General features: G+C 40.2%; 6 long non-coding RNA genes across 6 annotated transcripts in view; 3 read left to right on the top strand and 3 right to left on the bottom strand.

Moving 5' to 3' along the window:
- Positions 1-15404: 15404 nt before the first annotated feature.
- LOC131017721 (uncharacterized) lies at positions 15405-16231 on the bottom strand. The gene is made up of 3 exons (XR_009099821.1): positions 15819-16231; positions 15578-15652; positions 15405-15486 (listed from the first exon to the last, which is right to left on the bottom strand). It is a non-coding gene; the product is annotated as an uncharacterized LOC131017721 (long non-coding RNA).
- A 4301-nt stretch (positions 16232-20532) lies between these two features.
- LOC131017661 (uncharacterized) lies at positions 20533-24012 on the bottom strand. Its single transcript, XR_009099757.1, has 4 exons — positions 23886-24012; positions 23743-23798; positions 21378-21442; positions 20533-20791 (listed from the first exon to the last, which is right to left on the bottom strand). It is a non-coding gene; the product is annotated as an uncharacterized LOC131017661 (long non-coding RNA).
- Positions 23973-24296, top strand: LOC131017662 (uncharacterized). Its single transcript, XR_009099758.1, has 2 exons — positions 23973-24110; positions 24145-24296. It is a non-coding gene; the product is annotated as an uncharacterized LOC131017662 (long non-coding RNA).
- Positions 24297-55187: 30891 nt separating this feature from the next.
- LOC131017720 (uncharacterized) lies at positions 55188-56997 on the bottom strand. Its single transcript, XR_009099820.1, has 2 exons — positions 56030-56997; positions 55188-55441 (listed from the first exon to the last, which is right to left on the bottom strand). It is a non-coding gene; the product is annotated as an uncharacterized LOC131017720 (long non-coding RNA).
- A 4412-nt stretch (positions 56998-61409) lies between these two features.
- LOC131017701 (uncharacterized) lies at positions 61410-64960 on the top strand. The gene is made up of 4 exons (XR_009099799.1): positions 61410-61576; positions 61664-61719; positions 63893-63957; positions 64544-64960. It is a non-coding gene; the product is annotated as an uncharacterized LOC131017701 (long non-coding RNA).
- A 6337-nt stretch (positions 64961-71297) lies between these two features.
- LOC131017697 (uncharacterized) overlaps positions 71298-72089 on the top strand; it is a 3349-nt gene continuing 2557 nt past the window's right edge. The window contains exons 1-2 of the long non-coding RNA XR_009099793.1: positions 71298-71463; positions 71551-71606. This is a non-coding gene — a long non-coding RNA (uncharacterized LOC131017697). The remainder of the gene's footprint in view (positions 71464-71550; positions 71607-72089) is intronic.

The raw sequence follows: 72089 nt of genomic DNA, 5'->3' as shown, positions 1-72089 counted from the left end.
ATTTTACAGAAAACTCAATTGTAGTAAAGACTTGATTTTTTTTGAATGAAAGCTTGGTTTTCTGATTTATGGTGAAAGTTTGATGCGTATAAGAATTCTCTAAACTACAAAATTAATATTGGTGAAGCCTCGCACCAACACCTAATCTAAACAGCATGAAACCGTATCGGAAAATCACCTGTATAGTTGGAGAAATCAAAGAAAACTTGCGAACAATTCAAAACTCTTCCAAAACTCTTTTTAATATACTAGCAGTAAGAACGTGCGATGCACGTTAAACACGTGTGTTTTTGTACTATGTAAATATAATTGATAGATATTATTATATAATTTTGAATATTTGTATTTTTTTATTAATTTGATTTTTACTATGTAAATAAAATTCATAGATATTTTTATATAGTTTTGAATATTTGTATGAATTCATTTGACTATAATTGTAATTTAAAAAAGGAATCAATGCAACTATTAATGAATAAATTTAAATGCAATAAAGTACTTAGTATTCATAATATACCTCTAAATAAAAATGGAAAAAATTCTACGATAAACATGCTAACTTATCTAAATACGGAGCAAGACGAATTTTAGATATTCTCTTGTTTGATTTTGATGATTGGGGATGTCTTCTTCCTATTTTTGGTTTGCAATCGAATGTTGTTCAACGGTAGATCGTCGTCACTTGTAATCTCAATGTAGTCATCAAACTTTTTCTTGGTTACTCTTCTTTTTTTCTTTGGCGGTTCTGTGGGCCCATCATAGTTTTTTTCTTTCTAGACGGGTTTATCTTTTTTGATTTCTCGGGTGAATGTTTCTTTTCTTCCTCTTGAGTAGGCTCTTCTTCAATATCTCTAACATTGATGCTTTACATCGGTTGCGTCTTTTGGATTGCATTTGCTACAATATTGAGATTTCCCAGTTGATCGAATTTTATAGACTTGAGCATCATCATGAAGCGTATTTCTGTGTACACTTGTGTGCTTAATCCTCTATAGTATGTGGAGGTTGTTTCACCCTGTGAAAAATGTTTAATTGTTATAATTATGTAATATCGAATTTTGTAATATGAATTATTTAAATTATAATAAGTGTTTAAGTAAGAAATCTTAATTTACCTCTTTGATTGAAGAAAGATCGATATTCATCCACAGAGCATCCTACATATACATCTGCCGCTTGATCGAACAGTGTAACACGAACATTGCAGTCGCCTTGTATAACATTTATTGTGATTCTGTATCTAGAAACATATGAAATGATAAAAATTATTATACGTTTGTTATTGTGTCATTAACTAATTTTAATTGGTAGTAGGTTTAAATTTGATAATTACGTGGGCGACGTCTCAAGAACTTCTTCATTGCATTTTTTGCATATTGCACTCTCATCAATTTTGGAGAAAGATGTGTTGCAATTTTCACAAGAATCATACCATATTGTTGCTTTATTTTCAACTTTGTCAATAATTCCCGTAAAGCAATACGAAACACCCTAATATATGACAAAAAATAATATATTATAGAAATAGTCGATTATGTACTTTTGAAATGCATCATTAATTTTTTTTATATATCGTACCTCCAATAAAAAATATTGATTGTCTCTGAGATCTTTAAGAGTGACTTCCTTTGTTTGTTTAATTTTTTGTCATTGCTAATTTAGCAATTGCTAATGCATCATCATCAACATCGGAACACCTGTATATAATATTAAATGATATGTTAGATTTTTTTTAAATATATAATTTATTTATTTTTTGATACGTACGATTGCATCGGCTGAATCTCTTTGCATGTTGGTGTAATTTGCAAGACGGATCTCATTGTATTTTGCAAGAGTATACCACCTAAATATATATATACACACATAAAATATATTATTAAGTATGTAGTATTTTTTTTTTTTGAAGGGAAGTATGTAGTATTTTAAGAAAATATATATAATATGTTTGTTACCAAATTTTCTTTTTGCTACGACATAGGGAATCGCAACAGTTGGCTTCTGTGCAATTATTTGTTCAAGGTCATCTCCTTCATTTTTTGCCATATCTTTCCATAAAGATATTTTTACAATTTCATATCTGCGAGAAATATTGAGTAAATTCAATTATAGTTATTTTACTAAGGTTATGAACGAATTATAGTATATGAAACATTAAATAAAAATAACATATGGCTATATATATATATATATATATATATATATATATATATATGTAGGGGTGGGCTACCGTGAGAGCACATCTTAAAATAAGAAATAAGAGCAATTTTTAATGTATGAATTTTATGTAGAACACGTATGAATTCGCTGTATAAAGGTATGAATTGTGAAAAATAAATTTTTGCTACATTTAAGATTCGAACTTAGGACCATAAATCCATCCATTATGAATCAACCGTAGATCTTGATGATTTAAGGGCTGGAAATGATTCTTATCTTATATCTTAAGAAATGCTCTTATTTTAGCTCCTCTCTCTCTCTCTCTCTATATATATATATATATATATATATATATATATATATATATATATATATATGGTAGAGTTCCATTGAGAATTATATTTTTTGAGAGAATGAAAAATAACGAATAAGCCTATAAATTTTACGAATAGATCAACATAAATAATGAACAGATGTATTCAGTAAATATGGTAAAAATAATGAAAATCTCGCCCCTATCAGGATTCGAACCATGGCCAAAAATCTTATTCATACGATATATTGATTTATTCATCGAAATTACAGACTTTTTCGAACGCATTCTCTATTCTCAAAATATTTAGCATTCTCCATGGATCTTCTCCCTATATATATATATATATATATATATATATATATATATATATATATATATATATGTATGTATATGCATTGGAAATTGAAAGATGGATGCGAATAATAAATAAAGAACTTACTTTTTGTTCATGAGAGTTATGTTTCTCATAGCCTTTATCACTCATTTGATAGGAATCTGTTGACTTTTTTGTACTTGTACTAAAATTCCAGAAATATCTGTGACAATTTTTTTGTTTTATTCGTATAATTATATATTTAGAGTTTAATGTATGTTTTATTTGAAGGAATATTTTAAACTAATTAATTTCACTTACCAAACTCTTCTTCCTTGTCAAGCTTTTTGTTCCACATCGTTGAACTCCACAAAATTATATGGTATTTTATACTCGATCTCGTCGAATGCTTCCTTTATATTAGAGTATGTGTTGAGTATGAGCTCTTTTTCTCTATGGATGCTTGCATACATAGTATTAACGTTTCTAACCTCTCCATTAGAGATTAAAATACATTTTGTAGGATTCAACTTTTTTCCAAATTTGCTTATTTCATTATTGAACATTGTCAGTCCAATTTGGACACCCTGCAAATTGTGTGATAAATATATAAATTGTAAAAATTAATATATATGTATTTAATAATATGTTATATGTGTAAATAATATGTATCATAGTAAAATAGAACCAAGTTTATAAGTTGAACTATATTTGTGACTTACCTCTTTGTCAACCATTATCAATTTCCAGACTTTTGTGCCTCTAAACACTTTAAATACAAATCAACACTTTATCGATTCAGCTTATTCATAGGTAGGATTTATAGATTATGATTGAGTAGGGATTTCATTAAGACATATACATAATGAGAAAAGTAAATAGCCTTAAGCTAAGGTGGAGCATAAATATTTGCAATTTGTAATTGTAAAATTCTGAAAATTAATTTATATTATTGTTTATATGATTAGTGTGCTACAGTTAACGGGTGGGAATGAAAAGAATGTTCTCTACTCATAGTGAATTATAATCTCATGATTGGAATAATATAACTTTAGAAGAATAAAATTAATAGATTAGTCCAAAAGCTTAGTACTACAATTCAAATTAGTAAAATCAATTATAAACATTATAAAAATTTTAAATATGATAATTAACTAATTTAATCATCAATCAATTTATAAAAAGTTAATAGAGATACCTTATTCTTCATTGGAGATAATATCGCCCGCAGTTATGGTTCTTGCTAATGAAGTAGAAGTAGAAATCGAATTTGTGTTACGAACCAAAGATGTTGGATCAATCTTTCTAATGTTTTGATGCCAACCTGTTTCGCCCATTGGAAAAAGAAGTGGATATTGCAATGGATCATAACATCCATAATAATGTTTTATTCTATGCCTGTCGCCGGAATGAGCATGAAATTGAAGGATAATCTTTCAATCTTCGAAAGAATTTTGCATACGGGTTGATCTCTAAAATTTTCATGAGCATCTGTACAACTGCTTCTGACCAAACTTGATTTTGCATTACGTTAATTCTGTTCTCAACCTCACTTTGTGTGTCATGAAAGTGTCACACCCCAATTCTTGAAGGAATAAACTATAATCGAGGTATGACTAAAATCATAGAAATAATCAAGGGAAGAACCTTGTGAAATTCAAATAATAGAATAAAAAGTTGGGCAATGCCCTTTGAATGAAGAAAGATAGAAATCAAGTGATACTAATCAATCAACAACATTCCAAGCCTTAGGATCACAAGTTCGGTTTCATGCTTCCGATAACCAACGTTAAATAACATAGAGCTAAAAGTTGAGAGTTTAAGCTCGATAAAAACATAATTCAGAATTTAACATAAAAGTCTTAAGTTGGATAAACAAAAGACAAATAAAAGCTAGTGCAATAGCGGAAGACAAAATACGGAGTTGAACCCTAGCCTCAACTCTGCCCCGTCATCACCAGCCATTAACCTGAAAACATTTGAAAGTAATTTTGGGCTAAGTACTAATGTACTTAGTGGGCTGCAACTTTTAAAGCATTTCATAATCTGAAGAACAGTTTATCCAATCTTACTGACATGACATAGAAGGTTTTAAAGAGAAATAACTTCTATGCATGTTAAAACATTTTCATATATATATACTTAATTATTTTGCGCGCGTTTGCACACTCCATTCTATTACTCGCTGTGATCCCGGACCTCTAGCCACCGACGGATCTCTGTCTCCCGCTGACTTGAACTGAGGGCGTAACCCAGCCAAGTATAATAAACCTCGAAAATTAATCCAGACAGGCTTATCATTTCTATGCTCCGGAACACATCCCGTCGAGCACCCTTATAACGCCTCTGGTTAGTGCCCGATGGAGATCAACCCACCGAGTCAGCTAACAAGTGTACACAATTCTCAAATAACGTGTTAGGTCATAAGAGAACCTCAATTGATTAACTGTACGAGCCTTAAACATGGTAGAGTGCACCAAAAATATTTTATTGGATAAACAGTTTATATTACACGAATATTTAAGCTCAATAGCTAAATCATACATTTGAAAAATAAGCCCACCTGTATAGGCAAAGCCTGTCGTTTAATCTTATCTCTGAATTGGAATAGCAGTGCTAATCCTCCTGATGTTCAAAGCCTACAAGAAATCTATTCTCAATAGGTCTCCTTGAATTCTAATCTTAAGTCAAGGTGTAGTGCTTAATATTCTATGATTCACTTAGCCGGGTTTTCAAAATTTAAATAAATAAATAATTGAAAACATTTCTCTTGAGTTAAGAACACCAACAATATTCTTACTCATCTTTAATTAATAATTGGAATTATAAATAAAACCAATTAAATCATAAATATTTTTATTGCAAAATATAATGCAAATCATGTCATGCTTAGCATATAATAAGTAATTTACTTAAAATATGCACATAATAATAATTTAATATTATAAAAATTTAAAATAATTAATCAAACTTAATAAGTCTAATTAATTAAATAATGTAATCCATTTTAAATAAAGAAACTGCACAGCCCAATTAAATAAATTAATAAAGGCCCAATAGATTTAATAATTAAAGGCCCAACTGAAATAAAAATAAATAAAAATCTCGGCCCAAATACTCATAAAAATTCGGCCCATGACTCGGCCCAAAACTAATTGAAATTCGGCCCATGACTAATTGAAATTCGGCCCATGACTCGAGCCCACTCCAAACCCAAACCTAAAGCCCAACACTCAAGCCCACCCCAAACAAGCCCTAGCCCAATACCTAGCCTCTTCTCCCTTTTCTTTCCCCCCTCTCAGCCGCTCACACACATACACAAACAACTACAATATCACTCTCTCTCTCGGTCACATTCACTCACGCATACACAGACACGGCGCGGCTTCTCCGGCGAAGTAGCGAACCTGCCGCCGCCCTTGCTCTCTCTTTCTTCCTCACCTCCCTCAACTGCTCTCTCTCCCTCGACTGCTCTCTCGCCGCGGACGCTCGCCGGAGGCGCAGCAGCGACGAGCTTCAGCTCCCCTCTCTCTTTTTCGGCGACTGCAACGACAAAAACCGCCGCCGACCGATGACTCCGACTCTCCTCTCTCTCCGACCGTGGCCGAGCAACAACAGCCATGGCCTCCCTCTGCTAAACCCAGCTCCGACCAGCCCCAGTTCCCGATGGTCGACGACCCCCAGGCCGCCGCCGCCCTCTCCTTCCCCACTCTTCACCGTGGCTAGGCAGCAACGGCAAAGCCGCAGCGCCTAGCCTCCCTCTCGACTCCCGCCGACAAGCAGCCCAAAACCGACAGACAGGGAAACAAAATCATAGATTCAAATAAATCTTTGTCTTTCTTTTCTTTTCAATAAATCATGCTTTCATGTATGTATATGTAATAATGAATGTCATACTATTGAAATGCTTGAATGTGTTGCTGTGTATATTGGTTTACTGGAATGGCACAAATGAAATGCTTGATTTAAACTGTAAAAGCTAATGAGACGAAGGGGTTCAAGAGGGAACCTTTACGAACTTAGGATGTGAAATGGGTGTTGCTTGATTCTGGATTTGCTTGGTTGCTCTGATATTCCTTAAATGGAGCTATAGGAAAAGATAGAATTTGCAGATATTGTTTCCATCAATTTGTAAGATGAACCAAGCAAAAATGGAAGAAACTCACGTTTAAAACTCACCTATGAAATTATCTTTTGCTCCTGAATTCTGCTACTTGCGATATAGAGATTGTGAAAGATTTTGTGAAATAAGGTAGGAATAAATTGATTTGAGCATAGGATATGGCAGACAAGCTTTAGTGTGGGTGGAAAGAGAGAGATCGTGAAAGATTTTGGAGATTGGGAGAATGAATTTGCTGTCGGGGGGTATGGTAGGAGGAAAGAAAGTGGAAAATTTGATAAGATATGATTTAAGATATGATTTGATTGTGACATGTATGAAAAGAAAAATAATCATGATATAGGGTGGCTATTAGGAACATAAAATACCGGGACTGTAATAATACTTCAGGGTTCGCTAAATAAATAGCTCGTGAAAATACTTAAATACTAAATTAAATAAATATGCAAATGCATATAAATTCAATAACTAAATTTACAAATATTTTTGTAAATCATTTTTGTTGGAATTAAAAATAAATTCATTTTCTTTATATCCGGCGTGAATCAACTTAATATCTAAGTTCAAAAATAAATTCTAAATTTAACTCGGAGAAACGGGGTATTACATCCCTCCCTCCTTAAAAAAAAATTTCGTCCCCGAAATTACATACCTTGATAATCTAACTGGGGATACTTGACTTTCATTGAATCTTCAAGTTCCCATGTGGCCTCTTCCATCCCGTGATGGTTCCACTTCACTTTAACAAGAACGATGTTCTTGTTACGTAAAACTTGAACCTTGCGATCAAGTATCTGGACTGGTTTTTCTTCATAACTTAAGTCCTGGGCTAGGACCACTTCATCATGTTTAATCACATGTTTTGGATTAAACACATATTTTCTTAACTGAGAGACATGAAACACATTGTGCACGTCTCCAATACTGGGCGGCAATGCCAACCTATAGGCTACAGGGCCTATATTATCTAGGATCTCAAAAGGTCCTATAAAACGGGGTCGTAACTTGCCCCTCTTTCCGAAACGTATAACTCCCTTTGTGGGAGAAACTTTGAGGAAAACTCGATCCCCAACATTGAATTCTAACCCCGATCGGCGTTTATCGGCGTAAGACTTTTGTCTATCTTGAGCTTCTTTGATTCTTTGCTTGATGTGGTCGACCTTCTCAACCATCTGTTGGACCAGTTCAGGACCTAACAACTTTCTCTCGCCCACTTCATCCCAGTAAAGTGGTGATCGACATTTTCGGCCATACAAAGCCTCATATGGAGCCATTCCAATTGTTGCTTGATAACTGTTGTTATAAGCAAATTCTACAAGAGGTAGCAAATCCTCCCAACTTCCACCTTTGTCTGCAACAATCGTTCGCAGCATATCTTCTAGGATCTGAATCGTTCTTTCTGACTGCCCGTCAGTCTGAGGGTGGTACGCTGTGCTGAAATTTAGCTGAGTGCCCATTGCTTCTTGTAAACTTTTCCAGAAACGTGAGGTGAATCTGGTGTCACGATCTGACGTGATAGATACAGGTACACCGTGAAGGCGTACTATCTCTTTGACATATAACTTTGCAAGTTTCTCCAATCCAAATGTCATTTGAATTGGTAGAAAGTGCGCTGACTTTGATAATCGGTCTACTATGACGCTATATCTCTTTTCATTCTTGTTCACCAGAAAATTTTCTTTAAATTCTGGTGCATCTTTGTACTGCCTGGATGTGCAGTGTATGGAGTATCATGAGCCTCGCTCATAATCTTGTTCTTTAACTCTTCTTTGTGTGGCACACACAATCTTTCACCAACCATAAGTGCATTATCCTTTGCTTCAGTGAATCCCTTCGTTTCATTCGTTCTTGCAGCGAGACGCATCTTCTCCAAGAACCAATCTTCTCTTTGTGCTTGCACAATTCTTTCTCTCAAATCAGGTTTAGCTATCAATGCAACAACACAACCCGATACTGTGTCTGGAGGATAAACAATTTCCAAACTGAGTGAGGCGAAGTCACGAATCAGTTCCTTCTGCTGGGTGATGAAATACCCTAGCTTAGCCTTCGTCTTTCGACTCAGGGCGTCAGCTACTACATTCGCTTTTCCTGGATGATAACTGATGGTGCAATCATAATCCTTTACTAATTCGAGCCATTTTCGTTGTCTCATGTTCAAATCCTTTTGCTCGAAGAAGTATTTCAAACTCTTATGATCTGTAAAGATCTCACACTTAACTCCATAGAGGTAGTGTCTCCAAATCTTCAGCGCGTGCACGACGGCTGCTAGTTCTAAATCATGAGTCGGGTACTTCAGCTCATGGGGCTTCAATTGACGAGACGCGTATGCTATCACTTTCTGATTTTGCATCAACACGCAACCCAATCCTAGTTTCGAGGCATCAGTATACACCATGAATCCTTCATTCTCTTCCGGTATTGCTAACACTGGTGCAGTAGTCAGCCTAATCTTGAGCTCCTTAAAACTTTGTTCTCACGCTTCAGACCAAACGTATTTAGTCCTTTTTCTTAAAAGCTGAGTCATTGGCCTAGCCAATTTCGAAAATTCTTCGATGAATCTTCTGTAGTAACCTGCTAGACCGAGGAAACTCCTGATCTCATTGACATTTGATGGTGCCTTCCATTCCTTGACTGCTTCGACCTTGGCGGGGTCTACTTTGATTCCTTCAGTCGACACGATGTGACCGAGAAACATCACTTCTCTTAACCAAAACTCGCATTTGCTTAATTTAGCAAACAATTTCTCATTACGCAGGGTTTCGAGTACGATGCGCAAGTGCTCCTCGTGTTGTTCTTCAGTCTTAGAGTAGATGAGGATGTCGTCAATAAACACTAAGACAAAACTATCGAGATATTGATGGAACACTCGGTTCATCAAATCCATGAAAACGGCTGGGGCATTCGTTAATTCAAAGGGCATCACTGTGAACTCGTAATGTCCGTAACGCGTTCGAAATGCTGTCTTTGGAATGTCTTCTCTTTTCATCTTGAGTTGATGGTAACCAGATCTTAGATCAATCTTGGAAAACACACCGGCTCCTTTCAACTGATCAAACAAGTCGTCTATCCTTGGAAGAGGATATCTATTCTTTATCGTGAGCTTGTTTAATTCTCTATAATCGATACACATCCTTAGTGAACCATCTTTCTTCTTGACGAATAAGACTGGTGCTCCCCACGGTGATACGCTAGGCTGTGTGAAACCTAGATCCAACAGTTCTTGTAGTTGCACTTTCAATTCTTGTAACTCTGGCGGGGCCATTCTGTATGGTGCCTTTGACACTGGTGCTGCCCCGGGTTCTAGATCTATCGTGAATTCTAGTTGTCTGTTTGGTGGCATACCGGACAATTCTTCGGGAAAAACATCTTTGAAATCTCGCACCACTGGAATCTCTCCGATCATTTTCTCTACTTTACGTTCTCCTGTCAAACTGACTAGGAAAGCCTGACATTCCCCCTTCCTCATTATCTTGGTGGCCTTCATCGCTGAAATTACCGGTACTCTTCCTCCCATTCTTATGCCATGAAAACTTGCCTTCTTATTTCCAGTGGATTGGAAAGAGATCTTTCTCTCGCTACATAGTATCGTGGCACCGACTTGAGTAAGCCAGTCCATTCCTAGGATTATATCAAATTCTATCATAGCGATGACATACAAATCTGCCTTAATTGTTTCAGCATCTATGTTCAGCTCTAAGTTCGAGATAATGTCCTTAGCAGCCAATCTTCCACCACTAGGGGTGCTAACCTCTAAAGTTGTCTCAGCCAATTGTGGAGCCAGTTCTAATCTCTTACAAGCGACATGTGAAATTTTCCCATTGTCCTTCAGTCATTGTGCGCCTCACCGATTCCCACCAGAAGTCGGCTTCATCTACCAGTTGGTAAGTCGCGCAAGTCACTTTGTCTTCGTCATCGCAACGGATGTAGCTAAAAATTCGCTCTACTGCTCTAACCCATTTCTCGGCGTTCGTGGAATCGCCCAGGCCATCAAACATTGCAAGCTTTTCTTTACGAAACTTTTCCTCAGCAGTACGCTCTGGTGCTACTTGAGGGATAGGCTGTTCAGGGATGAATCCCCTGCCGCGTCCGCGACCACGTCCTCGTCCCCTACCGCGTCCTCTTGGCGCATCTTCCATTCTGATTAACGGACGAAATCAACACAAATGTGAGACTCATTCCGCATGCATGCATACATGTATACATACATAGATATACCCAAGGTATATTTCTTCTATAGTGTAACCCTGTGAAAGGCTAACTCTAGGTGGAACTGATCTATCTTGGTGGAATACTCAAGTGAATCCTTAATCTTATCTCATGGCTTCTACGTTATAACATATCTATGTTAAACGTTTCTATTTTACCAGTCCTTACTTAAATCGATCAAGCGGAGCTATCACGACTAACATTCCCAAGGCATTCTTGGGTGGTACTCAAACAGTTGTAAGAGTTCTTATCATTCTGATCGTATAGGCATTGAACCTAAAATGATAACATAAACTCTCTCATTCATTCATTCATTCTCTTTGAAACCTGAAACATGTGGACATTAAATGCCACAAGAAACTTTTCTATTGCCGGAAAGATTCGAAGAATCTAACTCGACCATACATCTGGTATTCGTGAAAGGCTCGATAGTCCTAAACACGACTTTACCTCATCTTATCGTTAAGGGCTCGGGTTGTCCCAAACACGATACTGACTTATCTTATCGTTAAGGGCTCGGGTTGTCCCAAACACGATACTTAACTGGTTATATGAGTCGAAGACTCAAAATAACAATATGAAAGCGATTAGCAATTCATAACTTATAGCATATGGAAAGCGTTAAGCAATTCACATAGCATCATTTACTGAAGCGCGCACTTCTTGAAAAACTCTAAAACATTTAATAACTTCGAAACTTTTAAATCGTACCTTTTTCTTGCGGCAGTGTGACGGCGAGCTGAGGTTCAACAACTTTCATAGAAATCTAGAGGTACTATTCTAGACTCGACATTTAAAAACTTATGGTTATCAGAAACATGAAAGAAAACTCATGCTCTGATACCATTCTGTCACACCCCAATTCTTGAAGGAATAAACTATAATCGAGGTATGACTAAAATCATAGAAATAATCAAGGGAAGAACCTTGTGAAATTCAAATAATAGAATAAAAAGTTGGGCAATGCCCTTTGAATGAAGAAAGATAGAAATCAAGTGATACTAATCAATCAACAACATTCCAAGCCTTAGGATCACAAGTTCGGTTTCATGCTTCCGATAACCAACGTTAAATAACATAGAGCTAAAAGTTGAGAGTTTAAGCTCGATAAAAACATAATTCAGAATTTAACATAAAAGTCTTAAGTTGGATAAACAAAAGACAAATAAAAGCTAGTGCAATAGCGGAAGACAAAATACGGAGTTGAACCCTAGCCTCAACTCTGCCCCGTCATCACCAGCCATTAACCTGAAAACATTTGAAAGTAATTTTGGGCTAAGTACTAATGTACTTAGTGGGCTGCAACTTTTAAAGCATTTCATAATCTGAAGAACAGTTTATCCAATCTTACTGACATGACATAGAAGGTTTTAAAGAGAAATAACTTCTATGCATGTTAAAACATTTTCATATATATATACTTAATTATTTTGCGCGCGTTTGCACACTCCATTCTGTTACTCGCTGTGATCCCGAACCTCTAGCCACCGACGGATCTCTGTCTCCCGCTGACTTGAACTGAGGGCGTAACCCAGCCAAGTATAATAAACCTCGAAAATTAATCCAGACAGGCTTATCATTTCTATGCTCCGGAACACATCCCGTCGAGCACCCTTATAACGCCTCTGGTTAGTGCCCGATGGAGATCAACCCACCGAGTCAGCTAACAAGTGTACACAATTCTCAAATAACGTGTTAGGTCATAAGAGAACCTCAATTGATTAACTGTACGAGCCTTAAACATGGTAGAGTGCACCAAAAATATTTTATTGGATAAACAGTTTATATTACACGAATATTTAAGCTCAATAGCTAAATCATACATTTGAAAAATAAGCCCACCTGTATAGGCAAAGCCTGTCGTTTAATCTTATCTCTGAATTGGAATAGCAGTGCTAATCCTCCTGATGTTCAAAGCCTACAAGAAATCTATTCTCAATAGGTCTCCTTGAATTCTAATCTTAAGTCAAGGTGTAGTGCTTAATATTCTATGATTCACTTAGCCGGGTTTTCAAAATTTAAATAAATAAATAATTGAAAACATTTCTCTTGAGTTAAGAACACCAACAATATTCTTACTCATCTTTAATTAATAATTGGAATTATAAATAAAACCAATTAAATCATAAATATTTTTATTGCAAAATATAATGCAAATCATGTCATGCTTAGCATATAATAAGTAATTTACTTAAAATATGCACATAATAATAATTTAATATTATAAAAATTTAAAATAATTAATCAAACTTAATAAGTCTAATTAATTAAATAATGTAATCCATTTTAAATAAAGAAACTGCACAGCCCAATTAAATAAATTAATAAAGGCCCAATAGATTTAATAATTAAAGGCCCAACTGAAATAAAAATAAATAAAAATCTCGGCCCAAATACTCATAAAAATTCGGCCCATGACTCGGCCCAAAACTAATTGAAATTCGGCCCATGACTAATTGAAATTCGGCCCATGACTCGAGCCCACTCCAAACCCAAACCTAAAGCCCAACACTCAAGCCCACCCCAAACAAGCCCTAGCCCAATACCTAGCCTCTTCTCCCTTTTCTTTCCCCCCTCTCAGCCGCTCACACACATACACAAACAACTACAATATCACTCTCTCTCTCGGTCACATTCACTCACGCATACACAGACACGGCGCGGCTTCTCCGGCGAAGTAGCGAACCTGCCGCCGCCCTTGCTCTCTCTTTCTTCCTCACCTCCCTCAACTGCTCTCTCTCCCTCGACTGCTCTCTCGCCGCGGACGCTCGCCGGAGGCGCAGCAGCGACGAGCTTCAGCTCCCCTCTCTCTTTTTCGGCGACTGCAACGACAAAAACCGCCGCCGACCGATGACTCCGACTCTCCTCTCTCTCCGACCGTGGCCGAGCAACAACAGCCATGGCCTCCCTCTGCTAAACCCAGCTCCGACCAGCCCCAGTTCCCGATGGTCGACGACCCCCAGGCCGCCGCCGCCCTCTCCTTCCCCACTCTTCACCGTGGCTAGGCAGCAACGGCAAAGCCGCAGCGCCTAGCCTCCCTCTCGACTCCCGCCGACAAGCAGCCCAAAACCGACAGACAGGGAAACAAAATCATAGATTCAAATAAATCTTTGTCTTTCTTTTCTTTTCAATAAATCATGCTTTCATGTATGTATATGTAATAATGAATGTCATACTATTGAAATGCTTGAATGTGTTGCTGTGTATATTGGTTTACTGGAATGGCACAAATGAAATGCTTGATTTAAACTGTAAAAGCTAATGAGACGAAGGGGTTCAAGAGGGAACCTTTACGAACTTAGGATGTGAAATGGGTGTTGCTTGATTCTGGATTTGCTTGGTTGCTCTGATATTCCTTAAATGGAGCTATAGGAAAAGATAGAATTTGCAGATATTGTTTCCATCAATTTGTAAGATGAACCAAGCAAAAATGGAAGAAACTCACGTTTAAAACTCACCTATGAAATTATCTTTTGCTCCTGAATTCTGCTACTTGCGATATAGAGATTGTGAAAGATTTTGTGAAATAAGGTAGGAATAAATTGATTTGAGCATAGGATATGGCAGACAAGCTTTAGTGTGGGTGGAAAGAGAGAGATCGTGAAAGATTTTGGAGATTGGGAGAATGAATTTGCTGTCGGGGGGTATGGTAGGAGGAAAGAAAGTGGAAAATTTGATAAGATATGATTTAAGATATGATTTGATTGTGACATGTATGAAAAGAAAAATAATCATGATATAGGGTGGCTATTAGGAACATAAAATACCGGGACTGTAATAATACTTCAGGGTTCGCTAAATAAATAGCTCGTGAAAATACTTAAATACTAAATTAAATAAATATGCAAATGCATATAAATTCAATAACTAAATTTACAAATATTTTTGTAAATCATTTTTGTTGGAATTAAAAATAAATTCATTTTCTTTATATCCGGCGTGAATCAACTTAATATCTAAGTTCAAAAATAAATTCTAAATTTAACTCGGAGAAACGGGGTATTACAGAAAGTATAGCTGAAAAAATGTTGGAGACGTATATTGTGGGATCAATCCAGGAAGATCATGATAAACCATGCCTTGTGCTCGAAAAGAATAAACTTCTCATCTTGCAGATGCCAATTCTTTGTCCAATTTTACACCGAACGAAGTAAATGAGAATATACTATTATAAGCACGAATATTCCTTGTGAAATTAATAGCTTCTTCTGATTGAGCGGTAAATAACTCATCCAACTCCGGAGGAACTTCAGAAAATGCAAATTTTACTTTTCCATTATCACAAAAAAAAAGTAGGAGGTTCATATTCAAATCTTCTTGCACCACAATGAATGCAATCAAGCACATTTTTCAATTCATGTAGCAATGAACCTAAATAGATAAATAATATAATTAAAAAAACATTTATAGTTTATCATAATGTATTAAACGTATTTTAATCTTAAAAGAATGTAATACTTACAATTCAAATCACTTGCATTTCGTTTACGTTTCTTTTGCCTTTGTAGATTTTTTCTTTGTCTATATACCTCATTAGCTGCAATATATAAATATAAATATATTAATTAAAAAAATATTTTGATTTGTGTTCATGTTGTGTGATATGTGGTGATTATAACATAGACAATTAATATAATATATAGATGTATATATCCCTTGCTATAAATACTTAGAAGCTTGTGCGCTCATGCTATAGAAAATACCTGAAAATGAGATTGTTTTGCGCAATGTAACTTTCATGCTCATAATTAGTGTATATAAATTTTAAAATCCTGTAAATAAATATTTATTTTGTAACACGACAATAATAAATAAATAACAATAAAAAGGAATGTTAATAATAATTATAAGTATAACTCTAATCAAATAAATATAAACATATTGATATGGTAGCAAAACAATTACTATATCATTATATTTTATCAAGTAATATGTTTGATGTATTAATTTATTCTAGAATATGTTAATAATGGAGATTCACAGATGTTATGTTAATAATGTAGATTCACAGATGGCACTTATGCTCGAAAAGTAAATCTACCTTCTTTTTTTCTTTAACATTTATTTTAATGAAAACAGTATTGACTTTTAGTTGAATATCAATTTAGGCAGACAACTGCTCTTTGAATCTCCAGTAAATTTTGTGAATTAAACCACATGAGCATGCTTAGACAAAGGACATCTCAGATCTCTCGCATCTTTTTATCACTGCAAACACAGAAACATGCTTTCTCATGATTTGTTAGATTCCGAGGAATTTATGTTGGATTATAAGCTTGCGGGCGTATTACAATGAAACAGAAATGTAGGAGTTTAGATTACAAGGAAAAACTGAATTGAAATTACAGTAAAACTGAAACCAGTGAAAAAGCCGAGTCGAGGAGAGTCCTCTGTCCGCAAGACGAGATACGCCCCGGTAGTGCTCTCGGTTTGGCGTGTCGTCCCCAAAGATGAAACGGCTTCGTCTCGTAGGTAGCAGCACCACAGACCAACGAGCTCCGGCGAACTGGAACGAGGCGAGAACAGAACTTTACGATGCAGAGTGCAGCAGAGTAAGAGTATAATGCTTGTTTTTTGGGTGGTGAATGATGCATGGAGGCTGTCCTATATATAGGCACAGTCCACATCAATGGGGGAGCCTGCGGAGTTAATACCAATGATGGTATTCAAATGGTGTCGGGAGTTACAGGCAGTAACAGCCCTGCTGTTTGAATCTGCCATGACTCCTCCGACAGCAGTTACAGATGTAACAGCTCTGCCATGACTCCTCCGACAGCAGTAGTTACGTGGGAAGCTTCCTGGGAGACCAAGGGTCCTCCCGGGCCAAGCCCTAGTGGGCTTCGTGTGCATGCGCTGGCCCAACCGAGTTGGGCCTCGTCCTATTCGAACCAAGTTTTCATTGGTCCAAAAAGATAATAGTCGATGTGGGCCTAGGGTAGGCCCAAAGGCCAGCCCAAAGACCACCCAAAGACCAATTGCCAAGATCCAAGTCCACGGCCGCGTGTCGGGTGTCGGGTGACGGGGACGGGACGGGACGGGCCGGGACCGGGACCGGGGCCGGGGCCGGGCGCCGGGGGCCGGGGCCGGGCGCCGGGCGTCGGGCGACGGGGCCGGGGCCGGGGCCGGGGCCGGGCGCCGGGCGCCGGGCGACGGGGCCGGGGCCGGGGCCGGGCGCCGGGCGCCGGGCGTCGGGCGACGGGGCCGGGGCCGGGCCGGGCGGGCGGCGGCGGCGGCGCGCGCGTGTGGGCTTTGCAACCCGTCACTTGTGCACACAGTTTTATTACATCCTGTGATGTAATAACTTTTATACTGTAATAAATGTTATCCACATTCCGATGTGGGATAAGCATTAAATCTTATTTAATGCTTATCTTTTCCCACAGCTCAATGTTTCAAGTACCCAACTTTAAACGATTATTTCTCACTCACCGGAAATCGGTTTTGAGTAAATAAATATACTACGATCATCTACTCGGAACGTAGATCGATCCTGTCCCATTTAATTATGCTAAATTAAATGTTTTCGGTACTCGAAAAATTATCAAACATTGGTTACTCACAACCAATTTCCAACAATCCCCCACATGAGTGGAAATAGCCAAATGCAAATGCAGACACAAGCTCTGTTCTCAAGAGACCTTAGTGCATTAGAATAGGTGGTTTGCGGCCTTGAACCATCCTTAGTTAATACTATCGGATATACTGGTGAATTGGTAGAACTTGATGTCTTTGAACCATTTCTCCTTCGTGTATACCGAGACAACAGTATTAACACACTAACGCCTCAACCTCATTTCGTTCTCACGTTTTTGTCCTTTGCGGGCCTTGGACAGCTCTTTGGATTCATAAGTGTTAGGTCGATGCGGCCCCCACATCTCACTTATATAGGTGATTCTTTCCCGAGTATCCTGCTATACTCAACCTCCCCGAGGTGTTTAGGAATCATTAAAAGTCAATGACTTAACCTTACCACTAAGCAGGCTTCAACACTCAGTTGCTCTCTAGGGAATGCAAGTAGATGAGTGTTCTACTTGGAATCTTATAGCTTAGTTTTCCCATTGAACCACGTTCTTGGGATCTCCAGTCATCATGGTTGGGTTACCACTATAATCATCCTTATTTTGTGGATTTTACACCCATTCCCTCTAGCAATTTATACATTTGATCTCGATTCAAAGCTTTAGTAAGCGGATCGGCCAGATTATCTATTGACTTTATATAGTCAATTGAGATAACTCCACTTTCGATCAAATGTCTTACGGTATTATGTCGTCGACGTATGTGTCGAGACTTACCATTGTACAACCCACTTTTCGCCCTCCCAATAGCTGCTTGGTTGTCGCAGTTTATCATGACAGGCGGCACGGGTTTTGACCAACATGGAATATCTTCCAAAAAGTTTCGTAGCCATTCGGCTTCTTCACCTGCTTTGTCTAAAGCGATGAACTCTGATTCCATGGTGGATCTAGCAATACATGTCTGTTTTGTAGACCTCCACGAGATTGCTCCTCCCCCTATAGTGAACACGTAACCACTCGTTGATAACGAGTCTTTCGCGTCGGATATCCAGTTAGCATCACAGTACCCTTCAAGTACCGGGGGGTATCTCGTGTAGTGTATTCCAAAGTTTAGAGTATACTTTAAGTATCTCAAAACTCTCTCAAGCGCTTTCCAATGTTCTTTACTTGGATTGCTTGTATAGCGACTTAGTTTGTTCACTGGGCATGCAAGATCAGGTCGAGTGCAATTTGTAATATACATAAGGCACCCAATGATTCTTGCATATTCTTCCTGTGCGACAGGTTCACCCATGTTTTTCTTCATGTGAACGTTGAGTTCTAATGGGGTTTTTACAGGCGATTTGTCAAACGCATTAAACCTTTTGAGCACTTTCTCAATGTAATGAGATTGTGTCAAAGTTATTCCATCGGTGGTCCTGAGAATTTTCATTCCAAGGATCACGTCAGCTAACCCCATGTCTTTCATGTCAAAATTTCTTTTTAACATGTTCTTTGTATCAACAATGATACGATTGTTGCTTCCCATAATCAACATGTCGTCTACATAGAGACACACCATAACGTACCCATTACTAGTGCTCTTGATGTAGACACATTTGTCACATTCGTTGATTTTGAAGCCATTTGACAACATGACATTGTCAAATTTCAAGTGCCATTGCAGCGGCGCTTGTTTCAGTCCATAGAGAGACTTTACTAGTTTGCATACCTTTTTCTCTTGTCCAGGTACTACAAACCCTTCAGGTTGTTCCATATAGACTTCTTCTTCTAGATCACCGTTTAAGAACGCTGTTTTAACATCCATTTGATGAATCTCAAGATTGTGCAGAGCAGCAATCGCGAGAAGCACTCGAATGGATGTAATCCTCGTCACTGGTGAATAGGTATCGAAAAAATCGTACCCCTCACGCTGCTTAAATCCTTTAACGACTAAGCGCGCTTTATACTTGTCTATTGATCCATCAGCTTTATATTTCCTTTTTAGGATCCATTTACATCCTAAGGGTTTACAACCTTCGGGTAAATCAACCAACACCCAAGTGTGGTTTTGCATGATTGAATCAATTTCACTCTGGACTGCTTCCCTCCAGAGTAGTCCGTCTGGTCTAGAGAACGCCACTTTGATAGATGAAGGTTCTTCATCTAGCATGAAGGCGATATATTCTGGACCAAAGTCCTTGGCAATCCTGCCTCGTTTACTACGTCTTGGTTCTGACACTTCAAGGTCAGGGCCTGGTCGCTTTCGCGATTCGGGCACTGTCTCAACAGGTTCAGAACTAGTAGCTTCTTCTCTAGTATCGTTGCTTGTACTAGCTGCTTCTTTTCCCTTGTCTTTACAAGGAAAGATATTCTCAAAGTAGACAGCGTTATTTGATTCCATCGTCATTCCTACAGTCATTGTTGGAATATCTGATTTGTGAACCAAAAAGCGATGTGCATTGCTGTTTAGTGCATACCCAATAAAGATACAATCAATTGTTTAGGACCGATTGTGACTTGTTTGGGTGGAGGCACTTGTACCTTGGCTAAACACCCCCACACTTTAAGGTATTTGTATGAGGGCTTTCTGCCTTTCCACAACTCAAAGGGAGTGACGTCCCTTCCCTTGAGTGGTATTTTGTTGAGGATATAGTTGGCTGATAGAACAGCCTCCCCCCACATGTTCTGGGGTAACCCAGAACTAATCAACATGGCATTCATCATCTCCTTAAGAGTTCGATTCTTGCGTTCAGCAACACCATTAGATTGAGGTGAATATGGAGCAGTTGTTTGATGTATTATACCACTAGCGTTGTGTCACAGCCCACTATCCCAATGACGGTTAACCGGGGTTATGACTTGGGTGAACAATAAGAAATGGAAATTTAAAAGGGATTTACCAAATAACCGACATTAATAACAACAAACTAGTGGTATATATATATATATAACCACTTAGGTAATTAACAAATGAGCCAGCCATAACGACTAAACCCCAAATGAAAGTTAAACAAAATGAAGGAGTAATAAGTTCCACAATACGATAACAAATTCAGAGTGTTTGCAGCGGAAAAACGTGTGAGTTATGCATATGGAGATGCATACTCAAGGTTTCATTACATAAACATCAAAAGGAAAATCCGCTCAACACCAATCCATTCCATCGCCTGCTCAACCTGCACATTTAGAAATACATGCAGGGCTGAGTATAAAAATACTCAGTGACATAAGCCGAAAATACAACATGCATACATATATAAATTGAACTGCCATAACAGTAACACACAGGGTTTTTCATAAATGACCTGCGCTTACTAAAACATTTCGTTCATTTTCATAAAGGTGGATGCATCCCATTTTCAGTCTATATGATCCATATCTGTCCTTTCTGTCACGCGCCGGGAAGGAGGCCTCCTTACCACGGACGCCAAGACCGGTCGCAAGCGACTCGCGGTCTCCATGAGTGTACACGTTAACCCTAGCTAGCGACCTTTGTCTAGCATAGGATCCCAATTGGATTTCCTTTAAAGTTGGCGAACCAACACAGATAGGATACATATAAAAACATAAACATTTTGGCAGTCAATCATTTCATAAACATTTCATTTTCATAACATTTTCATTTTCATAAAGGGCATTAAACATATAAACATTTCATAAGAACTGAATAAATAGTCAAAACATATCATGCATATATATTCGCATATGAGGCCTACGTCACGCAGGGGATCTCTATATACGTAATAATAAAATAATGCCCACCTCAATTGTTCTTAAAGTTGGCGTGGAATCGTTTCTTCTTCTGCTTCACTTTCTGTCGCCCGGACCTTCATTGATGAAGAGTCGATAAGTTCGTGAAGAAATTGTCATAAGACAAAGTCTAATTCTACGTGCCTAGGGTATCTTTTAAAGTTTTAGGGTTCTAGCATCCATATTAATCTCGTTTCATTCAATCAATAAAATGTAACCAATTATCATGTAACTATCATATAGGTTCGAACCCATTTGTTCGAACATCAACATGTACATAATCCATAACCTCCCTCTATACCCGTCATTTAGTCAAGTACTCCATCAATTAAGAACAAGCCATATATTATCACCCTGAAAATTATAAATCATGCTTTCCAATACTTCGCACATTTTCATCACTTAAATAAATAAATCATTTAAAAACACATGCTTAGTAATTTAATATCTCAATTAAATCCCAAGCTCATTTGATAAAGTAAATCATATACTTAATCATTCTATAACACAATTCCACATAAATAGTTTCAATATATTTTTTTTTAAAACATGAAGCCATTCTAATAGGACATTTTAATTCCATTATAATGGAATTACTCATAAAATAATTTAATCCTTTTTCTTTTAAAAGAAACCATATTTATAATATTCTATACATTTCATTTTTTTTTATGTAAATAAATAAGAAATTCCATTATTCATTTATAAATAATAAAACATTTTAAAATCCATTGAGATGAAATAAAACATTTTAACCATTTAAAAAAAAGAAATCCATACTCGTAAGCTTTGAAAATAATTTTATCATATAATAAATGGGGCTTAATCCCAAAATATTTGCTTTAAAGTCCATTAATAATTTAAATAATAGAATGGACTTCATTTAGAATAAATAATCCAAATTTTAAATATTAAAATTTAAATCAAGAGATTTAAATTCATTAAATAATTTAGTGTAAATTCAAACATTTTTTTTTTTTAAAAAAAAAAAAATAAGGCCAAGATTCGTAGGCCTATATTTAGAACAATAGCCCAACCATTTAAATAAAATTAGCCCACACAATTAAAATAAAAACCCATCAATTAAGAACAAAAAGAGCCCAGCAGAATTAAAATAAAATCGGCCCACATAGCAATAAAATCGGCCCACTCTCTTTTTTTTTTTATAAAATTTTCGGCCCACACAAATAAAATAATAAATCCTAAAATTTAAACCCTAATTCTATAACACACATATAAATATACAAAACACACACATCAGCACACAAGCATCATCAGCCGCTCTCTCACTCTTACGCCTCTCTCTCCCTCTCGGCTTCCTGCCTGCCGCCGCCACCGGACGGTCGCGCCGTCGCCGGAGGCCGGCGGCTCTACCTCCCTCTCTCCCTCTCACTTCTCGCCCTCTTCCCTCAACTCTATCTCACTCGATCGTCTCTCTCTCACTGTTTTCCTCGCGAGCTCCGCCGTGAGCTGCTCCGGCGACCACAGGACAGCCATGGCCGCCGCCCTTCTCTCCATCTCACTCTCCATCGTTGGCCGGACAGCAGCAGCAAAGCCGCCGTTGCCGGCGCCTCCCTCTGCTCACTCATCTTCTCCCTTCCTCCCTCGGCGGAATCGATGCATGCGCCTCGCCGTGAAGGAGCTCGGCCGCCGTCCGTCGCCTCCTCCGTCGTTCGTCTGGCTGGAATCGCGGTGGAGGCCGAGCCTTGCGTCGCCGGGAAGGTAGGCTCCAGATCTGAGCTCCCCCTCTTTTCCTCTTTTCCGGCCGACCAGGAACAGCTCGGTGCTTCCGCCGCCGCGTCGCCGCTGCCGATGCCGCCGCGTCGTCGCCACCGGAGAAGATAAGTTCTCCCTCCTATCTCTCTCTCTCCCTCCCCTGTTCTCCCTTCTCTTCTTCTCTTTTTGTTATAATCTAATCTCTCCCCCTTTCCCTTCTCTCTCGTTTTGGCAGAACAGGGACTGGACGACAGTTGCCGCCGCGCCGCCGTTGCCGGCGCCGAACAGCCGTCTGCTGCTCCCTCCTTCCCCTCTCACGATTCGAACAACACACACGCAAGCAAAACACAAGGAACTCTCCAAATTTTTCAGTCCAGATTCAAAATATAGAACAAGTTAGGGTTTTAAAAATCTGTTCTTTCAATCATTCATTTCTATTTACAAAACTGATCTGTACTTGTAATAGATTAGAGAATATAGTAAAATGTGTGCGTGTGTATTATTCTGTTGGTGGTTCTCTGATGGTGATAAGCTGATGCAATTGAAGCAATAATAGTCTAAAGAAATGGTAATGGATGTGTGTGTTCGATCTGTTTTCATTTGAATCATAGTTTTGTAATTTAACAAATGAATATATGGAGAAAGTAAAGTAGGAGGTAACCTTGATATGAGTAGGAAATGAGGAAAATCTTCTTTCTGAATTCACCAAAATTGGATCTGCGAATTTATTCAGCCAAGCTTAACAATGAAATTTTGGATCTGAAAACTATGAAAGAATTGGAAGAATTAATGGACGTTTATTACCTCTTTCTTGTTTTGGGAAATCTTGGAAACTGATTTGGAAAGCTGGAATCAGTGAATTATAATTCAAGCATAAGAACTATAGCTTGGATCAGAATGTTAGGAGGAATGGGAGGAATGTTGGTTGCTGATTTTGATTAAATAAAAGCTAATTGCATGTTGAGATGTTAAAGTGTAGAAGATGGCTGGCAAAAGAAGGTGTAAAGAGTGTTTAGTGGAATGATGAGTGTGTGGAATAATGAGTGTTTAGTGAAATGATGAGTGTTAGTGGGATAGTTGGCATATGATGAGTGTTTAGTGGGATAGTTGGCATATGATGAGTGTTTCCAACACCATCAATTTATTTAAGAGTAAGATGGATGTGGAAATGTGTAGGTGCTAGATGAATGTGATGAATAAAATCCTTATTCTGTATTTGTAATACTAATTTCGGGTTCTCATATAATGAAGCTTCGTTATAACTCTCTATAAATTACATATTTTATAACTCGTTTTATAAGTCGAAAATTAATTACGACTTCAAGTAAATAATAGAAATACTATTTCTATCGTATATAAATTAAATAACATGACTCTGCTAAGTCAGTTATAATCCGAAATAATAATTATTGACTACTCAATAATCCTTTAAATCTCAAACGGATTCAAATAATAATAATAAGAATTTAGCACATCAAAACACATATATAACAATTAAATCATATCAGATAAATCAAATCAGTTTTATTATTAATGGATGCCGAACCCTAATTATTAAGTCTTTAATCAGTGATTAAAAACTGGGATATGACAAATACTCTGTTCATGAGGTCCATGAACACAGCTGGTGCATTTGTTAGTTCGAACGGTACAACTACGAACTCGTAGTGACCATATCTTGTTCGAAAAGCCGTTTTGGGTATATCTTCATGTCTAACCTTTAGCTGATGATACCCAGACTTCAAATCGATTTTGGAGAAAACACTTGCGCCCTTGAGTTGGTCGAATAAATAATCGATTCTTGGTAATGGATACTTGTTCTTGAGCGTTAGCTTGTTCAGCTCTCGGTAATCGATGCACAATCTCAAGGTGCCATCTTTCTTCTTGACAAATAGCACCGGCGCTCCCCATGGGGACACACTAGGCCTGATGAAGCCTAGGTCCAGCAACTCTTGTAATTGGATCTTCAACTCTTCCAATTCCTTCGGAGCCATTCTATACGGTGCTTTTGATACTGGTGCCGATCCTAGCTCTAGATCGATGGTGAATTCTACTTGTCCACTTGTCTATCAGGTGGTAATCCTGGCAAATTTTCTGGGAAAACATCTTGAAAATCCCGCACGATCTCTACATCTTCCATTGTCTTTTCGGTCTCAACTCCCCCGTTCAGGTATACGAGGAAGGCTTGGCAGTCTTTCTTGTTCATCATCTTTCTTGCCTGTAAAGCTGAAATTATTGGCACTCTGTTCTTCATGCGTATCCCATGGAAACTCAAAGCATCCCTTCCTGGAAAGTTGAAAGTGATTCTCCGCTCTTGGCACAATATCGTGGCATAGTTTTCCGCTAGCCAGTCCATCCCCAGGATTATATCGACGTCTTCCATCGATATGACGTGCAAGTTGTTCGCTATGACCTTAAACGATCCTATGGTTAGCTCTAGGTTCGAGCAAGCATGTGTTACTACTGTCGCCCCTTCTAGGGTGAAGAAATTCTCAAGTCCTGATTTGTCTTTTCAGGTTGGAGCTTTAAGGTGTTTACACATGCATTTGCAATGAAGGAATGTGAGGCACTCGTGTCGAACAGAAGTATAACAGGCGTGTTGAGTAGCGTATCCATACTAATCAGGTTTACTTGGTTGCTTCCTTGTTTAATCTTGTGCATGGCATAGGTTCTAACTTAAGGAAGTTGCGGTGGATATAGTAGTTGTTGGCCTAGAATGACCCTAAAAGGTTGAGTTTGACCCGAGTTGATTCGATCTTCACATTCCTCCTTGTGGCCTTACTTGGCAATCTTTAGCAAAATGATCCTTCTGACTATATTTAAACAGGTATTATTATCATCCAAACATACACCATAATATGACTTGGAAAACTTCGGCTATAGAGGTGTCCCAAGCTGGCCCTGATTATCCTTAGCAGGTACTACGTTTATTTGACGTCCTTGCCCCTGCCTTTGGGCACTATGTTTCCTACCAAGTCTTCTTGTCATTTTGACTATCATAGTAGTATCTGTTGTTGTTGTTATTGTTTCCTTTTCATTACCTTTTTCCTCGATCTTTTGCTCCCTGAGTTGAGTTTGTGTCGGGCGATTCTCGGCATAACTGTCTTGCCTTCAAATCTTTGCTGAGTACTTCAAAGTATGTAAACTCACTGTGGTCAGTGCATGCCATTCTTATCTCGTGCCTTAGGCTGGGGTGAAAATTTTCTGACATATTTTCATTGTATCCACCTATTGTAGGGCATAACGAACATGTCGCGGATGCTACGGTCGTACTAAGTCTAGATATCTTGTTTTGCTTCAAGTTAGTCATTTTCGTTTCCGTCCTATAGCAGCTATCAGAAATATATATATCGTATATCTCTGCCTTAAGGTCATTTCTAAGGCGATTATGCCAACCCTTGTTGAGTCATCCCTTTTCGTTTTGCCTTCCACCAAAATCTGCAGATTCAGTCAACAGGAATGCGACACAGGAAGTCATTCTTGGCGGTATGATGGAGGAAAGAAAACATCAAGGGTCTTATCCATCGCCTTAATCCCAAGATTACTATCAATTGGATTTCCCCAATCCAATCTATATACACGAGATTCACTTGAGAATAAATTCCCTCGTCCTTTTGCGGCGGTTCATTTGCTCCTACCCTCATTCCTAGGGCTCATCAACGGGGCATTCTATTTCCAAAGACCAAAATGGTCATCGACCCATTTCTTACTACCTATCACATACATAACACTTTCCTGTGAATCTATCTTAAAACTATCATAGACCAAATACTATAAGTCCTTGTACACAAACACTATATTACGGTCTCAGTTTGAACTCTGAATTTCTATCACAATGAGGGGTCGATAGTACTCATAGGACAAAGACTAATCTCAACTAATTTAAACACAATAAAACACAGCTATACGAAGCTATAGTTTGGGTGATATGCTAGGTCAGTATACCAATACTTCTTAGTCTTATCGGTCAAGGGGATCAATTATGACAACTCAAAAGTTGCAAGGCTCAAAATCAACACAACATCAAAGCAAGGTGGTGTAGAAACTGTTTAAGAGATTCAAAAGGACGACCAGATGGTAGGAAATGATTAACTACAAGGTCGAACAAAATGACCTAGAGTAAGAACCCATCTGGCTTTTCAATCGGAAGTTAAAACACATGGGTTTTCAACCCAAAAGACGTCTACTGAGATTTGGATCATGTGGACTGGCCAGGTCCAACATCATCACCTCCCAGTCACATGGGAAACATCGTCCCGAACTTAGAGAGCCATGGACATACTGTACATGTCGAAACATAAGTTTCATTATGACAACTAAACTTATCTTAAGGTTCCCTATCCTATTGACCTCAAACCCCAAACCCCACCTAAGACATATATATACAGACATACGTATACATGCAAAACACACTATTTTTAAAATCTATCGTGTAGCAAAATTCGATTCGATGTTCCGTCGCACGTGAGCATTCGAACGTAGAGACTATGGTTCAACCTTTGATGCAACGTTTACCTTGAATTCGTCTCGTATCATCATTTTGTGCTTTTCCTTTACCTCGTACATATCTTTTCATTCCTCTTTGTAGTTCAAAAGAACCATGGTTTTCTTGAGGGAGCTGAAATGCTCTAAGTTCTCTTTCATTCTTCTACATCATCACTTTAAGAATCTAGATTGTAGAGATATCCTACTAATCTAGTAGTCTATGTTCTTTTGAAATTGTGATCATGCAACTTATAACAATCTATGTTCTCTGGGAAAACATATGTCAAGTTTCTATCATTCATCTTATCATAACATCATAGACTGCAAAAATATGCCACGAAAGGCAAAACATTCAACATTTCATCATAGCATGCTCTTCACATAAACATCTACATGAAGCAGTTTAGAACAATAACATCTTTAAAACGTTGAAACTGCAGTTACCTTTTTCCCTGATTGAGCACGATGCAATGGAGTGTTGAGCGGTGTCGTATGAACCCATGTAAGTCTAGTGAATTAAGCTAGACTCGACTCTTTAGAATAAGGTTTCTAGGGCCAGAGCAAACGAACTGCTCTGATACCATTCTGTCACAACCCACTATACCTAAGTACGGATTAATCGGGATTATGACTCGGGGTGGGAATTAAGAAACGGGAAAGAAAGAAAGTTTATTTGTGACTTAAACACTTTACGAAAAAGATATTCATTTAAAGCAATTACAATATATATATATATATAACTGCTTGGGTAATTACAAACGTTCATATTAAAATACTAGACCCATGTGACATCATCCGAAATAAAATAGTATTAATACGTGTGAGTTATGCATATGAAGATACATACTCAAGGTTTCATTACTTAATCATTAAAAGAGAATCCGCTCAACACCAATCCATTCCATCGCCTGCTCAACCTGCACATTTAGAAATACATGCAGGGCTGAGTATAAAAATACTCAGTGGGCACAAGCCGAAAATACAACATGCATACATATATAAATTGAACTGCCATAACAGTAACACACATGAATTTTCGTGAAAGGCATGTGCTTACTAAAACATTTCTTTCATTTTCATAAAGGTGGATGCATCCCATTTTCAGTCTATATGATCCATATCTGTTCCTTTCTGTCACGCGCCGGGAAGGAGGCCTCCTTACCACGGACGCCAAGACCGGTCGCAAGCGACTCGCGGTCTCCATGAGTGTACACGTTAACCCTAGCTAGCGACCTTTGTCTAGCATAGGATCCCAATTGGATTTCCTTTAAAGTTGGCGAACCAACACAGATAGGATACATATAAAAACATAAACATTTTGGCAGTCAATCATTTCATAAACATTTCATTTCATTTCATGAACATTTCATTTTCATAAACATTTTCATAAAGGGCATAATAATAAACTGAAATTAACAGTTAAAATCATCTCATGCATATATTCGTATAAGAGGCCTACGACACGCAGGGGATCTCTATATACGTATAGTAAAAGTAATGCCTACCTTAAACGTTCTTAAAGCTGGCGTGGAGTCGTTTCTTCTTCGGCTTCACTTTTGTCGCCCGGACCTTCATTGATGAAGAGTCGATAAGTTCGTGAAGAAATTGTCATAAGACAAAGTCTAATTTTACGAGCCTAGGGTATCTTTTAGTTTTAGGGTTCTAGCATCCATAATTCGTTCCATTAAAGACAGTCAAAAACCAACATACCTCGTCTAATCACATAACAAACAAGATAAAAGAAATCAATATCCTTAACTTAATATCATTTTAAAAAAAATCACATGCTCACATAAGCAATAAAATCATGCACCATTATTCGTTTATATATACTTTAAATAAGTCATTTTAAATCCCATTGAGGTGAAATAAAAACATTTTAACCATTTAAAACCCATACTCATAAAGCCTTGAAATATTATAATAAATGAGGGCTTAATCCCAAAATACTTCTTTTAAGGTCCATCAATAAATTTAAATAAAAGAACCGGCTTCATTTAAAATAAATAGTCCCAATCTTCAATATTAACATTTTAATCAAGAGATTTAAACCCACTAAATAATTTAATGAAAATTGAAACACTTTTTTTTTTTTTAAGAATTAAGGCCAAAATTCGTAGGCCTATAATTAAATAACAGCTCAAAACTTAATTAAAATTGGGCCCAAACCTATTAAATAAACCCATCAAATTTTTTTAAAAGCAAAAAGGCCCAGCAGCATAAAAAAAATAACATCGGCCCACTTTTATCTAAAATTTTCGGCCCACACCAAGATAGAAGGGCTTGAGCCCAAAACCTAGCCCAACCCTAATCCTAAATACATGTACACACAACACACACAACATCAGCCATTTTGCTCTCTCTACCTCTCTCGGCTCTCTCGCCCCTCTCGTTTCTCTGCTCGGTCGAGTGCGGCGCCGCCTCCGGCGTGCCGCCTCGCCGGGCGTCTCCCCTCCCCCTCTCATCCTCTCGGCATATCTCCTCCCTCTTCTCTCTGTTCTTTCTTCACCTCTCTCACTCTGCCTCGCCGGAAGTCAGCCGCACGCCGCCGCCTTCGTGTGCCACTGCCGCCTCCGCTGTGGCCAAGCACGGCGCCGTCTGGTTGTCCCCAGCCTTGGAACAGGGTGGCAGAGGCCTCTCCGCCGCTGCATGTGCCTTCTCCGACCGTTGTGAGAAGCCCAGCGTCGCCGCGCCGCTTCCCCTGTCCTCCGCCGTCGCCGGAAAAGATAAGTCTCCAGCCACTCTTTTCTCTCTCTTCCCTGCCCCCTTTTTTTTTGTTTCAAAACTGAAATCCTAAACTCTCTCTCTCCTCTCCTCTCTCGTCTTGGCAGAACAGGGACAGGGCGGCGGTTGCCGCCGCGCCGTCGCCGGCCGTGAGCAGCCGCCGGCTGCTCTCACCTCCATCTCTCCATTCCCGGACACACACACAAGACAAAGTACAAGAACCCCCAAATTTTCAGTCCAGAAAACACAGATAGAGCAAAGTTAGGGTTTTTCCCAAAACTGTTCTTTCATCAATTCATTCTTGTTTATTCTCTAAAAAAAATCAAATCTTGTACTTGTAATAGTTAGAAGTGAAGTGATGATGAGTGTGTGTGTTCGTTGCTGCCTTCTTTCTTTCCTTTTTTTTTTTTTTTTTTTTTTGATGTTTGATGCAGAATCAAAATGATGTGGGGAGGTATTGGAGTAACCTTGATTTGGTGATGTTGTTGGTACAACCTTATTTCTGCAGAAATTAGGGATGGATGTAAGAATAAAATTCTGAAATTTAATGGAGAGATAACAAAATTAATTACCTCCTTCTTGATTTGGATACTTGAAACAAACTTGAAATTTTCTTTGAAGGAACCGTGGGGAGTAGAAGGAAAGAAGATGATAATTTAGGAGATTAGAGAGAGAATGTCTTAATGAGGAAGTGGAAATGGATGAGAGAGAGAATGAAAATAGCTTAATAGTTAAGCTAAGTTAAAGAGGAGGTATTTGGCTAAATTAATAAAATAAACAAGTGGGATGTGGTAAGATAAGGACCACTAATTAAAAACATGTGGATGTCAAATAAACAAATTAAGAAAAATTAGTGGACAAGATATAACATTATATTTAAATAAAACTATTTTAATAAATAAAATGATCTTTAATAAAATCATTAAAATAAAATCCTTGATAAAATAATATCCCATTTTAAGGGAATTTTATGACTTCATGCCCGCTTTAAAAAAAAATCTATGTGGCTCATATAAATATGCACAATCCACTAATTAAACTTGTGCACCATATTTATATATATATATATATATATAATCCTTAAAAACTCAATTGAACTCAAATCATATATAAAAATAAAAAAATCAAGCGCATCAAACACACATATAAATTAACTAAATCACATCAGATAAATCAAATCAGTTTTATTATTAATGGATGCTGAACCCTAATTATTAATAATTAAGCCTTTAATCAATGATTAAAAGCCGGGATATGACAATTTCTCTCTTGAGAATTTCGAATTCCTCTTGATTATTCCAAGACGAATTCAATTATCGACGTAACGGCGAGTCAACCAACCCGATGCATGCCATGGAGGCCCAAGTTACGTTGCATATGTGGGCTGATTTAATAGAGTCTTTTATTTTGTTTTATCTTATAATTTTCGTGGGTTATGTTAGGGTGGCTGAAATTAGGCCTTAGTTGAGTCAATTTTGAGTTTTATACCTTGTTTTGACTAAGGATATGTTTCCTTATTAGATTAGGAGTTATTTTCCATGTTTATTCTCTTAGTTTGGTTAGGTTTTCGCATACCTTATTTGTAGTCCTTATGATGGACGAAAATTAGGGCTTCTTTGCTTGGTAGTTAAGTTGTTTCCTTCTTAGATTAGGGTTAGTCTTTGCCTATATATAGGCCTTCTTATGTTGGACGAAAATAAGCCTACTTTGATCAATAAACTTGTGAGTTTTATTTCTCTCTTGAGAATTTCGAATTCCTCTTGATTATTCCAAGACGAATTCAATTATCGACGTAACGGCGAGTCAACCAACCCTCGTCGGGTGTCATTCAGCGTCCCCGAGTTGCTGCGTCAACTACACGTTGGGGTATAGGGCATTCAGTCGCCTATATCATTCCGTGGGTTAGATTCAGAGGTTTTGGGATTCCATTCCTTTCCGTTCAAGTTCAGTCTTCCGCGTGCGTTCTGTTCGATCGATCGGCAAGGATCGTATCATCTGGTATCAGTTTTCCAGGTTTCGTAAGGGTCGAAATTATCCAGTGTTTTGTTTTTCTGTTTGGGTCTTTACGTTCTTGAGAGAGTATGAGTGTCAGTTCTGCAAATCACAGCCATCCGGCAGTTTTTGATGGTTGCAATCGAGATACAAAGTGTCGTACATGTCAAGGTTTCGGATCCAATGAGAGCGAGCATTGGGAGAATCTCTTTCACACGAGAGTTCTTGTCCAAGACAAGTTGTGCAGTGTGATCATTGATGGCGAAAGTTGCACGAATATGGTGAGTCAGTTCATGGTGACGAGATTGGGGCTGCCCGAGTTGAATCACCCCAAACCATATCGTTTGCAATGGCTGAATGCGCCCGGCGTCGTCGAGGTCACCAAGCAAGTGAAAGTGTCTTTTAGCTTGGGGAGGTATGAAGACGAGGTTTTGTGCGATGTTGTTCCCATGCAGGCGACCCATATTTTGTTGGGTAGACCGTGGCAATTTGATAGACAAGCTACTCAGGATGGAGTCACCAATAAGTACTCCTTCGCGTATAAGCAAAAGAAGTTGGCACTTGTTTCCCTTAGTCCTCAACAAATTTATGAGGATCACGTGAAACTGCAGCAACTGCACATGGAGGCGGATGAGGAGATGTCTAGGGAGCAGCCGGTAGAGAAAAAGGAGATGCAGGTTGAAGTGGAGATTGATAGAGAGGTTGTTACTCTCCAAGGTGAGGAGACCGATCCCGATAGGCCACAATTGGAGGAGACCGATGAAGCAAAGGCAGTTGTGGTGGGCATCGATCGAGAGGTTGTTGCTATTGAAGAAGAGGAGCCCAATCTTACATTGCTGAAATTGCAGGATTCACGTGAGAAAGTGCTTGAGGAATATGTTCCAATTCCTTTGGAAGCAACGGTTTTGCTGATCACGTCTGCAAGTGAATTCTTTTGTGATAAAGCGCCGATGCATGCTACATGGCTGTTCGGAAGAAAAGTGAAGCATGGCAGTATTTTCAACAACAAGTTCTTCATGTTCAAGGTTCAAGAGAAGTCAGAGTTAGAGCCGAAGAAGAAGAATAATGCACAAGGGAGAAAAGCTATGGTCCAACAGTCAATTAATGCAAGGAACGAAAATTTGATTTTTGATCCCGGCATTTGGATTGACGACTTGGATTTGAGGACAAATCCCTTTCAAGAGGAGGGGAATGATGCATGCCATGGAGGCCCAAGTTACGTTGCATATGTGGGCTGATTTAATAGAGTCTTTTATTTTGTTTTATCTTATAATTTTCGTGGGTTATGTTAGGGTGGCTGAAATTAGGCCTTAGTTGAGTCAATTTTGAGTTTTATACCTTGTTTTGACTAAGGATATGTTTCCTTATTAGATTAGGAGTTATTTTCCATGTTTATTCTCTTAGTTTGGTTAGGTTTTCGCATACCTTATTTGTAGTCCTTATGATGGACGAAAATTAGGGCTTCTTTGCTTGGTAGTTAAGTTGTTTCCTTCTTAGATTAGGGTTAGTCTTTGCCTATATATAGGCCTTCTTATGTTGGACGAAAATAAGCCTACTTTGATCAATAAACTTGTGAGTTTTATTTCTCTCTTGAGAATTTCGAATTCCTCTTGATTATTCCAAGACGAATTCAATTATCGACGTAACGGCGAGTCAACCAACCCTCGTCGGGTGTCATTCAGCGTCCCCGAGTTGCTGCGTCAACTACACGTTGGGGTATAGGGCATTCAGTCGCCTATATCATTCCGTGGGTTAGATTCAGAGGTTTTGGGATTCCATTCCTTTCCGTTCAAGTTCAGTCTTCCGCGTGCGTTCTGTTCGATCGATCGGCAAGGATCGTATCATCTGGTATCAGTTTTCCAGGTTTCGTAAGGGTCGAAATTATCCAGTGTTTTGTTTTTCTGTTTGGGTCTTTACGTTCTTGAGAGAGTATGAGTGTCAGTTCTGCAAATCACAGCCATCCGGCAGTTTTTGATGGTTGCAATCGAGATACAAAGTGTCGTACATGTCAAGGTTTCGGATCCAATGAGAGCGAGCATTGGGAGAATCTCTTTCACACGAGAGTTCTTGTCCAAGACAAGTTGTGCAGTGTGATCATTGATGGCGAAAGTTGCACGAATATGGTGAGTCAGTTCATGGTGACGAGATTGGGGCTGCCCGAGTTGAATCACCCCAAACCATATCGTTTGCAATGGCTGAATGCGCCCGGCGTCGTCGAGGTCACCAAGCAAGTGAAAGTGTCTTTTAGCTTGGGGAGGTATGAAGACGAGGTTTTGTGCGATGTTGTTCCCATGCAGGCGACCCATATTTTGTTGGGTAGACCGTGGCAATTTGATAGACAAGCTACTCAGGATGGAGTCACCAATAAGTACTCCTTCGCGTATAAGCAAAAGAAGTTGGCACTTGTTTCCCTTAGTCCTCAACAAATTTATGAGGATCACGTGAAACTGCAGCAACTGCACATGGAGGCGGATGAGGAGATGTCTAGGGAGCAGCCGGTAGAGAAAAAGGAGATGCAGGTTGAAGTGGAGATTGATAGAGAGGTTGTTACTCTCCAAGGTGAGGAGACCGATCCCGATAGGCCACAATTGGAGGAGACCGATGAAGCAAAGGCAGTTGTGGTGGGCATCGATCGAGAGGTTGTTGCTATTGAAGAAGAGGAGCCCAATCTTACATTGCTGAAATTGCAGGATTCACGTGAGAAAGTGCTTGAGGAATATGTTCCAATTCCTTTGGAAGCAACGGTTTTGCTGATCACGTCTGCAAGTGAATTCTTTTGTGATAAAGCGCCGATGCATGCTACATGGCTGTTCGGAAGAAAAGTGAAGCATGGCAGTATTTTCAACAACAAGTTCTTCATGTTCAAGGTTCAAGAGAAGTCAGAGTTAGAGCCGAAGAAGAAGAATAATGCACAAGGGAGAAAAGCTATGGTCCAACAGTCAATTAATGCAAGGAACGAAAATTTGATTTTTGATCCCGGCATTTGGATTGACGACTTGGATTTGAGGACAAATCCCTTTCAAGAGGAGGGGAATGATGCATGCCATGGAGGCCCAAGTTACGTTGCATATGTGGGCTGATTTAATAGAGTCTTTTATTTTGTTTTATCTTATAATTTTCGTGGGTTATGTTAGGGTGGCTGAAATTAGGCCTTAGTTGAGTCAATTTTGAGTTTTATACCTTGTTTTGACTAAGGATATGTTTCCTTATTAGATTAGGAGTTATTTTCCATGTTTATTCTCCTAGTTTGGTTAGGTTTTCGCATACCTTATTTGTAGTCCTTATGATGGACGAAAATTAGGGCTTCTTTGCTTGGTAGTTAAGTTGTTTCCTTCTTAGATTAGGGTTAGTCTTTGCCTATATATAGGCCTTCTTATGTTGGACGAAAATAAGCCTACTTTGATCAATAAACTTGTGAGTTTTATTTCTCTCTTGAGAATTTCGAATTCCTCTTGATTATTCCTGATACGATCCTTGCCGATCGATCGAACACAACGCACGCGGAAGACTGAACTGGAACGGAAAGGGTGGAAATCCCAAAACCTCTGAATCTAACCCACGGAATGATTTAGGCGAACGGATCCCTAAACCCCAACGTGTAGTTGACGCAGCAACTCGGGGACGCTGAATGACACCCGACGAGGGTTGGTTGTTCTCGCCGTTACGTCGATAAATTGAATTCGTCTTGGAAAAATCAAGAAGAATTCGAAACTCTCAAGAGAGAATAAAAACTCACAATTTGATTAAAGGTAGGCTGAAAATTTCGTCCAACACAAAGCCTTATATATAGGCAAAGTAAAGACTAAACCTAACTTGACTAACAAGCAAAAAGAAGCCCTAATTTCGAAATTCACAAGGCTGCCAAACAAGGCCCTTATTAATTCGAAAATAACAAAGCCCTTTAAACTAATGGGCTGCGAAAATAACAAGACTGAAATAAATAAATGAAGTCTTCAAAATAATTAAAATCTTCAAGCTTCGGCCCACTCGCATGTAATGAGATTAATTAAGCACGGGCTCAATTCGCCAACTCCAATGGGTCTCTTCATCAACTCTTGAGCCCACACTTCTTGAACTAAGCTCATCAAGCTCTCCTTGAACTTCTTGGCTCGTGCTCTTGTAACCGGACCAACAGGAACATGCACCGGGTCTTGCACCAACGAACCTTGGGCTGCATCATTCCCCTCCTCTTGAAGAGGATTTGTCCTCAAATCCAAAGCATCACCTACATCAAAAGGACTCAAATCAGTCACATTAAAAGAAGCACTCACATTATACTCACCTGGTAAGTCCAACTTGTAGGCATTGTCATTGATGCGCTCCAACACTTGAAATGGCCCGTCGCCTCTAGGAAGTAACTTGGATCTCCGCTGCAATGGAAACCTTTCCTTGCGCATGTGCAGCCATACCCAATCACCGGGCTCAAACACTACTTTGCGACGTCCTTTGTTGGCTTGCTCGGCATACTGCTTCGTGCGCCTCTCAATATTCAGCCTTGCCTTCTCATGAATCTCCGAGAAAGTGCGTCAGCCACCACATTCTCTTTACCTTGCTTGTATTTGATGACGTAGGGAAACGTCTCAATGAACTCCATCCACCTTGCATGCCGCTTGTTCAACTTGTGCTGCCCCTTCAAGTGTTTCAACGACTCGTGATCCGTGTGAATGACGAACTCATTGGGCCACAAGTAGTGCTGCCACGTTTGCAAAGCTCTCACCAATGCGTACAGCTCCTTATCATACGTGGGATAACTCAATGTCGCCCCGTTTAGCTTCTCGCTGAAATACGCAATGGGTCGTCTCTCTTGCATCAACACTGCACCAATACCAACACCAGAAGCATCACATTCAATCTCAAAAGATTTGGAGAAATTAGGAAGAGATAATACCGGGGCGTGGGTCAATTTGTATTTCAACTGTTGAAATGCCTCCTCTTGCGCCTTGCCCCACTTAAACTCCACATTCTTCTTGATGACTTCCGTCAATGGTGCTGCAACACTGCTAAAATGAGGCACGAATCGCCTGTAGAAACTAGCAAGTCCATGAAAGCTTCGAACTGCTGCAACGTTCGTCGGCGTTGGCCACTCTTGGATAGCTCGTATCTTCTCGTCATCAACCTGTACACCCTGCGCACTAACAACAAAACCAAGAAACACAAGCTTGTCCGTACCGAAAATGCACTTCTTAAGGTTAGCAAACAACTTTTCCTTGCGAAGCACATCCATAACAGACCTCAAATGTTCAACATGCTCATCATGATTCTGGCTATAAATGAGGATATCATCAAAGTAGACAACAACAAATCTGCCAATGATTCATAAGACGCATGAACGTACTAGGCGCATTAGTCAAACCAAAAGACATAACTAACCACTCATACAAACCAAGTTTTGTCTTAAAAGCAGTTTTCCATTCATCACCTTCCTTAATCCTAATCTGATGGTATCCACTACGCAAATCGATCTTAGAAAAGACACAAGAACCATGCAACTCATCTAGCATATCATCTAAACGAGGGATAGGATGGCGATACTTTACCGTGATGTTATTGATGGCTCGGCAATCACAGCACATCCTCAAAGACGAGTCCTTCTTCGGTACAAGTAGAACGGGTACCGCACAAGGACTCAAACTCTCCCTCACATGCCCTTTGGCCAATAACTCGCCAATTTGCCTCTCCAACTCCTTTGTCTCCTCCGGATTGGTTCGGTAAGCTGGTCGGTTCGGCAGTGTAGCGCCGGGCACAAAGTCAATCTGATGCTCAATCCCTCGAATTGGTGGTAAACCGGCAGGTGTATCGTCGGGAAAAACATCATCAAACTCCTGCAAAACAGAACGAATAGAAGGGGGTAGAGAAGAGAGATCATTAGTAATAACCAAGTTCTCCTGATATCGCAACAGCATGATCGGCCTCTCCTCCTGTACACACCACTTCAAATCACTAGCCCTAGCAAGAAAGGACTTATGAATCAATCCATTCTCCTTCTTCTCCACAGGCTGGTCCTTTGACTTCACCTTGTCCGCCTCCTTTTGCAATTGCACTTGATCCTCATAAACTTGTTTAGGAGTAAGAGGAACAAGTGACACCTTTTTCTGCTTGTATTCAAATGAGTATTTGTTGGTGAAGCCATCATGAATAACACGGCGATCAAACTGCCACGGTCGCCCCAACAGGATGTGGCTCGCTTGCATAGGGATCACATCACACACAACCTCATCCTCATACTTCCCAATGCGAAACGGAACCTTCACTTGCTTCGTCACTTTGATGACGCCTGTCTCATTCAGCCACTGCAAACGATATGGCTTGGAATGCTTCTCCGTGGTCAGCCCCAATCTCTCAACCATGGCTCTACTAGCCACATTCGTGCAACTCCCGCCATCAATGATCACACTACATACCTTGTCTTGAACAAGACATCTCGTGTGAAAGAGGTTCTCCCGCTGCTCTCGCTCATTGGGTTGAGTTTGGACACTCAAAGCTCTCCTAGCTACAAAAAGCTGTCCATTGGGCGCGAAAATCTCCTCACACTCCTGATGCAGCCCAAGGTTCGTTGGTGCAAGACCCGGTGCATGTTCCTGTTGGTCCGGTTACAAGAGCACGAGCCAAGAAGTTCAAGGAGAGCTTGATGAGCTTAGTTCAAGAAGTGTGGGCTCAAGAGTTGATGAAGAGACCCATTGGAGTTGGCGAATTGAGCCCGTGCTTAATTAATCTCATTACATGCGAGTGGGCCGAAGCTTGAAGATTTTAATTATTTTGAAGACTTCATTTATTTATTTCAGTCTTGTTATTTTCGCAGCCCATTAGTTTAAAGGGCTTTGTTATTTTCGAATTAATAAGGGCCTTGTTTGGCAGCCTTGTGAATTTCGAAATTAGGGCTTCTTTTTGCTTGTTAGTCAAGTTAGGTTTAGTCTTTACTTTGCCTATATATAAGGCTTTGTGTTGGACGAAATTTTCAGCCTACCTTTAATCAAATTGTGAGTTTTTATTCTCTCTTGAGAGTTTCGAATTCTTCTTGATTTTTCCAAGACGAATTCAATTTATCGACATAACGGCGAGATCAACCAACCCTCGTCGGGTGTCATTCAGCGTCCCCGAGTTGCTGCGTCAACTGCACGTTGGGGTTTAGGGATCCGTTCGCCTAAATCATTTCGTGGGTTAGATTCAGAGGTTTTGGGATTTCCATCCTTTCCGTTCCAGTTCAGTCTTCCGCGTGCGTTGTGTTCGATCGATCGGCAAGGATCGTATCATTTGGCACCAGAGCCGCGTTTCGTATCCAGGTTTCGTTTTCGTTTTCTGTCTACGTATCCAGGGTAGAAGTTTTAGGTTTCATCTGTTCAATTTTCGTTCCATCAACTGATTTCAGTTTCTGCGTTTTAGGGTTTCCGTTTTCTGTCCTAGTTTTCTGTTCCGCTGTCTGTTTATAATTCCTAGGGTTTCGATTTTTTCTTCTGCTGTGCTCAATACCATAATATCTGGGGTAGAATTCCTAGGGTTTCGATTTTTTCTTCTGCTATGCTCAATACCATAATATCTGGGGTGGTCTGAATTACTCATAAATTTCCGAAAATTTTCTTGCAACATCTTGTTCCTACAGTTTCACTGGCATCGTATAGAGCCTTTTGGGGCAGTTTCTGCGTACATTTTTTCCGATTTTTGATTATTTCTCGTTGTGTTTTCTGGAGTCCTTGGGTAGTATAGAGCCTTTTGGGACAGTTTCTGCGTACACTTTTTCCGGTTTTCGTTTACTTCTCATTGTGTTTTCTGGAGTCCTTGGGTAGTATAGAGCGTTTGGAGCCTATTTCTGCGCAGTACTTTTGGGTTGTTCAGTCTGCGTTTCTGATTGTCTTCTTTCTGTTTGGGGGTCTTCCCATCTTTTCGTATCCGTTTAGTGTTGTTGGTGTGGTCTCTTGTGGGACGTTTCGTTGAGTGCTCTCGTTGAGACAGTTTGGTAATCTCGTTGGTGCAGTTGGTTTTTAAGTTCAGCTGGTAGATTGAGGGAATTTGATTCCTTGAGAGAGAAATTGAGCGGAAAAAGGCAAGAGTGGTGAGACTATTAGAGGGAAAAAGCCGTGATTTGTGTGATACACGAGCGCTGAGTGATTTCATCTTGAGTGATACACGAGTGTTTGTGAGGTGGTGAGGTCCTTTTATTTTGTTTCACTAACCGTTTCTTGTTTTCTTTGTCACTATGTCTAAGAAAGATGAACAGGGTGCGGATGTGAGCGATGGCCCTGTTATGGATCCACCGTTGAAACTCGTAGTGGAAGCACTTCGCTCAGAATTTGGCAAGATGTTACACTCAGAAATCGAGGGAGTGTACGACAAGATCGAGCTGATGGAGCAGTCTCATTCTCGAGAGACCACTTTCACACGAGGAGGTCGCCGCGGGCGAGGAGGCCGTGGTGGTGGCGGAGGTCGATTCCACCGTCAGTATGAGGAGCATGTAGATGATACAGGATTTGACGAAGAGGATGATGGCGGCAGAACTTGGCAAGATAACAATCTGGGCAATATTAAGATGAACGTTCCGCCCTTCCAAGGGAAGAATGATCCAGAATTGTATCTTGATTGGGAGAGAAAGGTGGAGCTTATGTTCGATTGCCACAACTATTCAGAGCTCAAGAAGGTGAAGTTGGCAGCAATTGAGTTCTCAGATTATGCACTTGTTTGGTGGGATCAGATGGTGACGAGTAGGAGGAGAAACAGTGAGCCACCTATTCAGACTTGGCAGGAGATGAAGGCACAATGAGGAAGCGTTTTGTGCCGAATCATTACTACCGCGAGCTTTTCAACAAGTTGCAGACTTTGAGGCAAGGCAGTCGGAGTGTGGATGAGTATTATAAGGAGATGGAGGTTGCCATGATTCGAGCGAATGTGGTGGAGGAGCGAGAGGCGACCATGGCTAGATTCTTGACTGGTTTGCATTGGGATATTCGTGATAAGGTGGAGTTGCAGCACTACGTTGAGTTGGAGGACATGGTTCACATGGCCATCAAGATCGAGAATCAACTCAAGAGGAGGGGCAACAACAGCAGCAACCAGCGCCAGAATCAGGGCAATTGGAGGCAATCGCAACCAGTTTCTAATGGTTCCTCGTCAAAAGGGAATCAATGGAAAAAGGAGGCACCGCCAAGAGAGGAGAAGAAGCCGTTCGTTAGGTCCCGACCCGAGGGATCCGGTACAGCAAATCAGGGCATTCCGGCCGTTTCTGATGGTCGAAATAGAGATAAGAAGTGCTTCAAGTGCCAAGGCTTCGGGCACATTATGAGTGACTGCCCGAACAGGAGAATTATGATCATGAGAGATGACGGCGAAGTCGTGACGGATGGTGATGAGACCGATCCTGATATGCCGAAATTGGAGGGTGTAGATGATTCCGAGGATGAGGAGGAGTGTGAGGAGATTTTCGCGCCCAATGGACAGCTTTTTGTAGCTAGGAGAGCCTTGAGTGTTCAAACTCAACCCAATGAGCGAGAGCAGCGGGAGAACCTCTTTCACACGAGATGTCTTGTTCAAGACAAGGTATGTAGTGTGATCATTGATGGCGGGAGTTGCACGAATGTGGCTAGTAGAGCCATGGTTGAGAGATTGGGGCTGACCACGGAGAAGCATTCCAAGCCGTATCGTTTGCAGTGGCTGAATGAGACAGGCGTCATCAAAGTGACGAAGCAAGTGAAGGTTCTGTTTCGCATTGGGAAGTATGAGGATGAGGTTGTGTGTGATGTGATCCCTATGCAAGCGAGCCACATCCTGTTGGGGCGACCGTGGCAGTTTGATCGCCGTGTTATTCATGATGGCTTCACCAACAAATACTCATTTGAATACAAGCAGAAAAAGGTGTCACTTGTTCCTCTTACTCCTAAACAAGTTTATGAGGATCAAGTGCAATTGCAAAAGGAGGCGGACAAGGTGAAGTCAAAGGACCGGCCCGTGGAGAAGAAGGAGAATGGATTGATTCATAAGTCCTTTCTTGCTAGGGCTAGTGATTTGAAGTGGTGTGTACAGGAGGAGAGGCCGATCATGCTGTTGCGATATCAGGAGAACTTGGTTATTACTAATGATCTCTCTTCTCTACCCCCTTCTATTCGTTCTGTTTTGCAGGAGTTTGATGATGTTTTTCCCGACGATACACCTGCCGGTTTACCACCAATTCGAGGGATTGAGCATCAGATTGACTTTGTGCCCGGCGCTACACTGCCGAACCGACCAGCTTACCGAACCAATCCGGAGGAGACAAAGGAGTTGGAGAGGCAAATTGGCGAGTTATTGGCCAAAGGGCATGTGAGGGAGAGTTTGAGTCCTTGTGCGGTACCCGTTCTACTTGTACCGAAGAAGGACTCGTCTTTGAGGATGTGCTGTGATTGCCGAGCCATCAATAACATCACGGTAAAGTATCGCCATCCTATCCCTCGTTTAGATGATATGCTAGATGAGTTGCATGGTTCTTGTGTCTTTTCTAAGATCGATTTGCGTAGTGGATACCATCAGATTAGGATTAAGGAAGGTGATGAATGGAAAACTGCTTTTAAGACAAAACTTGGTTTGTATGAGTGGTTAGTTATGCCTTTTGGTTTGACTAATGCGCCTAGTACGTTCATGCGTCTTATGAATCATGTTTTGCGTGCTTTCATTGGCAGATTTATTGTTGTCTACTTTGATGATATCCTCATTTATAGCCAGAATCATGATGAGCATGTTGAACATTTGAGGTCTGTTATGGATGTGCGTCGCAAGGAAAAGTTGTTTGCTAACCTTAAGAAGTGCATTTTCGGTACGGACAAGCTTGTGTTTCTTGGTTTTGTTGTTAGTGCGCAGGGTGTACAGGTTGATGACGAGAAGATACGAGCTATCCAAGAGTGGCCAACGCCGACGAACGTTGCAGCAGTTCGAAGCTTTCATGGACTTGCTAGTTTCTACAGGCGATTCGTGCCTCATTTTAGCAGTGTTGCAGCACCATTGACGGAAGTCATCAAGAAGAATGTGGAGTTTAAGTGGGGCAAGGCGCAAGAGGAGGCATTTCAACAGTTGAAATACAAATTGACCCACGCCCCGGTATTATCTTTTCCTAATTTCTCCAAATCTTTTGAGATTGAATGTGATGCTTCTGGTGTTGGTATTGGTGCAGTGTTGATGCAAGAGAGACGACCCATTGCGTATTTCAGTGAGAAGCTAAACGGGGCGACATTGAGTTATCCCACGTATGATAAGGAGCTGTACGCATTGGTGAGAGCTTTGCAAACGTGGCAGCACTACTTGTGGCCCAATGAGTTCGTCATTCACACGGATCACGAGTCGTTGAAACACTTGAAGGGGCAGCACAAGTTGAACAAGCGGCATGCAAGGTGGATGGAGTTCATTGAGACGTTTCCCTACGTCATCAAATACAAGCAAGGTAAAGAGAATGTGGTGGCTGACGCACTTTCTCGGAGGTATGCCTTGATCTCTACCTTAGATGCTAAGTTGCTTGGTTTTGAGTGTATCAAGAGTTTGTATGAGCATGATGCTGATTTTGGTGAGATTTATCTAGCATGTGCGAGAGCTGCAAGTGGAGAGTATTTTAGGCATGATGACTATCTTTTTAGGAAGAATAAGTTATGTGTTCCTAAATGTTCTTTACGTGAGTTGTTATTGCTTGAGTCTCATGGTGGGGGTTTGATGGGACATTTTGGCATTGCTAAGACTTTAGCTGTTCTGCATGAGCATTTCTTTTGGCCTCATATGAAACGTGATGTTGAGAGAATTTGTGGTCGATGTGTTACATGTAAACAAGCTAAGTCTAGGGTGAGTTCCCATGGATTGTATACACCATTGCCTATTCCTACAGCACCTTGGATTGATATTTCTATGGATTTTGTGTTAGGTTTGCCTAGGACTAAGCGTGGTCGAGATTCCATCTTTGTGGTTGTTGATCGATTTTCTAAGATGGCACATTTTATTCCATGTCATAAATCTGATGATGCATCTCATGTAGCTGATCTATTCTTTAGAGAGATTGTTAGATTGCATGGCATGCCTAGGACTATTGTTTCTGATAGGGATTCGAAGTTCTTGAGCTACTTTTGGAAGACTTTGTGGTGTAAGTTGGGTACTAAACTTTTGTTTTCTACTACTTGTCATCCACAAACTGATGGTCAAACAGAGGTAGTGAATAGGACTTTGTCTACTTTGCTTAGAGCTATTATCAAGAAAAACATTAAGTCTTGGGAAGATTGTTTGCCTCATGTTGAGTTTGCTTATAATCGTTCTGTTCATTCTGCTACTCAATTTTCACCATTTGAGATTGTGTATGGATTTAATCATTTGACTCCATTGGATTTATCTCCCTTACCTGAGCATGAGTATACTAACCTTGATGGCAAGAAAAAGGCTGATTTTGTGAAGCAGATTCATGAGAAGGCAAGGCTGAATATTGAGAGGCGCACGAAGCAGTATGCCGAGCAAGCCAACAAAGGACGTCGCAAAGTAGTGTTTGAGCCCGGTGATTGGGTATGGCTGCACATGCGCAAGGGAAGGTTTCCATTGCAGCGGAGATCCAAGTTACTTCCTAGAGGCGACGGGCCATTTCAAGTGTTGGAGAGCATCAATGACAATGCCTACAAGTTGGACTTACCAGGTGAGTATAATGTGAGTGCTTCTTTTAATGTGACTGATTTGAGTCCTTTTGATGTAGGTGATGCTTTGGATTTGAGGACAAATCCTCTTCAAGAGGAGGGGAATGATGCAGCCCAAGGTTCGTTGGTGCAAGACCCGGTGCATGTTCCTGTTGGTCCGGTTACAAGAGCACGAGCCAAGAAGTTCAAGGAGAGCTTGATGAGCTTAGTTCAAGAAGTGTGGGCTCAAGAGTTGATGAAGAGACCCATTGGAGTTGGCGAATTGAGCCCGTGCTTAATTAATCTCATTACATGCGAGTGGGCTGAAGCTTGAAGATTTTAATTATTTTGAAGACTTCATTTATTTATTTCAGTCTTGTTATTTTCGCAGCCCATTAGTTTAAAGGGCTTTGTTATTTTCGAATTAATAAGGGCCTTGTTTGGCAGCCTTGTGAATTTCGAAATTAGGGCTTCTTTTTGCTTGTTAGTCAAGTTAGGTTTAGTCTTTACTTTGCCTATATATAAGGCTTTGTGTTGGACGAAATTTTCAGCCTACCTTTAATCAAATTGTGAGTTTTTATTCTCTCTTGAGAGTTTCGAATTCTTCTTGATTTTTCCAAGACGAATTCAATTTATCGACGTAACGGCGAGATCAACCAACCCTCGTCGGGTGTCATTCAGCGTCCCCGAGTTGCTGCGTCAACTGCACGTTGGGGTTTAGGGATCCGTTCGCCTAAATCATTCCGTGGGTTAGATTCAGAGGTTTTGGGATTTCCATCCTTTCCGTTCCAGTTCAGTCTTCCGCGTGCGTTGTGTTCGATCGATCGGCAAGGATCGTATCAACTCCTCCTCATCATCGGTACCATCTCCATCCTCCAATTTCGGCATATCAGGATCGGTCTCATCACCATCCGTCACGACTTCGCCGTTATCTCTCAAGATCATAATTCTCCTGTTCGGGCAGTCACTCATAATATGCCCGAAGCCTTGGCACTTGAAGCACTTCTTATCTCGATTTCGACCATCAGAAACGGCCGGACTGCCCTGATTTGCTGCACCGGATCCCTCGGGTCGGGACCTAACGAACGGCTTCTTCTCCTCTCTCGGCGGTGCCTCCTTTTTCCATTGATTCCCTTTTGACGAGGAACCATTAGAAACTGGTTGCGATTGCCTCCAATTGCCCTGATTCTGGCGCTGGTTGCTGCTGTTGTTGCCCCTCCTCTTGAGTTGATTCTCGATCTTGATGGCCATGTGAACCATGTCCTCCAACTCAACGTAGTGCTGCAACTCCACCTTATCACGAATATCCCAATGCAGACCAGTCAAGAATCTCGCCATGGTCGCCTCTCGCTCCTCCACCACATTGGCTCGAATCATGGCAACCTCCATCTCCTTATAATACTCATCCACACTCCGACTGCCTTGCCTCAAAGTCTGCAACTTGTTGAAAAGCTCGCGGTAGTAATTGATACGATCCTTGCCGATCGATCGAACACAGCACACGCGGAAGACTGAACTGGAACGGAAAGGATGGAAATCCCAAAACCTCTGAATCTAACCCACGGAATGATTTAGGCGAACGGATCCCTAAACCCCAACGTGCAGTTGACGCAGCAACTCGGGGACGCTGAATGACACCCGACGAGGGTTGGTTGATCTCGCCGTTACGTCGATAAATTGAATTCGTCTTGGAAAAATCAAGAAGAATTCGAAACTCTCAAGAGAGAATAAAAACTCACAATTTGATTAAAGGTAGGCTGATTTTCGTCCAACACAAGGGAGCCTTATATAGGCAAAGGCTAAACCTAATCTAATAAGGAAACAACTTAAAAACAAGCCCTAATAAGCCAAACAAGGCCCTTACTAAATAAATCCGAAAATAACAAGGCCCTATAACTCATGGGCTGCGAAAATAACAAAGTTAAACTAAATAAAAGAAGTCTTCAAAATAAATCACATCTTCAAGCTTCGGCCCACTCGCATGTAATGATATTAATTAGACTTGGGCCGACTCCACCATCTCCAATGGGTTTCTTCATCAACTCTTGAGCCCACACTTCTTGAACTAAGCTCATCAAGCTCTCCTTAAACTTCTTGGCTCGTGCTCTTGTAACCGGACCAACAGGAACATGCACCGGGTCTTGCACCAACGAACCTTGGGCTGCATCAGTAATGATTCGGCACAAAACGCTTCCTCATCACAGCCTTCATCTCTTGCCAAGTCTGAATAGGCGGCTCATTGTTTCTCCTTCTACTCGTCACCATCTGATCCCACCAAACAAGTGCATAATCTGAGAACTCAATGGCTGCCAACTTCACCTTCTTGAGCTCTGAATAGTTGTGGCAATCGAACATAAGCTCCACCTTTCTCTCCCAATCAAGATACAATTCTGGGTCATTCTTCCCTTGGAAGGGAGGAACGTTCATCTTGATGTTGCCCAGATTGTTATCTTGCCACGTTCTGCCGCCATCATCCTCTTCGTCAAATCCTGTATCATCTACATGCTCCTCATACTGACGGTGGAATCGACCTCCGCCACCACCACGGCCTCCTCGCCCGCGGCGACCTCCTCGTGTGAAAGTGGTCTCTCGAGAATGAGACTGCTCCATCAGCTCGATCTTGTCGTACACTCCCTCGATTTCTGAGTGTAACATCTTGCCAAATTCTGAGCGAAGTGCCTCCACTACGAGTTTCAACTGTGGATCCATAACAGGGCCATCGCTCACATCCGCACCCTGTTCATCTTTCTTAGACATAGTGACAAAGAAAACAAGAAACGGTTAGTGAAACAAAATAAAAGGACCTCACCACCTCACAAACACTCGTGTATCACTCAAGATGAAATCACTCAGCGCTCGTGTATCACACAATTCAACGGCTTTTTTCACTCTAATAATCTCACTCTCTCGTGCCTTTTTCCACTCAAATTCTCTCTCAAGGAATCAAATTCCCTCAATCTACCAACGGAACTCAAAGACCAACTGTACCAACGAGATCGCCCAAACTGTCTCAGCGAGAGCACTCAATGAAACGTCCCACAAGAGACCACACCAACAACACTAAACGGATACGAAAAGATGGGAAAACCCCCAAACAGAAAGAAGACAATCAGAAACGCAGACTGAACAACCCAAAAAGTACTGCGCAGAAATAGGCTCAAAACGCTCTATACTACCCAAGGACTCCAGAAAACACAATGAGAAGTAAACGAAAACCGAAAAAAAGTGTACGCAGAAACTGTCCCAAAAGGCTCTATACTACCCAAGGACTCCAGAAAACACAACGAGAAATAATCAAAAATCGAAAAAAATGTACGCAGAAACTGCCCCAAAAGGCTCTATACGATGCCAGTGAAACTGTAGGAACAAGATGTTGCAAGAAAATTTTCGGAAAGGTTGTGTGTAAGTCGTATGATGATGGATGTGTATAAGCGTGTATGTTTATGAGTAATTCAGACCACCCCAGATATTATGGTATTGAGCACAGCAGAAGAAAAATCAAAGCCCTAGGAATTATAAACAGACAGCGGAACAGAAAACTAGGACAGAAAACGGAAACCCTAAAACGGAGAAACTGAAATCAGTAGATGGAACGAAAATTGAACAGATGAAACCTAAATGATACGAAAACGAAAACAGAAAACGAAAACGAAACCTGGATACGAAACGCGGCTCTGGTGCCAAATGATACGATCCTTGCCGATCGATCGAACACAACGCACGCGGAAGACTGAACTGGAACGAAAAGGGTGGAAATCCCAAAACCTCGGAATCTAACCCACGGAATGATTTAGGCGAACGGATCCCTAAACCCCAACGTGTAGTTGACGCAGCAACTCGGGGATGCTGAATGACACCCGACGAGGGTTGGTTGTTCTCGCCGTTGTCGATAAATTGAATTCGTCTTGGAAAAATCAAGAAGAATTCGAAACTCTCAAGAGAGAATAAAAACTCACAATTTGATTAAAGGTAGGCTGAAAATTTCGTCCAACACAAAGCCTTATATATAGGCAAAGTAAAGACTAAACCTAACTTGACTAACAAGCAAAAAGAAGCCCTAATTTCGAAATTCACAAGGCTGCCAAACAAGGCCCTTATTAATTCGAAAATAACAAAGCCCTTTAAACTAATGGGCTGCGAAAATAACAAGACTGAAATAAATAAATGAAGTCTTCAAAATAATTAAAATCTTCAAGCTTCGGCCCACTCGCATGTAATGAGATTAATTAAGCACGGGCTCAATTCGCCAACTCCAATGGGTCTCTTCATCAACTCTTGAGCCCACACTTCTTGAACTAAGCTCATCAAGCTCTCCTTGAACTTCTTGGCTCGTGCTCTTGTAACCGGACCAACAGGAACATGCACCGGGTCTTGCACCAACGAACCTTGGGCTGCATCAACCTCTTCTTGATCATGGTGCTTCCAAAGGACTTTTACTAAGGGTATCGACTTATTCCTTAGTACTTGAACCTTCCGATCTAGAATAGATTCGGGTCTCTCTTCATAGCTCATATCTGGGCTGAGGATAACGTCGTCCCTTTAGATCACGTGTTTTGGATCATAAACATATTTCCTCAATTGCGACACATGAAACACATTATGCAAATTCCCAAGGCTTGGCGGTAACGCCAGCCTGTAAGCTACCGGGTCCACCCTTCCTAGGATCTCATAGGGTCCTATAAAACGGGGTCTAAGCTTACCCTTCACGCCAAATCTTATAATCCCTTTAAAGGGAGAAACCTTCAAAAAGACTTTATCCCCACACTCAAATTGCAAGTCGGTTCAACGTTTGTCGGCATAAGACTTCTGTCTATCCTGGGCTTCTTTAATACGCTGTCGAATCTGACGGATGATTTCGATCATCTCGCCTACTGTATCTGGCCCCAAGATTCTTCTTTCGCCCACTTCATCTCAGTAAAGCGGCGATCTACATTTCTTCCCGTATAATGCCTCATAAGGTGCCATGGCGATAGTTGCTTGATAGCTGTTGTTGTAAGCAAATTCGATTAGTGGCAACACACGCTCCCAATCTTCTCCTTTATCTAGCACGACAGTCCTTAACATATCTTCTAGCGTTTGAATTGTCCTTTCGGACTGACCGTCGGTCTGTGGGTGGAAAGCTGTGCTGAAATTCAACCTTGTCCCCAATTCCTTTTGCAAGCTTATCCAGAATCTGGAGGTAAACTTAAAGTCTCTGTCGGACATGATTGTCTTTGGTACCCCATGTAAACGCACGATCTCCTTGATGTAGAGTTGGGCTAACTTATCTGATCCATACGTGATAGGGATAGGCAGAAAGTGTGCACTCTTCGTGAGTCTGTCAACAATGACCCATATTGCCGTCTTACCTCGTCTTGTTTTTTTTTTGCAATCCTGTAACAAAGTCCATTGCAATATCGTCCCACTTCCATTCTGGAATCTCCAAAGGTTGTAGCTCACCGTAAGGTCGTTGGTGTAAAGCCTTTACCTGCTGGCAAATTAGGCACTTTTCGACGAATAAAGCCACGTCTCGTTTCATTCCTTCCCACCAGAAATTTTCTTTTAGATCTTGATACATTTTAGTGCTTCTTGGGTGGGCGGCATAAGGAGTGTCATGGGCTTCGCTCATGATCTTGTTCTTGAGTTCATCATCATGAGGGATGCATATTCTCTTATCAAAGAAAATAGCATTGTCGGCTTCTTCGTGATAGTTCTTAAGATTTTCTTCTCTTATCTTCGCTCGTAATTTCTCCAATTTATCATCCTTCCTTTGAGATTCTACCACCATTTTCCGCAAATTTGGTATAATCGCTACCACCCCCGCTATTGTAGCAGGTGGTTCTATCACCTCTAATCTCATCCTATCAAAATCTCGTATGAGCTCTTCTTCCCTTGTAAGGATGTATCCCAGTTTCGATGGGACCTTGCGGCTCAATGCGTCGGCTACTACATTGGCCTTCCCTGGGTGATAATTTATACCACAGTCATAGTCTTTTACTAGTTCGAGCCACCTTCGCTGTCTCATGTTGAGATCCTTTTGCTCGAAAAAGTATTTTAGACTTTTGTGATCGGTGTAAATCTCACACCTGACACCATATAGATGATGTCTCCAGATTTTTAGTGCGTGCACTACCGCCGCTAGCTCCAGATCATGGGTCGGATAATTCAATTCGTGTGGCCTAAGTTGCCGCGATGCATATGCAATCACCTTGCCTTCCTGCATCAAAACGCATCCTAATCCATTCTTTGATGCATCCGTGTAGACCACATACTCCTTGTCTGGTTCCGGAATTGCTAGCACTGGCGCCGTAGTTAGCTTTTCCTTGAGCAGCTGAAAACTTTCTTCACACTGGTTAGTCCATGTGTATTTAATTCCCTTTCGGAGCAATTGCGTCATCGGCCTTGCTATCTTGGAAAATCCCTCAATGAATCTTCGATAGTAGCCAGCCAATCCCAAGAAACTTCTGATCTTGTTTGGGGTAGTTGGCGACTTCCACCCTTGTACTGCTTCCACTTTGGCGGGGTCCACCTTAATACCTTCTGAAGACACAATGTGTCCCAGAAATGTAACTTCTTTGAGCCAAAACTCACATTTGCTGAATTTGGCATAAAGGCGTTCATCCCTTAGCATTTGCAACGCAGTTCTCAGATGTTCCTTGTGTTCTTCTTCATTCTTGGAGTAGACGAGAATATCATCAATAAACACCAAGACGAACTTATCCAAATAAGGATGAAATACTCTGTTCATGAGGTCCATGAACACAGCTGGTGCATTTGTTAGTTCGAACGGTACAACTACGAACTCGTAGTGACCATATCTTGTTCGAAAAGCCGTTTTGGGTATATCTTCATGTCTAACCTTTAGCTGATGATACCCAGACTTCAAATCGATTTTGGAGAAAACACTTGCGCCCTTGAGTTGGTCGAATAAATCATCGATTCTTGGTAATGGATACTTGTTCTTGAGCGTTAGCTTGTTCAGCTCTCGGTAATCGATGCACAATCTCAAGGTGCCATCTTTCTTCTTGACAAATAGCACCGGCGCTCCCCATGGGGACACACTAGGCCTGATGAAGCCTAGGTCCAGCAACTCTTGTAATTGGATCTTCAACTCTTCAAATTCCTTCGGAGCCATTCTGTACGGTGCTTTTGATACTGGTGCCGATCCTAGCTCTAGATCGATGGTGAATTCTACTTGTCCACTTGTCTATCAGGTGGTAATCCTGGCAAATTTTCTGGGAAAACATCTTGAAAATCCCGCACGATCTCTACATCTTCCATTGTCTTTTCGGTTTCAACTCCCCCGTTCAGGTATACGAGGAAGGCTTGGCAGTCTTTCTTGTTCATCATATTTCTTGCCTGTAAAGCTGAAATTATTGGCACTCTGTTCTTCATGCGTATCCCATGGAAACTCAAAGCATCCCTTCCTGGAAAGTTGAAAGTGATTCTCCGCTCTTGGCACAATATCGTGGCATAGTTTTCCGCTAGCCAGTCCATCCCCAGGATTATATCGACGTCTTCCATCGATATGACGTGCAAGTTGTTCGCTATGACCTTAAACGATCCTATGGTTAGCTCTAGGTTCGAGCAAGCATGTGTTACTACTGTCGCCCCTTCTAGGGTGAAGAAATTCTCAAGTCCTGATTTGTCTTTTCAGGTTGGAGCTTTAAGGTGTTTACACATGCATTTGCAATGAAGGAATGTGAGGCACTCGTGTCGAACAGAAGTATAACAGGCGTGTTGAGTAGCGTATCCATACTAATCAGGTTTACTTGGTTGCTTCCTTGTTTAATCTTGTGCATGGCATAGGTTCTAACTTAAGGAAGTTGCGGTGGATATAGTAGTTGTTGGCCTAGAATGACCCTAAAAGGTTGAGTTTGACCCGAGTTGATTCGATCTTCACATTCCTCCTTATGGCCTTACTTGGCAATCTTTAGCAAAATGATCCTTCTGACTATATTTAAACAGGTATTATTATCATCCAAACATACACCATAATATGACTTGGAAAACTTCGGCTATAGAGGTGTCCCAAGCTGGCCCTGATTATCCTTAGCAGGTACTACGTTTATTTGACGTCCTTGCCCCTGCCTTTGGGCACTATGTTTCCTACCAAGTCTTCTTGTCATTTTGACTATCATAGTAGTATCTGTTGTTGTTGTTATTGTTTCCTTTTCATTACCTTTTTCCTCGATCTTTTGCTCCCTGAGTTGAGTTTGTGTCGGGCGATTCTCGGCATAACTGTCTTGCCTTCAAATCTTTGCTGAGTACTTCAAAGTATGTAAACTCACTGTGGTCAGTGCATGCCATTCTTATCTCGTGCCTTAGGCTGGGGTGAAAATTTTCTGACATATTTTCATTGTATCCACCTATTGTAGGGCATAACGAACATGTCGCGGATGCTACGGTCGTACTAAGTCTAGATATCTTGTTTTGCTTCAAGTTAGTCATTTTCGTTTCCGTCCTATAGCAGCTATCAGAAATATATATATCGTATATCTCTGCCTTAAGGTCATTTCTAAGGCGATTATGCCAACCCTTGTTGAGTCATCCCTTTTCGTTTTGCCTTCCACCAAAATCTGCAGATTCAGTCAACAGGAATGCGACACAGGAAGTCATTCTTGGCGGTATGATGGAGGAAAGAAAACATCAAGGGTCTTATCCATCGCCTTAATCCCAAGATTACTATCAATTGGATTTCCCCAATCCAATCTATATACACGAGATTCACTTGAGAATAAATTCCCTCGTCCTTTTGCGGCGGTTCATTTGCTCCTACCTCATTCCTAGGGCTCATCAACGGGGCATTCTATTTCCAAAGACCAAAATGGTCATCGACCCATTTCTTACTACCTATCACATACATAACACTTTCCTGTGAATCTATCTTAAAACTATCATAGACCAAATAACTTAAGTCCTTGTACACAAACACTATATTACGGTCTCAGTTTGAACTCTGAATTTCTATCACAATGAGGGGTCGATAGTACTCATAGGACAAAGACTAATCTCAACTAATTTAAACACAATAAAACACAGCTATACGAAGCTATAGTTTGGGTGATATGCTAGGTCAGTATACCAATACTTCTTAGTCTTATCGGTCAAGGGGATCAATTATGACAACTCAAAAGTTGCAAGGCTCAAAATCAACACAACATCAAAGCAAGGTGGTGTAGAAACTGTTTAAGAGATTCAAAAGGACAACCAGATGGTAGGAAATGATTAACTACAAGGTCGAACAAAATGACCTAGAGTAAGAACCCATCTGGCTTTTCAATCGGAAGTTAAAACACATGGGTTTTCAACCCAAAAGACGTCTACTGAGATTTGGATCATGTGGACTGGCCAGGTCCAACATCATCACCTCCCAGTCACATGGGAAACATCGTCCCGAACTTAGAGAGCCATGGACATACTGTACATGTCGAAACATAAGTTTCATTATGACAACTAAACTTATCTTAAGGTTCCCTATCCTATTGACCTCAAACCCCAAACCCCACCTAAGACATATATATACAGACATACGTATACATGCAAAACACACTATTCTTAAAATCTATCGTGTAGCAAAATTCGATTCGATGTTCCGTCGCACGTGAGCATTCGAACGTAGAGACTATGGTTCAACCTTTGATGCAACGTTTACCTTGAATTCGTCTCGTATCATCATTTTGTGCTTTTCCTTTACCTCGTACATATCTTTTCATTCCTCTTTGTAGTTCAAAAGAACCATGGTTTTCTTGAGGGAGCTGAAATGCTCTAAGTTCTCTTTCATTCTGCTACATCATCACTTTAAGAATCTAGATTGTAGAGATATCCTACTAATCTAGTAGTCTATGTTCTTTTGAAATTGTGATCATGCAACTTATAACAATCTATGTTCTCTGGGAAAACATATGTCAAGTTTCTATCATTCATCTTATCATAACATCATAGACTGCAAAAATATGCCATGAAAGGCAAAACATTCAACATTTCATCATAGCATGCTCTTCACATAAACATCTACATGAAGCAGTTTAGAACAATAACATCTTTAAAACGTTGAAACTGCAGTTACCTTTTTCCCTGATTGAGCACGATGCAATGGAGTGTTGAGCGGTGTCGTATGAACCCATGTAAGTCTAGTGAATTAAGCTAGACTCGACTCTTTAGAATAAGGTTTCTAGGGCCAGAGCAAACGAACTGCTCTGATACCATTCTGTCACAGCCCACTATACCTAAGTACGGATTAATCGGGATTATGACTCGGGGTGGGAATTAAGAAACGGGAAAGAAAGAAAGTTTATTTGTGACTTAAACACTTTACGAAAAAGATATTCATTTAAAGCAATTACAATATATATATATATATAACTGCTTGGGTAATTACAAACGTTCATATTAAAATACTAGACCCATGTGACATCATCCGAAATAAAATAGTATTAAGTTCTTATAGAAGCGATAATAAAAATCAGAGGGTTGCAGCGGAAATACGTGTGAGTTATGCATATGAAGATACATACTCAAGGTTTCATTACTTAATCATTAAAAGAGAATCCGCTCAACACCAATCCATTCCATCGCCTGCTCAACCTGCACATTTAGAAATACATGCAGGGCTGAGTATAAAAATACTCAGTGGGCACAAGCCGAAAATACAACATGCATACATATATAAATTGAACTGCCATAACAGTAACACACATGAATTTTCGTGAAAGGCATGTGCTTACTAAAACATTTCTTTCATTTTCATAAAGGTGGATGCATCCCATTTTCAGTCTATATGATCCATATCTGTTCCTTTCTGTCACGCGCCGGGAAGGAGGCCTCCTTACCACGGACGCCAAGACCGGTCGCAAGCGACTCGCGGTCTCCATGAGTGTACACGTTAACCCTAGCTAGCGACCTTTGTCTAGCATAGGATCCCAATTGGATTTCCTTTAAAGTTGGCGAACCAACACAGATAGGATACATATAAAAACATAAACATTTTGGCAGTCAATCATTTCATAAACATTTCATTTCATTTCATGAACATTTCATTTTCATAAACATTTTCATAAAGGGCATAATAATAAACTGAAATTAACAGTTAAAATCATCTCATGCATATATTCGTATAAGAGGCCTACGACACGCAGGGGATCTCTATATACGTATAGTAAAAGTAATGCCTACCTTAAACGTTCTTAAAGCTGGCGTGGAGTCGTTTCTTCTTCGGCTTCACTTTTTGTCGCCCGGACCTTCATTGATGAAGAGTCGATAAGTTCGTGAAGAAATTGTCATAAGACAAAGTCTAATTTTACGAGCCTAGGGTATCTTTTAGTTTTAGGGTTCTAGCATCCATAATTCGTTCCATTAAAGACAGTCAAAAACCAACATACCTCGTCTAATCACATAACAAACAAGATAAAAGAAATCAATATCCTTAACTTAATATCATTTTAAAAAAAATCACATGCTCACATAAGCAATAAAATCATGCACCATTATTCGTTTATATATACTTTAAATAAGTCATTTTAAATCCCATTGAGGTGAAATAAAAACATTTTAACCATTTAAAACCCATACTCATAAAGCCTTGAAATATTATAATAAATGAGGGCTTAATCCCAAAATACTTCTTTTAAGGTCCATCAATAAATTTAAATAAAAGAACCGGCTTCATTTAAAATAAATAGTCCCAATCTTCAATATTAACATTTTAATCAAGAGATTTAAACCCACTAAATAATTTAATGAAAATTGAAACACTTTTTTTTTTTTAAGAATTAAGGCCAAAATTCGTAGGCCTATAATTAAATAACAGCTCAAAACTTAATTAAAATTGGGCCCAAACCTATTAAATAAACCCATCAAATTTTTTTAAAAGCAAAAAGGCCCAGCAGCATAAAAAAAATAACATCGGCCCACTTTTATCTAAAATTTTCGGCCCACACCAAGATAGAAGGGCTTGAGCCCAAAACCTAGCCCAACCCTAATCCTAAATACATGTACACACAACACACACAACATCAGCCATTTTGCTCTCTCTACCTCTCTCGGCTCTCTCGCCCCTCTCGTTTCTCTGCTCGGTCGAGTGCGGCGCCGCCTCCGGCGTGCCGCCTCGCCGGGCGTCTCCCCTCCCCCTCTCATCCTCTCGGCATATCTCCTCTCTCTTCTCTCTGTTCTTTCTTCACCTCTCTCACTCTGCCTCGCCGGAAGTCAGCCGCACGCCGCCGCCTTCGTGTGCCACTGCCGCCTCCGCTGTGGCCAAGCACGGCGCCGTCTGGTCGTCCCCAGCCTTGGAACAGGGTGGCAGAGGCCTCTCCGCCGCTGCATGTGCCTTCTCCGACCGTTGTGAGAAGCCCAGCGTCGCCACGCCGCTTCCCCTGTCCTCCGCCGTCGCCGGAAAAGATAAGTCTCCAGCCACTCTTTTCTCTCTCTTCCCTCCCCCCTTTTTTTTTGTTTCAAAACTGAAATCCTAAACTCTCTCTCTCCTCTCCTCTCTCGTCTTGGCAGAACAGGGACAGGGCGGCGGTTGCCGCCGCGCCGTCGCCGGCCGTGAGCAGCCGCCGGCTGCTCTCACCTCCATCTCTCCATTCCCGGACACACACACAAGACAAAGTACAAGAACCCCCAAATTTTCAGTCCAGAAAACACAGATAGAGCAAAGTTAGGGTTTTTCCCAAAACTGTTCTTTCATCAATTCATTCTTGTTTATTCTCTAAAAAAAATCAAATCTTGTACTTGTAATAGTTAGAAGTGAAGTGATGATGAGTGTGTGTGTTCGTTGCTGCCTTCTTTCTTTCCTTTTTTTTTTTTTTTTTTGATGTTTGATGCAGAATCAAAATGATGTGGGGAGGTATTGGAGTAACCTTGATTTGGTGATGTTGTTGGTACAACCTTATTTATGCAGAAATTAGGGATGGATGTAAGAATAAAATTCTGAAATTTAATGGAGAGATAACAAAATTAATTACCTCCTTCTTGATTTGGATACTTGAAACAAACTTGAAATTTTCTTTGAAGGAACCGTGGGGAGTAGAAGGAAAGAAGATGATAATTTAGGAGATTAGAGAGAGAATGTCTTAATGAGGAAGTGGAAATGGATGAGAGAGAGAATGAAAATAGCTTAATAGTTAAGCTAAGTTAAAGAGGAGGTATTTGGCTAAATTAATAAAATAAACAAGTGGGATGTGGTAAGATAAGGACCACTAATTAAAACATGTGGATGTCAAATAAACAAATTAAGAAAAATTAGTGGACAAGATATAACATTATATTTAAATAAAACTATTTTAATAAATAAAATGATCTTTAATAAAATCATTGAAATAAAATCCTTGATAAAATAATATCCCATTTGAAGGGAATTTTATGACTTCATGCCCGCTTTAAAAAAAAAATCTATGTGGCTCATATAAATATGCACAATCCACTAATTAAACTTGTGCACCATATTTATATATATATATATATATATATATATAATCCTTAAAAACTCAATTGAACTCAAATCATATATAAAAATAAAAAAATCAAGCGCATCAAACACACATATAAATTAACTAAATCACATCAGATAAATCAAATCAGTTTTATTATTAATGGATGCCGAACCCTAATTATTAATAATTAAGCCTTTAATCAATGATTAAAAGCCGGGATATGACAATTTCTCTCTTGAGAATTTCGAATTCCTCTTGATTATTCCAAGACGAATTCAATTATCGACGTAACGGCGAGTCAACCAACCCGATGCATGCCATGGAGGCCCAAGTTACGTTGCATATGTGGGCTGATTTAATAGAGTCTTTTATTTTGTTTTATCTTATAATTTTCGTGGGTTATGTTAGGGTGGCTGAAATTAGGCCTTAGTTGAGTCAATTTTGAGTTTTATACCTTGTTTTGACTAAGGATATGTTTCCTTATTAGATTAGGAGTTATTTTCCATGTTTATTCTCTTAGTTTGGTTAGGTTTTCGCATACCTTATTTGTAGTCCTTATGATGGACGAAAATTAGGGCTTCTTTGCTTGGTAGTTAAGTTGTTTCCTTCTTAGATTAGGGTTAGTCTTTGCCTATATATAGGCCTTCTTATGTTGGACGAAAATAAGCCTACTTTGATCAATAAACTTGTGAGTTTTATTTCTCTCTTGAGAATTTCGAATTCCTCTTGATTATTCCAAGACGAATTCAATTATCGACGTAACGGCGAGTCAACCAACCCTCGTCGGGTGTCATTCAGCGTCCCCGAGTTGCTGCGTCAACTACACGTTGGGGTATAGGGCATTCAGTCGCCTATATCATTCCGTGGGTTAGATTCAGAGGTTTTGGGATTCCATTCCTTTCCGTTCAAGTTCAGTCTTCCGCGTGCGTTCTGTTCGATCGATCGGCAAGGATCGTATCATCTGGTATCAGTTTTCCAGGTTTCGTAAGGGTCGAAATTATCCAGTGTTTTGTTTTTCTGTTTGGGTCTTTACGTTCTTGAGAGAGTATGAGTGTCAGTTCTGCAAATCACAGCCATCCGGCAGTTTTTGATGGTTGCAATCGAGATACAAAGTGTCGTACATGTCAAGGTTTCGGATCCAATGAGAGCGAGCATTGGGAGAATCTCTTTCACACGAGAGTTCTTGTCCAAGACAAGTTGTGCAGTGTGATCATTGATGGCGAAAGTTGCACGAATATGGTGAGTCAGTTCATGGTGACGAGATTGGGGCTGCCCGAGTTGAATCACCCCAAACCATATCGTTTGCAATGGCTGAATGCGCCCGGCGTCGTCGAGGTCACCAAGCAAGTGAAAGTGTCTTTTAGCTTGGGGAGGTATGAAGACGAGGTTTTGTGCGATGTTGTTCCCATGCAGGCGACCCATATTTTGTTGGGTAGACCGTGGCAATTTGATAGACAAGCTACTCAGGATGGAGTCACCAATAAGTACTCCTTCGCGTATAAGCAAAAGAAGTTGGCACTTGTTTCCCTTAGTCCTCAACAAATTTATGAGGATCACGTGAAACTGCAGCAACTGCACATGGAGGCGGATGAGGAGATGTCTAGGGAGCAGCCGGTAGAGAAAAAGGAGATGCAGGTTGAAGTGGAGATTGATAGAGAGGTTGTTACTCTCCAAGGTGAGGAGACCGATCCCGATAGGCCACAATTGGAGGAGACCGATGAAGCAAAGGCAGTTGTGGTGGGCATCGATCGAGAGGTTGTTGCTATTGAAGAAGAGGAGCCCAATCTTACATTGCTGAAATTGCAGGATTCACGTGAGAAAGTGCTTGAGGAATATGTTCCAATTCCTTTGGAAGCAACGGTTTTGCTGATCACGTCTGCAAGTGAATTCTTTTGTGATAAAGCGCCGATGCATGCTACATGGCTGTTCGGAAGAAAAGTGAAGCATGGCAGTATTTTCAACAACAAGTTCTTCATGTTCAAGGTTCAAGAGAAGTCAGAGTTAGAGCCGAAGAAGAAGAATAATGCACAAGGGAGAAAAGCTATGGTCCAACAGTCAATTAATGCAAGGAACGAAAATTTGATTTTTGATCCCGGCATTTGGATTGACGACTTGGATTTGAGGACAAATCCCTTTCAAGAGGAGGGGAATGATGCATGCCATGGAGGCCCAAGTTACGTTGCATATGTGGGCTGATTTAATAGAGTCTTTTATTTTGTTTTATCTTATAATTTTCGTGGGTTATGTTAGGGTGGCTGAAATTAGGCCTTAGTTGAGTCAATTTTGAGTTTTATACCTTGTTTTGACTAAGGATATGTTTCCTTATTAGATTAGGAGTTATTTTCCATGTTTATTCTCCTAGTTTGGTTAGGTTTTCGCATACCTTATTTGTAGTCCTTATGATGGACGAAAATTAGGGCTTCTTTGCTTGGTAGTTAAGTTGTTTCCTTCTTAGATTAGGGTTAGTCTTTGCCTATATATAGGCCTTCTTATGTTGGACGAAAATGTCATATCCCAATTTTTAATCACTGATTAAAGACTTAATAATTAGGGTTCGGCATTCATTAATAATAAAACTGATTTGATTTATCTGATATGATTTAATTGTTATATATGTGTTTTGATGTGCTAAATTCTTATTATTATTTGAATTCGTTTGAGATTTAAAGGATTATTGAGTAGTCAATAATTATTATTTCGGATTATAACTGACTTAGCAGAGTCATGTTATTTAATTTATATACGATAGAAATAGTATTTCTATTATTTACTTGAAGTCGTAATTAATTTTCGACTTATAAAACGAGTTATAAAATATGTAATTTATAGAGAGTTATAACGAAGCTTCGTTATATGAGAACCCGAAATTAGTATTACAAATACAGAATAAGGATTTTATTCATCACATTCATCTAGCACCTACACATTTCCACATCCATCTTACTCTTAAATAAATTGATGGTGTTGGAAACACTCATCATATGCCAACCATCCCACTAAACACTCATCATATGCCAACTATCCCACTAAACACTCATCATTTCACTAAACACTCATTATTCCACACACTCATCATTCCACTAAACACTCTTTACACCTTCTTTTGCCAGCCATCTTCACACTTTAACATCTCAACATGCAATTAGCTTTTATTTAATCAAAATCAGCAACCAACATTCCTCCCATTCCTCCTAACATTCTGATCCAAGCTATACGTTCTTATGCTTGAATTATAATTCACTGATTCCAGCTTTCCAAATCAGTTTCCAAGATTTCCCAAAACAAGAAAGAGGTAATAAACGTCCATTAATTCTTCCAATTCTTTCATAGTTTTCAGATCCAAAATTTCATTGTTAAGCTTGGCTGAATAAATTCGCAGATCCAATTTTGGTGAATTCAGAAAGAAGATTTTCCTCATTTCCTACTCATATCAAGGTTACCTCCTACTTTACTTTCTCCATATATTCATTTGTTAAATTACAAAACTATGATTCAAATGAAAACAGATCGAACACACACATCCATTACCATTTCTTTTAGACTATTATTGCTTCAATTGCATCAGCTTATCACCATCAGAGAACCACCAACAGAATAATACACACGCACACATTTTACTATATTCTCTAATCTATTACAAGTACAGATCAGTTTTTGTAAATAGAAATGAATGATTGAAAGAACAGATTTTTAAAACCCTAACTTGTTCTATATTTTGAATCTGGACTGAAAAATTTGGAGAGTTCCTTGTGTTTTGCTTGCGTGTGTGTTGTTCGAATCGTGAGAGGGGAAGGAGGGAGCAGCAGACGGCTGTTCGGCGCCGGCAACGGCGGCGCGGCGGCAACTGTCGTCCAGTCCCTGTTCTGCCAAAACGAGAGAGAAGGGAAAGGGGGGAGAGATTAGATTATAACAAAAAAGAAGAGAAGGGAGAACAGGGGAGGGAGAGAGAGAGATAGGAGGGAGAACTTATCTTCTCCGGTGGCGACGACGCGGCGGCATCGGCAGCGGCGACGCGGCGGCGGAAGCACCGAGCTGTTCCTGGTCGGCCGGAAAAGAGGAAAAGAGGGGGAGCTCAGATCTGGAGCCTACCTTCCCGGCGACGCAAGGCTCGGCCTCCACCGCGATTCCAGCCAGACGAACGACGGAGGAGGCGACGGACGGCGGCCGAGCTCCTTCACGGCGAGGCGCATGCATCGATTCCGCCGAGGGAGGAAGGGAGAAGATGAGTGAGCAGAGGGAGGCGCCGGCAACGGCGGCTTTGCTGCTGCTGTCCGGCCAACGATGGAGAGTGAGATGGAGAGAAGGGCGGCGGCCATGGCTGTCCTGTGGTCGCCGGAGCAGCTCACGGCGGAGCTCGCGAGGAAAACAGTGAGAGAGAGACGATCGAGTGAGATAGAGTTGAGGGAAGAGGGCGAGAAGTGAGAGGGAGAGAGGGAGGTAGAGCCGCCGGCCTCCGGCGACGGCGCGACCGTCCGGTGGCGGCGGCAGGCAGGAAGCCGAGAGGGAGAGAGAGGCGTAAGAGTGAGAGAGCGGCTGATGATGCTTGTGTGCTGATGTGTGTGTTTTGTATATTTATATGTGTGTTATAGAATTAGGGTTTAAATTTTAGGATTTATTATTTTATTTGTGTGGGCCGAAAATTTTATAAAAAAGAAAGAGAGTGGGCCGATTTTTATTGCTATGTGGGCCGATTTTATTTTAATTCTGCTGGGCTCTTTTTGTTCTTAATTGATGGGTTTTTATTTTAATTGTGTGGGCTAATTTTATTTAAATGGTTGGGCTATTGTTTTAAATATAGGCCTACGAATTTTGGCCTTATTTCTTAAAAAAAAAAAAAAAAAAAAAAAAAATGTTTGAATTTTCACTAAATTATTTTTGTGAATTTAAATCTCTTGATTTAAATTTTAATATTTAAAGTTGGGATTATTTATTCTAAACGAAGTCCATTCTTTTATTTAAATTTATTGATGGACTTTAAAAGAAATATTTTGGGATTAAGCCCCATTTATTATATGATAAAATTATTTTCAAAGCTTACGAGTATGGATTTTTTTTTTAAAATGGTTAAAATGTTTTATTTCATCTCAATGGATTTTAAAATGTTTTATTATTTATAAATGAATAATGGAATTTCTTATTTATTTACATGATAAAAAAAATGTGGAATTGTGTTATAGAATGATTAAGTATATGATTTACTTTATCAAATGAGCTTGAGATTTAATTGAGATATTAAATTACTAATCATGTGTTTATAAATGATTTATTTATTTAAGTGATGAAAATGTGCGAAGTATGAGAAAGCATGATTTATAATGATTAAATTTTCAGGGTGATAAAATATGGCTTGTTCTTAATTGATGGAGTACTTGACTAAATGACGGGTGTAGAGGGAGGTTATGGATTATGTACATGTTGATGTTCGAATAAATGGGATCGAACCTATATGATAGTTACATGATAATTGGTTACATTTTATTGATTGAATGAAACGAGATTAATATGGATGCTAGAACCCTAAAACATTAAAAGATACCTTAGGCACGTAGAATTAGACTTTGTCTTATGACAATTTCTTCACGAACTTATCGACTCTTCATCAATGAAGGTCCGGGCGACAGAAAGTGAAGCAGAAGAAGAAACGACTCCACGCCAGCTTTAAGAACAATTGAGGTGGGCATTATTTTATTATTACGTATATAGAGATCCCCTGCGTGACGTAGGCCTCATATGCGAATATATATGCATGATATGTTTTGACTATTTATTCAGTTCTTATGAAATGCTTATATGTTTAATGCCCTTTATGAAAATGAAAATGTTATGAAAATGAAATGTTTATGAAATGATTGACTGCCAAAATGTTTATGTTTTTATATGTATCCTATCTGTGTTGGTTCGCCAACTTTAAAGGAAATCCAATTGGGATCCTATGCTAGACAAAGGTCGCTAGCTAGGGTTAACGTGTACACTCATGGAGACCGCGAGTCGCTTGCGACCGGTCTTGGCGTCCGTGGTAAGGAGGCCTCCTTCCCGGCGCGTGACAGAAAGGACAGATATGGAACATATAGACTGAAAATGGGATGCATCCACCTTTATGAAAATGAACGAAATGTTTTAGTAAGCGCAGGTCATTTATGAAAAACCCTGTGTGTTACTGTTATGGCAGTTCAATTTATATATGTATGCATGTTGTATTTTCGGCTTATGTCACTGAGTATTTTTATACTCAGCCCTGCATGTATTTCTAAATGTGCAGGTTGAGCAGGCGATGGAATGGATTGGTGTTGAGCGGATTTCTCTTTTGATGTTTATGTAATGAAACCTTGAGTATGCATCTCCATATGCATAACTCACACGTTTTTCCGCTGCAAACACTCTGAATTTGTTATCGTATTGTGGAACTTATTACTCCTTCATTTTGTTTAACTTTCATTTGGGGTTTAGTCGTTATGGCTGGCTCGTTTCTTAATTACCCAAGTGGTTATATATATATATATATACCACTAGTTTGTTGTTATTAATGTTGGTTATTTAGTAAATCCCTTTTAAATTTCCATTTTTTTTATTGTTCACCCAAGTCATAACCCCGGTTAACCCGTCATTGGGATAGTGGGCTGTGACAGAGTGGTATCAGAGCAGCTCGTTTGCTCTGGCCCTAGAAACCATTTTCTAAAAAGTCATGTCTAGTTTGATTCACTAGACATACGTGGGTTCATACGACACCGCTCAACACTCCATTGCATCGTGCTCAATCAAGGAAAAAGGTAACTGCAGTTACAATGTTTTAAAGATGTTATTATTCTAAACTGTTTCATGAAAATGTTTATGTAAAGAGCATGCTATGATGAAATGTTGAATGTTTTGTCTTTCATTGAAATGTTAAATGTTTTGCCTTTCATGGCATATCATTGCAGTTATGATGTTATGATAAGAGAAGAATGATAGAGAATTGACACATGCAAGCTTTCCCCAGAAAACATAGATTGCTATAAGTTGCATGATCACTATTCTAAAAGAACATAGACTACTGGATTAGTAGGATATCTCTACAATCTAGATTCTTGAAGTGATGATTTAGAAGAATGAAAGAGAACTTAGAGCATTTCAGCTTCCACAATGAAACAATGGTTCTTTTGAACTACAAAGAGGAATGAAAAGACATGTACGCGTTGAAGGAAAAACACGGGATGATGATACAAGACGAATTCAAGGCAACCGCTGCATCAAGGGTTTGAGCATAGTCTCTACGTTCAAATGTTCACACGCGATGGAACACCGAATCGACTTTTAGTACACGATAGATTTTAAGAACAGTATGCTTTGCCTATATATATGTATATATTTGTGTACATGTTATACGTGGGGGGTTTGAGTCCAATAGGACATAGAACTTTAAATTAAGCTTTTGGTTTGCCAGTACGAACTTGAGTTTTATTATTATGAATAGTTGTCCACGGCTTTCTAAGTTTGGGATGATGTTTTCCGTGTGATTGGGAGGTGATGATGATTGGACCTAGCCAGTCCACATGATCCAAATATCAGTCGACGTCTTTTGGGTTGAAGACCCATGTGTTTCAACTTTCGGTTGAAAAGCCAGATGAGTTTTTACTCTAGATCATTTTGTTCGACCTAGTAGTTACTCCTTTCTACCATCTGGTTATTCGTTTGAATTTCTCAACAAATTTTTCTGCACCACTTTGTTTGATATCGTTCAAGAATTGAGCCTTACAATTGTTTAGTTGTCCTAGCACCCTCTTGTGATCAATAAGGATTTAGATGTTTTGTTATGATGCTTTCATGATTAAATCAAGAGGAATATGTTATGAATTGAGGTAAGGAATATACTGAGGATCTTTTATTTTTGAAGCACAGAATGCCTCCCAGAAGAGCCCCAAGAAACAATGTGGGAACCGCAAACGAACCCCCACGAAGGGTTGAGGAACTTTTTCTTAAACAGAGCCCGCCAACATTCAACGGGACCGGCAACCCGACTGATGCCGAAATCTGGATTAGAGCAATGGAAAGGATTTTCGACTTTCTTCACTGTACTGATCAAGAGAGACTCTCTTGTGTTGCATTCCAACTAACTGGGTCGGCAGATTTTTGGTGGGAAACCAAGAAGAGGGCAATGACCCTCGAACAATTGGAAAACCTAACTTGGGAAGACTTCAAGACGGAGATCTACGATAAATACATTCCCAAGAGCTACAGAAAGAAGAAAGAGACGGAGTTTTTCAATCTGAAACAAAACAAGATGTCCGTGACGGAATACGATCGCGCTTTCTGCGACATGTCTCGCTATGCCCCTCATCTGATCGACACTGATGAAAAGATGGCCGAGAAGTTTCGTTCAGGCCTTAGGCATGAGATCAAGATGGCGCTTGCTAGTCATGGTGATCTCACCCACTCTGAAGCACTTAGCAGAGCCCTGGATGTTGAAGCAGCAATGCCTGAAGACCGCCCAACCCAGACTCAAGCTCCGGGAAACAACGATCGTGGGAAGAGAAAATGGGAAGGCAACAACAACAATAATAGGGGTTACTACAACAACCAAGATAACAAGAGGCCATGGCAAGGAAACATGATGCCACAAAGGCAATGGCAAGGACGACCAGTCAATCCAGGATCAGCTGGAAACAATCAGGGCCAGCTCAGGGCACCTTTATGTCCCAAATGCTCCAAGTCACATCACGGCATATGCTTGGCTGGCAGCAATACCTGCTTTAAGTGTGGCCAGAAGGGCCATTTTGCCAGAGACTGCCAAGGAAAACCACAAGGAGGAATGAGAGGGCCGAATCAGCCGGGCCAAGTACAACCACTCAGGGCTATCCAAGGCCAACAGTTACTCTACCCACCACCACAGCAGCAGTATCGACCTGCGGCACGTCCACCGCAAATTCCACAGGCAAGAGCCTATATGCCTTGCACAAGAATAAGCAAGGAAACAACCAAGGGAATTTGGCAGGTATGGGCACATTACTTGACACACCTGTTATACTTCTGTTCGACACGGGTGCCTCGCATTCTTTTATTGCAAGTGTATGTGTAAAAACTTTAAAGCTCCAACCTGAAAAGACTAATCAGGACTTGAGAATTTCTTCACCAATAGGAGGAATAGCAGTAGTAACACATGCTTGCTCGAACCTAGAACTGACCATAGGATCGTTTAAGGTTATAGCAAACAACTTGCATGTTATATCGATGGAGGACGTTGATATAATCCTGGGAATGGACTGGCTAGCGGAGAACTATGCCATGATATTGTGCCAAGAGCGGAAAATCGGTTTCAACTTTCCAGGAAGGGACGCTTTGAGTTTCCACGGAATATGCAGGAGGAACAGAGTGCCGACTATTTCAGCTTTACAGGCAAGGAAGATGATGAGCAAGAAAGACTGCCAAGCCTTCCTCGTATACCTGAACGGGGGAATTGAGACCGAAAAGACAATGGAAGATGTAGAGATCGTGCGGGATTTTCAAGATGTTTTCCCAGAAAATTTGCCAGGATTACCACCTGACAGACAAGTAGAATTCACCATCGATCTAGAGCCAGGAGCGGCGCCGGTATCAAAAGCACCGTACAGAATGGGCCCGAAGGAATTGGAAGAGTTGAAAATCCAGTTACAAGAGTTACTGGACCTAGGCTTCATCAGGCCTAGTGTGTCCCCATGGGGAGCGCCGGTGCTGTTTGTCAAGAAGAAAGATGGAACCTTGAGATTGTGCATCGATTATCGAGAGCTGAACAAGCTAACGCTTAAGAACAAGTATCCATTGCCCAGAATTGATGATTTATTCGACCAACTCAAGGGCGCGGGTGTTTTCTCCAAAATCGATTTGAAGTCTGGGTATCATCAGTTAAAGGTTAGACATGAAGATATACCCAAAACGGCTTTCCGAACAAGATATGGTCACTACGAGTTCGTAGTTGTACCGTTCGGACTAACAAATGCACCAGCTGTGTTCATGGACCTCATGAACAGAGTATTTCATCCTTATTTGGATAAATTCGTCTTGGTGTTTATTGATGATATCCTCATTTACTCCAAGAATGAAGAAGAACACAGGGAACATCTGAGAACTGTTTTGCAAACTCTTAGGGATGAACGCCTTTATGCCAAATTCAACAAATGTGAGTTTTGGCTCAAAGAAGTTACATTTCTGGGACATATTGTATCTTCAGAAGGTATTAAGGTGGACCCCGCCAAAGTGGAAGCAGTACAAGGATGGAAGTCGCCAACTACCCCAAACGAGATCAGAAGTTTCTTGGGATTGGCTGGCTACTATCGAAGATTCATTGAGGGATTTTCCAAGATAGCAAGGCCGATGACGCAATTGCTCCGAAAGGGAATTAAATACACATGGACTAACGAGTGTGAAGAAAGTTTTCAGCTACTCAAGGAAAAGCTAACTACAGCGCCAGTGCTAACAATTCCGGAACCAGACAAGGAGTATGTGGTCTACACGGATGCATCAAAGAACGGACTAGGATGCGTTTTGATGCAGGAAGGCAAAGTGATTGCATATGCATCGCGGCAACTTAGGCCACACGAATTGAATTATCCGACCCATGATCTAGAGCTAGCGGCGGTAGTGCACGCACTAAAAATCTGGAGACATCATCTATATGGTGTCAGGTGTGAGATTTACACCGATCACAAAAGTCTAAAATACTTTTTCGAGCAAAAGGATCTCAACATGAGACAGCGAAGGTGGCTCGAATTAGTAAAAGATTATGACTGTGGTATAAATTATCACCCGGGGAAGGCCAATGTAGTAGCCGACGCATTGAGCCGCAAGGTCCCATTGAAACTGGGATACATCCTTACAAAGGAAGAAGAGCTCATACGAGATTTTGATAGGATGAAATTAGAGGTGATAAACCCACCTGCTACAATAGCGGGGGTGGTCGCGATTATACCGAATTTGAGGAAATTGGTGGTAGAAGCTCAAAGGAAGGATGATAAATTGGAGAAATTACGAGCTAAGATAAGAGAAGGAAATCTCAAGAACTATCACGAAGAAGCCGACAATGCTATTTTCTTTGAGAAGAGAATATGCATCCCTCATGACGATGAACTCAAGAACAAGATCATGAGCGAAGCCCATGACACTCCTTATGTCGCCCACCCGGGAAGCACTAAGATGTATCAAGATCTAAAAGAAAATTTCTGGTGGGAAGGAATGAAACGAGACGTGGCTTTATTCGTCGAAAAGTGTCTAGTTTGTCAGCAAGTAAAGGCTTTACACCAACGACCTTACGGCGAGCTACAACCTTTGGAAATTCCAGAATGGAAGTGGGACGATATTGCAATGGACTTTGTTACAGGATTGCCAAAAACAAGACGAGGTAACACGGTAATATGGGTCATTGTAGACAGACTCACAAAGAGTGCACACTTTCTGCCTATTCCTATCACGTATAGATCAGATAAGTTAGCCCAACTCTACATCAAGGAGATCGTGCGTTTACATGGGGTGCCGAAGACAATCACGTCCGACAGAGATTCTAAGTTTACCTCCAGATTCTGGATAAGCTTGCAGAAGGAATTGGGAACAAGGTTGAATTTCAGCACAGCTTTCCACCCGCAGACCGACGGTCAGTCCGAAAGGACAATTCAAACGCTAGAAGATATGTTAAGGACTGTTGTGCTAGATAGAGGAGAAGATTGGGAGCGTGTGTTGCCACTAATCGAATTTGCTTACAACAACAGCTATCAAGCAACTATCGCCATGGCACCTTATGAGGCGTTATACGGGAAGAAATGTAGATCGCCGCTTTACTGGGATGAAGTCGGCGAAAGAAGAATCTTGGGGCCAGATACAGTAGGCGAGATGATTGAGATCGTCCGTCAGATTCGACAGCGTATTAAAGAGGCCCAAGATAGACAGAAGTCTTATGCCGACAAACGTCGAACCGACTTGCAGTTTGAGTGTGGGGATAAAGTCTTTTTGAAGATTTCTCCTTCTAAAGGGATTACAAGATTTGGCGTAAAGGGTAAGCTTAGACCCCGTTTTATAGGACCCTATGAGATCCTAGAAAGGGTGGGCCCGGTAGCTTACAGGCTGGCGTTGCCGCCAAGCCTTGGGAATGTGCATAATGTGTTTCATGTGTCGCAGTTGAGAAAATATGTTTATGATCCAAAACACGTGATCCAAAGAGACGACGTTATCCTTAGCCCAGATATGAGCTATGAAGAGAGACCCGAATCTATTTTAGATCGGAAGATTCAAGTACTAAGGAATAAATCGATACCCTTAGTAAAAGTCCTTTGGAAGCACCATGATCAAGAAGAGGCGACATGGGAACTCGAGTCTAGCATGAAGGAGAAATACCCAGAATTATTTCCTGAGGTACAAATTTCGGGACGAAATTTATTTTAAGGGGGATAGTATGTCATATCCCAATTTTTAATCACTGATTAAAGACTTAATAATTAGGGTTCGGCATTCATTAATAATAAAACTGATTTGATTTATCTGATATGATTTAATTGTTATATATGTGTTTTGATGTGCTAAATTCTTATTATTATTTGAATTCGTTTGAGATTTAAAGGATTATTGAGTAGTCAATAATTATTATTTCGGATTATAACTGACTTAGCAGAGTCATGTTATTTAATTTATATACGATAGAAATAGTATTTCTATTATTTACTTGAAGTCGTAATTAATTTTCGACTTATAAAACGAGTTATAAAATATGTAATTTATAGAGAGTTATAACGAAGCTTCGTTATATGAGAACCCGAAATTAGTATTACAAATACAGAATAAGGATTTTATTCATCACATTCATCTAGCACCTACACATTTCCACATCCATCTTACTCTTAAATAAATTGATGGTGTTGGAAACACTCATCATATGCCAACCATCCCACTAAACACTCATCATATGCCAACTATCCCACTAAACACTCATCATTTCACTAAACACTCATTATTCCACACACTCATCATTCCACTAAACACTCTTTACACCTTCTTTTGCCAGCCATCTTCACACTTTAACATCTCAACATGCAATTAGCTTTTATTTAATCAAAATCAGCAACCAACATTCCTCCCATTCCTCCTAACATTCTGATCCAAGCTATACGTTCTTATGCTTGAATTATAATTCACTGATTCCAGCTTTCCAAATCAGTTTCCAAGATTTCCCAAAACAAGAAAGAGGTAATAAACGTCCATTAATTCTTCCAATTCTTTCATAGTTTTCAGATCCAAAATTTCATTGTTAAGCTTGGCTGAATAAATTCGCAGATCCAATTTTGGTGAATTCAGAAAGAAGATTTTCCTCATTTCCTACTCATATCAAGGTTACCTCCTACTTTACTTTCTCCATATATTCATTTGTTAAATTACAAAACTATGATTCAAATGAAAACAGATCGAACACACACATCCATTACCATTTCTTTTAGACTATTATTGCTTCAATTGCATCAGCTTATCACCATCAGAGAACCACCAACAGAATAATACACACGCACACATTTTACTATATTCTCTAATCTATTACAAGTACAGATCAGTTTTTGTAAATAGAAATGAATGATTGAAAGAACAGATTTTTAAAACCCTAACTTGTTCTATATTTTGAATCTGGACTGAAAAATTTGGAGAGTTCCTTGTGTTTTGCTTGCGTGTGTGTTGTTCGAATCGTGAGAGGGGAAGGAGGGAGCAGCAGACGGCTGTTCGGCGCCGGCAACGGCGGCGCGGCGGCAACTGTCGTCCAGTCCCTGTTCTGCCAAAACGAGAGAGAAGGGAAAGGGGGAGAGATTAGATTATAACAAAAAAGA

The sequence above is a fragment of the Salvia miltiorrhiza genome, chromosome 3 (assembly GCF_028751815.1).
Source record: "Salvia miltiorrhiza cultivar Shanhuang (shh) chromosome 3, IMPLAD_Smil_shh, whole genome shotgun sequence".
Taxonomy (NCBI): Eukaryota; Viridiplantae; Streptophyta; class Magnoliopsida; order Lamiales; family Lamiaceae; genus Salvia; species Salvia miltiorrhiza.
This window is presented reverse-complemented; position numbering and strand designations above follow the sequence as displayed.